This window comes from Eschscholzia californica, unplaced genomic scaffold (assembly GCF_041429995.1).
Source record: "Eschscholzia californica isolate CP2 unplaced genomic scaffold, dmEscCali1.0.p SCAF_3, whole genome shotgun sequence".
NCBI lineage: Eukaryota > Viridiplantae > Streptophyta > Magnoliopsida > Ranunculales > Papaveraceae > Eschscholzia > Eschscholzia californica.
Genome location: NW_028238420.1, coordinates 25,397,263 through 25,469,351, shown reverse-complemented (window position 1 = coordinate 25,469,351; position 72,089 = coordinate 25,397,263). Strand labels below are relative to the sequence as shown.

The following is a 72,089-nucleotide window of genomic DNA, read 5'->3' as shown; positions in this document are numbered from 1 at the left end:
TCAACTTGCTCCCTAACTCTAATACTAGGATCCAGTTTATGTATGATGTGCGTACTCCATTGTTGGCAACCCTCAACTCCATCTTCACGGATTATGGTAAGCCTATTAACTTCAGCTATACTAGATTTCCCAAAGCTATCTGCCACAAATGCAGAGTGGTTGAGCATCCTCCCACTCCATGTATTAGATCTCATGTTCATTTAGGCCCTGCTCCGATGGAGATAGTCAATCTTGATATAGTCTATCATGACAATTGGGCACTTTTAGTGATCAATCCCTCCCCAGTCCCTTCACCCCCGATACCCCCTCATGAACTCTTCAATCATAGGGGTAAAAGTGAGGACTTAGACCACCTCATAGAAGTCAAAGTCGAGGAGGCTTACGCAGAAAAACCTAGTCAGACAAGCTATAGCACATGAGGTGGGTAGTTATTCTTCTAGTGACAGTCCGATCATCATCAGCTCTGACAGCTCTTCAAGCTCTTCTCTACTGTCCTCAACCGTTCTGCCCAGTTGGTCCACATAAAATTGGAAGAACTTTACAGACAACAGGAAAGCCTCTGGAAAGAAAAGTCTCAAAACAACTTTGTTACAGTGGGAGACAAAAACACAAAATATTTTCACTCACAAGCAATACAACGAAACAGAACCAAGAACATCAGAGCGATTAAAGATAAAGACGAAGATTGGCAAGAGAACCATAATCAGATTCAAGCGGTGTTTACTTCCCACCTCCTCAACATTAGCACCACTTCCCACCCCATCACATATCCAAAAATTACTAACCTGTTTAACACTTCCATCACTCAAGACCAGAATAACAAATTAATTAAGATCCTTGATGAGGAAGAGATTAACAAAGCGATCAGAGAACTAAAGACTGAAGCGGCTCCCGGTCCGGATGGATACCCCCCTTTCTTCTACCAATCAAACTGGGACACGGTTAGCCCTGACGTTCATAACTTAGTAACAAATTTCTTCACAACTGCTCACTTACCAGAGGAAGTAAATCATACTCACATTTGTCTAATTCCCAAAACCTCATCTCCCCAAACTCTAGCAGATTTCAGACCGATTAGCCTTCTCAACACTACTTTTAAAATCATAACAAAAACTATGGCAGATAGACTCAAAAATACTCTCACTAACATTATCTCCCCTTTTCAAGCAACCTACATCCCGGGCAGACAAATCACGGATATAGGTCAAGAAATTATTCACTCCCTCAAAAACATGAAAGGAGCCACCGGTTACTTTGGACTTAAGCTGGATATGTCAAAAGCCTTTGACAGAATTGAATGGAAATACCTAACAAACATTATGACTAAGCTAGGATACACGGAACATTGGATTAAGATGATCTACAATTGTATTTCCACTTCTTTCATGGCGATGCTCATCAATGGACGTCCGGGTCAAACTTGCTACCCCACTAGAGGAATCAGACAAGGTGACCCTCTCTCTCCGTTCTTCTTCACAATAGCCATGGAGGGACTTAGTAGGCTTGTAATTGATAATCAAGATCAAGGTCATTACCAAGGTTTCCCTACCAACAACCCTGAACTCACCATCTCTCATCTTCTATTTGCGGATGACTGCATTATTTTGGGACGGAACTCACTAGACAACATCAACATGCTGAAAGACATTCTCAAGACTTTCTGCGAAGCGTCTGCTTGATTTAACACCAAAGACGACTACATAAGATCGAGACTATAAGTTCTTGTCACGGTTTTGGGGAAACTTGTAAAGAAATCTATTACGTTGTTTGGTTGGAGAACAAAAAAGATATTGCATAAGCAGAATTTTTTGCAACTGTTCTCTGAACCAAAACACGGGAAAATGTCTTTTTGAGATTGTAAATTGGAAGCAACTACTCTGCTTGATTTAACACCAACGAAGTAAATGAGAACGGAGTTGGCATGGCTGTAACAATGTAGTTAAACAGTATAGGAAGCTCCATAATAAAATATGGTTGAAGATTGGTGAGTCAATGCTAGAATCAAGCAACATGAGAATAAAAAAGTGCTCAAAATTTTTAACAAGGTGATATATTAATGGTTTATCTACGCAAGGAGAGGTTTGGTGTTGGGACGTGTTATAAACTAAGAAAGAAAAGAGTCAGACCATGTCTAATCATTAAGACTAGTGAAGAATATGCTTATGAAGTCGATCTACCACAGCGCATAGGCGCTGAAAAGAAACTCGAGGCCAAGTTTTCTTCACGCATGATGAATTGATGCGAAATAATTTTACGTCAGTATAACATAATATGTTTCTTTGAAGTGCCTAGAACAAATCATTTAATCAAATACTATTAAGTCCTAAATATCAATAAGCTATCTACAAAATGCAATGATATGAATGTAATAGAAGTATAGTACTAAGTACGAAGGTTAAGGGTTGCAAGTAATATCAACAAGAAAATTCCTGTTTTCTAACCTAATCCCACAATCAGGTGATGTCAAATTTGTCTTCCCCTACCACTGAAGATGCCAAGACTGCTACGTTGAATCCCATATATTTGATTTAGGCAAGTTCCCTTATTTAAGGACACTTGATAGACCGTGTTTCCGATCTTTGTAGATTCTATAGGAGAAGTTTTTCCTTTGCGAAACTCTTTTAGCCCAAGTTTAATAAATACTTAAGATCCTCCGGACTGAGATCTTAGATCTTAGATAGGATTCGGGATTAAGTCGGTAAAGCATCAAGCACGCTTAACCACCCCCCCCCCCATATTTTGTCATCGAGGTATCGACCCGACTTACGCGGACCCCCCTTGTCTTCTCTAAAATCCTATGGCCGACCTGGTTGTATTTGACCCTGAGGAGGCCTTAGGGGTCCAAGATAATTGTATTGACCCCCCTCCCAATTATGGACTTGAGTGGAAGACCTCTTTCGGATTCAACCTCCCTGGTGACTTGACATAGGTAGACCCGTTGGGCTTTTGGTCCTTTCTTGACTTATTAACTGTAGTCAAGAGATGACCATTTTTTTAATCATCACGAGGCCTGCCACTCCTTAGTCGATAGAAGATAAACTAAGGAGTAGAAGAATTTAATAGTCTTTCCTTTAATTTTTCACAGATAAGTGTATGCAAATATTAATATGATGAGAGATATACCTGGATCAGGGTTGTTTCGTGGATTCCGGTTATATTTGATGTAGCGAGACAATCGAATTGAGTTGTTTTCCATGGCTGGTTTCCAAGACTGGTTGTGTGTCATTGTGATTTAAAAGCTTAGATATCATAAGTTTTGACGGGCGAATTTTCATTTCTTGCCTTCTGATTTTCTTATGCCAAGGTTATCCTGATCTTCTGATCACGCGCTTGATGTGTTTCCCTTTAGGTAACTGATCGGGAAACCCCTTTTATCACGCGTGGTTCATGCGTTCCTTTCCCATAGGCGTAAAGCCTTAGACGTTTCTTATCAGTTTAATATCATGTCTGACTGGGTGAGAGATTCGTTGCGATTTTCTTATGCGTATTAATTGCTTCGTAAGTTTTCAAGGTGAGCTCCTTTATTCCTTAGTTCGTTTTTAAGACCTTTGCTCTTCCATAAATATCTTACTTGATCATTTGATTTTCTTCATGGAAATTTTTTCCTAAGTTGTTCTTCTGCCTTTATATTTCTCTCCAACTTTCAAGTTTCTTCAAGTTAACGATGATGCCCTTGTTGAAATTTGATTTTGAAGTTGCTTGTTCACTTTTCCCATTCATGGAAGTTGTGCTAATTGGGAGTTCCACTCAAGGAATCGGTGCTAACCTTGGAAGCCACTTTGGCGCTACGAATGAAATTCTGGAGGCGTCTCTAATCTCTATTCTTGTTTGGTTTTATAGTTGGATCTGGTTGGAGGTTGAGAAGGATTTCAAGCATCTCCCACTTTCCCTCTTCTCTTTCAGACCAGGAAGTTGGACGGTTCGAAGTGGATTTTAGGGACTTCTCGGTGTTCGCCTTCCTAAGTTGTTGTTGTCTTTCTTCAGACGACCTGATTCTGTCTCTTCTCTATACCTATGATGATGGGCAGCGGGGTTGATTTTGAAGATCGGGGGTTTGTTTCTCTTTCGTGATTTAATTTTGGCCTCTCATTTCGTGATCCTTCCAAGAGTTTGCAGTTTCTTCCGAAATAGATATGGATTGGGATGTCGAGTTTGCTATCTTGAGCTGCAATTTCTTCTGTAATAGTTGCTTGAGGTATGAATTATGCATAACTTTTGCGTTGTATTTTATTTTTTGGTTCGTAATTCTTCATTAATTATTTATTGTTGTGGGATTATCATTGGTGGCCCGTAGCTGAACTTTCTTTTAATTGCTTTAACTGTCGACACTTCTTTTGTATCGTTCGCGGAATTTCTCGTTGGACAATATGATCCTTAATGATCCTTTATGCCTTCGGAACATAGCGTCTGATCGATTCAGCTATTGTAGCGCCCCAAATCCCAAATCTCAAGCTAACCGCCTTGAAATCAGAGATTTGAGACCTTCAAACTGGATCCATGAACAACGCCTACCATGAGTGCATAATCAATACCTGAAAAAAATAAAATAGTTGGGTCAAAACCCAACTGCAGTAGATTTCCACAAACCTTAGTTTCTGATAGGCAAGCTCAATCTCAATCAAGGAAGCATTGCCTCATATTCATTATTGGCATTATCTTAAATTCAACAGTGAATACTAACATAATATTTCAAATTTACCCAATTCCTCCCGAAACTAATAATTTATGTCCTTTGATTAATTATTAGGTTTTCAGGTTCTCGTATTCTAATCCAATAATAACCCTGATAATACGACGAACTTTCCTCTCTTTTTTTAGCAGATATAAAATATCATGCCTTTAACTAAGGTAAACCTTTACAGCACCAAGCTTAACATGTACATCGATCCTCACGTGGCTTTTATCAACAATTACAAATAAATTCACCAAACAATTCAAGCCAGCAACACATGACAAGTCAGAAGGGATGATGCTCATAGTAGATCCTCACGTGGATCGCAACCTCAAACAAGCAAATAGCAATAATAGTTAACAAACATAGACTCACCACTAGAAGGTATCTATATACCTAAGAGATACATTGCTTAAAGAACAGAAACCATGTGAATTATCTCAATAAATTCGTCCGTTGGAAACTGTCTTGACACCTTACACAAATCTATCATAACTCCTCACTCGGAATTCAAATTAACACACCGTCTGAAGCGTCGGAAAGTAGATGAACATACCTTTCAAGAAATATAAGATCCAAATGGAAACTCATCACCTATCAACATCAGATTCAATTTTAAACTAGACCGAGATACAGTAGAGACTGTTCTCACACCTTGTACCAAAACAATCATAACTCCTCACTCGAAACTCGGATTGATGAACCGTTTGAACTAATAGTAAGCAGACGATAAGACCTTTCCAACCATATAAGAATCACACTGCGATTCATCATATATCAACACCAGATTCAATTTTAATATAGACCAAGTAGAGACTATTCTGACACCTTGTACAAAAACTATCTTAACTCTTCACTCGGAACTCGGATTAATGAAAATTTTAAACTCATAGAAAGTAGATGAACAAACCTTTCCAATCATGTAAGAATCACACCAAAGATTCGTCATCTATCAATACCTTATTCATGTTTAATCTGGACCGAAATACTGTCCTCTATCGATGTTTTATGGAATTCTAAATAAAACTAATGTCTAAACCATTTAGTCGTTCTTTAATGTGATTAAAAACACTAAATCAATCATGGAATAAATTGAAAGAGCCTACAAAAAAAATTAGGAGATAGGAAATCTACCTCTTTTTGCCTTAGATGACTTTAAGACCACAATCATTCCTTGTTCTTTCTTTTGAGAACTCTATCTCTACCTCTTTTCTTCTTTATTCATCTTCCATTCACTAAAGAGTGGATGCCTTATCTCTCTCTTCTATATGTTTTCTTCAAAAGTGAAGGAGATTAGGGATTTTAAACCCACTAGTAATTCATCTAAACAAAACTGACCTAGACTATTGTTATTTCCACCCAATTTGATATATAAAAAAAAATAGGGGTGTTACAGTTATCCACCAGATTCTTCGTGTAAATTCTCCGGAAGATCAGAGATCAATTATCATCCTGCCATGGCTTCTCTTGCAGTTCGTTTCGTTCTTCCCTACATCAATTCTAGCCGCATCTTCTATATGATTGTTGGCTCCGAGCTCTTTGTCTAAGACCACCAAATATAAATGGAAACTTTGGGAGATTCATTAGATCATTAGAACTTTTTATCTTGGCCATTTAATCCAATTATCAAATTTGGAAGTTATTCTTTATGCTCGCCAAATATGTCATTTCATTCAATGCGTCGGAGGGACCATTAGTAATTCAAGGCAAGTTACATTTAGAGTGGAACGGTACTTGCTATGGATAAGGAGTGGTCCTCGGAGGGGTGATTTTGAAGCGCGCATGATCACGGTTTCTGTTACTTTGGTGAACCCTTCCTTGACCCATTCTTCTTCTTCTTCTTCTGTTTCTTCTTCTGCTTCTAATATGTAAGTTCTTCTTTACTGCAAATGATATTTTCTTGTTTAATTTTACATTCCCTGTGTACCACTTGTACTTAAACAAACAATGTTAGTATGTAAGTATAATAATACACGCCCCAGGCTAACTAATAGAAAAGAGTCATTTGTCCCTGCAAAAGTGAAGAATATGTTAGTTTACATGTATGTTTTGATCCATGGACCTGTACTATTTGTTGATAACGCCTGTGAGAAAGGATTTTACTTGAACTGATTGTTGTTTCAGTGCCCGGTCATAGGTTGGGCTATCAGGTCTTTAACTTACGAGTATTTTACCTGAGGAGTAGGCTTGATTTGTATCACTTTGATCTGAACATTCCAAAGGTTTCTTTCTGGAGCAAACTTCCCCCTTTTTTGCTTGACAGGAGAAAAACTTGGGTCGACCCTGTAATTGGTGAACTATGATTTGAGGATCAATACCTGTCACGTCAGCATGTGACCATCCAAAGCATTCATGGTGGTCGGATAGGAATTCCACCAACTTTCCTCGAAGTGTGGGATTTAGCCTTGAGCCAACTTGTACTTTCTGATCTGGTAGTTTCGGGTGAATTTGAACTTCATCAAACTCCTCCATAGTCAGTTTGTCTAGATCACAGTGGAGTAGTCGTTCTGTCTGTAATTGCTACAAGGGAGCTTTAGGTGTCTTCAAGGTGTTCTTGTAGCGGTTCCGTCACGTGCTCTGTTCACCTCTGACTTCATGTACTCCCCATGGAGTAGGAAACCTTATGACCTGGTGAAAGGTTGATGGGACTTCTCTCATGTTGTGGATCCAAGGTCTCCCGAGAATAATGTTGTAGGCAGAAGGACTATCAAGTACCACAAAAGTTGTACTTAGGTTGATTCCTCCTGCAAAAATAGGTAAAGAGAGTTCGCCGAGCGTGGACTTTTGCCACTGAAGCCAACGAGAATGGTAGGTCGGCGACAGATACTCGTCTCCTCCAGTCCCATTCCTCGCAATGCATGTAAAAACAACACGTTAGTAGATGTCCATTATCAACAAGTATTCTTTTAACAAGAACATTAGAAGTAGTAAGTGAGATAACGAGAGCATCATGATGAGGGTTGACGAGCCTTGATGCTTCACTGTCGGGGAAGCTAAGAACTTGGTCGGTAAAGACAGGTGACGATGTTTTAGATGAGTGGGCGTCTGGATTGGCTGCTACATCTACGCTTCTTTTGGTGCTGAATGAGTGACTCCGCTTACTTCTGATCCTCTTGTGATAACCAAACATGTCTTCGTTGGAATCGGTTTCTCGGGGTTTTTTTTTATGAGCATCTCATTGGGTTATAGTATTCTTCCCTATATCTGTCAGTAGGTCAGTAAGGTGACCTCTCTTCAGCAGTTTCGCTACTTATAGCTGAAGAGCTATACAATCAGCGGTCGTGTGTCCATGATCAACGTGGAGTTCACACCACTTGGTACTGTCTCTCTTGTCACTAGGAATTTTTATCTTTGCGGGCCATCTGACTGTATTGCCCATCCCTTTCATTATAACAACTACTTCGACCAGTTCAATGTTGAGATTGTATTCTGGAATCTTTGAGCGAACAGGCGTCTGAGTTCTTTCACTTGGTCGTCCAGAAGAGCTTTTTTGGGGTCTCCCGTTATCCCGGGACAGAGGTCCTCTAGACGTTTGACACGGTTCTGCATGTCGACGGTCGTTTCTCCTATCAAAGTATCTGGAGCGCCTGTTTCTATTTCTATCTTCATATGAGTATGACCAGTTCCGGTGGGCTTCATCTTCTTTCCAATGAATCTCCACCCATGCTCTTGCTTACACGTCCTCCATAGTGGTGCAATTGAACTTTGTAAGTTCTTTGTTAAAGCTCTCCATATGGTAGGAGACCTTTCCTGAAAGCGTCTACAATAGTTTCCTGGTTACAGTAAGGAATGGATATCTTCTCTCTGTTAAATCTACCCACGTAGTCTCGTAGTGGTTCTCCTCTTCGTTGGTGAACCCGATACAAGTCACCAAAAAGTTTTTCTAACTTTTTGCTACTGGCGAACTGTTCGACGAAGGTGTCTGTCAATTGAGCAAATGATGCAATTGAATTATTTAGGAGGTTCGTGTACCACTATAAGGCAGGACCGGTTAGGCTGGACCAAAAACTTTTGCACATGCACGCTTCACGCAGATCCCTGGGAATAGCTGCTGCGAACATTCTTTGCTTGTAAGATTGCAATTTGATCGTCTGGGTCAGAAGTAGCATCATACATCTTCATGTTCGGGAAGGAGAATTTCTTTGGCATCTCCACTAGTGCAATAGCGTCTATGAAGGGGGAGTCAGCGTAGCTGTAGGGGAGGATCTTCTTGAAAGGAGTTGGCATTCCTGGAATTCGTGTAATCAACGCTTCCATTTCAGCCAACTTCTACGCCATTACCTGTTCTAGAGGGGTACCTATAAAAGTAAACGTAAGTGAATTAGAAGATAAGTTAACCTGAGTTGATCCATTTATCAAGGGGTACATAATAGGTATAGTAAATGGAATAAAAGAGAAAAGGGTGCAGTTTGATGTGTGTGCTGGAAGGCACGGTATGGCGTGACAAGAGTAGTATCAGGAATCGAAGTTGGTCCTCCAACTGTTACAGGAATTTCTTGACTGGAAGGTCGGAAACGTCAACGTCTTCTAGAATTCCAAACGTCGAGTTTTTGATTGATGGGCACCATCAACGTGTGGAAGAAATCCGCAAAAGAAGGTGAACAGACACGAACAAACCCGTAAAGACTTAGGGGACAGCGGGATGGTGCCTGCCAAGGGCCCTCTGACAGTCAAGTCAACATACTATAATAAAGGATAATAAATGGAATGTTGGGGATGTAATCGTTGACGTGTAATCGGAGAGTGGCTAGGCTCGTAGAATGGCCGGAGGTCGAGTCTACGGGAGTGAAATGACCAGAAGTGTGAGAGTAGATGTTACCAGTAGCGTCGAGAAAGAAAAAAGCTATGACCTCTTTGATGTATTCTGGAAGCGTCGAGAAGGCTTTGATCTCTTTGACGATCACTGAAAGCGTCGAGCAAGGAGAAGCTTTAATACCCTTGAGGCGTCTAGTAGTGTCAACGATAAGAACCAGGTGACCTCGTATGCAAACGTCTCAAGAACAATCGAAGAACAGTGAGCGAGTGGAGAAGAAGAAGTATGGGTAGCTTTGCTCTGCTTTCGATGCCCTGAGAAATGGGAGTGTTCCTATTTATATAGGTGTGTGGAGTGATCCGTTGGGAAGAGTAATGGTTGACCGTCACGGAGTAAATGCATGGCAAGATACCTGGGATGTGGTGACATGTACAGGAGCCGTACATGCACAATGGTTGTGCATGTTCTCTGGTAATTACTCTGAGTGTCCATGTACATGATCTCATATTTATGTGAGACGTTACCATGTTATGCATGTCATCAATGGGGGGATATTCGTCTCTGGAGTTACGTTCACGTGTGAAGATTCGGACGTGTAGAATGTTGTGCACGTGGGAACTCTTTGCATGTGATTGGGCTTTGACATGAGTTTGGAGGGCCTAGTCGACAAGGCCCCATTAAGAGACTTCTAGGTTGGACCCGAGAATGTTGTGTTGGGCTTGACGTTTAATGGGCACTCTAGCGTTGAGGGCCCGAGTGTGGATTTTGGTCAACACATTAGGCATCTTCACATGCAAATGTATGCTGGTAAGTGATTTATCATGTAAGGGAACCTTCTCAATAAGAAGTTTCAAAAGAAACACATGCTCAAAAAATTCAGCATCTCTAGATTCTATCACTGCATTATCGTCTAACAACATGTATTTATATGCAAAACTATTATGAGCATAACCAACAAAAACAAAATCAACAGTTCTTGGTCCATAGTGAGTTTCCTAAAGTCAAGTCTACCCACGTTTGCTACACACCCCCACACTCTTAAAATTTCAAGTTTGGTGCGAAACCGTTCCATAATTCAAAGGTGTTTTTCCCACCACCTTTATGAGGTACCATTTTCAACATATGGCAAGCGGATAATTTAACCTTCCTCCACAGATCCTCTGGTAGTCCTACCAAAAAGCATGGCATTTTGTATGTTTTTAAGACTGAAATGTCATCTTGTTACTTTCAGCTACACCGTTTTGTTGTGGTGTATAAGTGGCACGAAGTTTATGAATTATTCCATGTTTCTGACAGAAAATCTTAAGGGTGTTAGAGCTATACTCGCTACACCTATCTGATCTAGACCTTTTCTAACTTTCTGTCTAGTTGGTTTTCTACTTTAGCTTTATATTTAAAAAAACAACTCATTTGCTACATCTTAAGCCTAAGGAGGTAATCTCTCGTGTACCTATACTAATCATCTATGAAGTAGTTTTGCCTTCCTTATCAGTTAAGTTCTTTAAGTCGGCTAGGTCTGAATGCACTAGTTCTAATGACTATATTGTTCTAGTTGTGACACGTTTAAAAGGTGAAGTAACATGTTTAGGTTTTACAGAAACATGTCATCTAGTGTGATCATCAAGATCGCCAACACTAATATGTTCACTATGCTAGTTTTGAGATTCTCAATATAAACATAATTAACATTTTTTAGCTTTTATACATATAGGACATCTAGTGCGACCATCAACATCGTCTACACTTACGTGTCCATTCATCTTAAGAAGCAGAGTTAACATGTCCTGATCCAGCATGTCACGCATCAAAAGATATAACAAGACTAGTGATGTTATCATGCACAATGCCAAGAAATGCTAACACATATTAGAAAATACTCACAGTATTGTAACTAATATTAAATGAAACGAGGTACCTTAAGATAGCAACCTTGCTTCAGGAGGTTTCGCTAACACCCTCAGTTAAGATATCCAACTTTAATCCCTTCTCGGTTAGGGCTTCAATGTCCTTCGTTTGTAGCCCGACTTTCTTTTAGTCGTTCGACCACTATCTTGCCAAAGTATGCTATGTACATCTGGTCGCCCCCTTTTACGACGCGATGATGCTAGAACTGCTGATGTCAAAAAATGGCCTTCCGTTAGATCAGCATGAAAAAGGGAGTTGATGCATGACAGCCTCCGTTATGTATGATTCTTCCTTTAGATTGAGTATTGTTAAGTCTATGCTGCAGCTCTCACCTCCGCTTCCTGCTCTGTTTCTTGCTCTGTTTCTCCTTACTTTAGCTCCTCGCCCTTGCTCCCTACTCTTGCTCCTTGCTCCTGTTTCTGTTCGTCTGCTCCCGAGGGGGGAAAACCTACAAAGGATTGGAAAACCGCTCCGACGCTCAAGCCAGTCAGGGTGCTCTTTGCAGTAAAATAATGAATATTGATTAATCCTTTTTGGGGGCGAGTTGTGCGAACTCTGAGTTTCTAGTGATCTTTTTTGGGGTAAAAAGATCGTGCCCTCTAAAAGACGATGTGGGGGGCTTTTTATAGGCGATGTTAGGCCGACTGTGATTAGTGGCGGTGGAGAGGCGATTGCCGTCAAACTAAAGAGAAAGTTTCCTCCCTTGAGTATCTAGGATTTCTCTTAGAGTCTATCTCGGATCTTTGATAAGCGGAAGTTCCTAAGTTCAAGGATCCTTTGTAGATATCTTGCCGATGTGAAAGACTCTAGAGGAGAAATTTCCTCCTTTAGTTACGTGGTGTTCAAGCTAACTTACACACTTCGAGATATGTAGCCAACTGAGATCTTTCTGGAAGATTCAGGATTAAGTCGGTAGATCGCTTAGCGGTGCTCCCTCCCCAGTTCTGGGCGTAAGACATTGGTCGGATCTGCGTGGACCCCCTTTACTCCTCTAAAGACCTCAGGGCTGATCTGTCGGTGCCAAGGGCACTTTGCAGGGTTGGTTTCTTCTGGCCGACCTCCCAGTTAGGGGAATATTTGGTGGACCATTAGAGGCTCAGCCGTCCTACTGCCTTAAGCCGGGTTAACCCAGTAGACTTCAGGTCTGATCTTCACTCTTCAAACGTTAGTCAACGTCTGGACATTTTATGCATCATCATAAGTCCCGCCACTCCTTATTCGAAAGTAATGAGACTAAGGAGTAGAAGTAACTAGTGTGTTTTAAACATTAAAGACCCTGAAGTCGAGGATTTTACCTGTACCAGAGCTGTTTCGTGAAGCTTGGCTTTTTTCTGATTTCCCAGAGCTGAGTATTCCCAAGCTGATTCGTACTGAGCTGGTAGATACTGCTAGTAGTAAAGCTTCTCTTCTCTAAGGCTGTGTTTGCCAGAACTGATTCAAGTTGTGTTTTTCCTAGGACTGATGGACGCGTGGTTTATCCTCCTGAGACACGTTTCGACTTCTGCGTAAGCAATTAATTTCCTTTCCATGCGTGATTCTGTGACGTCACGTATTTGATATTCTGATCACGCGTTTTCGGCGCTGATCTTTTGGGCGGTTGTACACGGCAATTCTTTCGGCATGCGTGGACACGTGATGCCTTGTTAGTGACGAGGCTATCACGTCTCCTTGAAATCCGCTGGCATTCTATCAGACCTGATCGATCTTGAGTTGTGTGTATCCCTTGATCCTCATTCCTTTGCGTGTTCCCGAGATGTGTTTGGTCTTCGCCATTTTCGACCGTTCGTCCGTTTTCAAGAAGTCTTTTGGTTATCCTCCTAGCATAAATAGCCGACTCTTGTTCTTCAACTCCTCATCATCAAAAGTTAGAGAATAGAGGATCCTTCCTCTGCAAATACTTTTCAACTTTGCCTTTTACCTTCTATTTTTATTGGAGATCCAAGATGAGGCCTCTGTTTGATTTCATACTTGACGTTGTCTTTGGTGGTGTTTTTCCAATGATGGAGATAGTTAAGGGTGGATTCCTCCATAATGGTCATGGTAATCTCATAAGCTATTTTGGTGGATTTCATAAGGAAGCAGGGTTGCTAGTGTTGTCTTCAATTGGGGGGCTCAGGGAAAGGTGATGACAGCAAGGGGGTTATTTTTTTCCCTTGGTTGTCTTCTTGCTTTGGCAATTCTTTGGAAGGTGACTTTAGTAACTTCTCGGTTTCTTTTCCGACCGGATTGTGTGATTGCTCTCCTAGCCGTTCACGTTCTTTAGTTTTTCTTTGCCCTTGATTTCTTGTTCAAGGGTTTTGTACCTTTGCAATTTCTTCTGTAATAGACCTGAATGCTAGTTGTAGCTCCGTTGTCTTTTTCTGCAATTTCTTCTGTAATAGACTTAGCCGAGTGGTGAATAAAATTATCAGTTATGGCTCTCCCTTTAATGTTTGTTGTTTTCCGAATGTTAACCGCCTATTCGCGAAGAAGTGCCGGTTCATCTTTAACACTTATTGCTCCGTTAATACTGATCCGACCGAACCGTCTGTTCGTTCTGTCTTCCCATTGCCTAGGCCTATATATATGACTTGGACGAGCGAACAACTTCATCTGTTTTCTTCATGGCCAGCTTGTTTATCCAGAGGCTTCTTCCTCGTGGTAACCTTAGAATTAGTTTTTTTCTGACACTTTTTAATGATGAATTTTACGTCCGTCGTTATCAGATTGATGTCGAAGGCGAAGGTCCGATCAGGGTTTTCCTCTTTATCAGTTTGTCTGTTTTTGAGAATCTAGAGACGATTTTGTTTGGCGAACCCTTTTGTCCCGTGCAATTTTCCCAGAGAGGGGTCTTGAACGACGGCCGCGGGTGACCTTTGAATTGGTGGGATACATGGTTCGTTTGCTAGACAGCGACCTTGCAGCGGTTATTATACGGGCGTCTGTAACTAGTTCCTTCTGATGTAATGTCCTTGTCTTCTCCTTCTTCTGTCTCTTCTTCTTCGTCTAATATGTAGATAATTGATGATTTGTGTTCCTTGACATCCCTATTTTATTCTATTTTTATCTGCACATACTTAAATACGGGACAGTTAATTGTTAAAGCCCTAATCTTACTAATGCAATACTCCTACCTTACTACGCATGCTCCGTATGATAGCTTCTGTAAAACTAAAGAAATTTAAACTACTTATTCTATCATGCTCTAATCTTACTATTTCCCTCTGCAAAATAAAACCCAAATTAATGTAACTATGTATATCATAGTGATTTTCGAGTCCAGATTTTACCCCTGATCGTAGCTATTGCTCCCACGGCTGTCTTTTGTCAGTTTGACCTTACCCACTTTAGCTAAAACTTCTATTTATACCCCTGGTCGTTGCTTGGGCTACCAGGGCTGGTTTCGTGGGCTTGAGCTCAACTAGTTTAGCTAGGACTTCTCCTTGTACCCCTGGTTGTTGCTTTCGCTACCAGGGCTGGTTTCGTTGACTTGAGCGCAATTAGTTTAGCTAGGACTTCTCCTTGTACCCCTGGTCGTTACTTTCGCTACCAGGGCGTTGGCTTGAGCCCAACTAGTTTAGCTAGGACTTCTCCTTGTACCCCTAGTCGTTGCTTCCCCTACCAGGGCTGGTTTTGTTAGCTTGAGCGTAACTAGTTTGAGCCGGGAATCCTCCCATGTCCCTGGTCGCTGCTTTCTCTATCAGGGTTGTTTTGTCTGCCTAAGCATGACTAGTTTCGCAAGGACTTTTCCTTATACCCCTGGTCACCTTTGCCAGGGTTGTAGGATAACTAGGACTTCTCCTTACGATCCTCAGTGGGGACCGCGTTTCACTCGAGTAAAGTTAGTTTAGCTAGGACTTCTCCTTGTAAGGTCTTTGGTCGTTGCCTTAGCTACCAGAGCTTCCTAATTTGCCGCCTTGAGCACGACCAATTTAACTAGGACTCCTCCTTGTGACCTTGGTGAAGGGTCAGTTTTACTCGAGTGAAGTTTCAGTTTAACTAGGACTGCTCCTTGGGACCTCTGGTCGTCGCCTTAGCTAGCAGAAGTGCCTGTTTTGCCAAAACAAAGCGAGTTTGACTAGGACTCCTCCTGTTGTACTGTCGCATTTTTTCCTAAAATATTTTGTTTATTAATAAAATATGTAGCTTGTAGCGCTACTTCTCCTACCTAACGACTCTATTCGTAAAGTAAAAAAGAAAAAATTGATGGTAACTGCTGATGTTGAAAATTGGCCTCCCGTTAAATCAGCATGAAAAAGGGAGTTGATGCATGACAGCCTCCGTTATGATGGTATATTCTTTTGTGAGAGGAGAGGTTTCTCTGTTCAGCCCTGGTTCTCTGCTCTGCTTCTCTGGCCCAGCTTCTTGCTCCAGTTCCTCGGTCCTCGCTCCTTGCTTCCTTCTCGCCTGTCCCCGAGGGGGGAAACCTGCAGAGGGTTCGAAAACTGCTCCGATGCTCAAGACAGTCAGGGCCCTTTTTGTAGTAAAAGAATGAATATTGATCGATCCTTTTGGGGGGCGAGTTATGGGAACTCTGAGTATTGGGTGATCTTTTCGGGTTGAAGAGATCGTGTCGTGTGAAGGACGATGTGGGGGGCCTTTTATAGGCGAAGTTAGGCCGACTATAATTAGTGGCGGTGGTGAGGCGGTTGCCGTCAAATCGTAAGGGAAGTTTCCTCTTTAGTGTATCTAGGGTTTCTCTTTGAGTCTATCCCGGATCTTTGATAAGCGAAAGTTCTTTAGTTTGAGGATACTTCATATATATCTTGCCGGAGTGATAGACTCTAAAAGGAGAAGTTTCCTCCTTTAGATACATGGAGTTCCATCAGGCTTAAACACTTCAAGATATGTGGCCGACTGAGATCTTTCTAGAAAGTTCAGGATTAAGTCTTTAGGTCGCGCAGCGCTGATATCTCCCCAGTTCTGGGCGTAAGATATTGGCCGAACCTGTGGAGACTCCCTTTTTCCTTTTGAGACCCCAGGACTGATCTATCCATGTCTAGGGCGTTTTGTGCAGAGCTAGTTTCTTCTGGCCGACCTCCCAGTTAGGGGAAAATAAGGTGGTCCGTTAGGTATTTAGCTGTCCTGCTGCCTTAAGCCGAGTCGATCTAAGAGACTTCAGGTCTAATCTTGACTCTTCAGACGTTAGTCAACGTCTGGGCATTTTGTGCATCATGATGAGTCCCATCACTCCTTAGTTGAAAGTAAAGAGAATAAGGAGTAGAAGTAACTTGTGTGTTTTTAATTTATTTGAGGATCTGAAGTCGAGAGTGATACCTGTCCCGGAGCTGTTTCGTGAAGCTCTTTGGGTCTTACCTGGACCCCGGCTGTTTCGTAGTGCTCGTTCTCTTTGTTGATATTCCAGAGCGGATTGGTATTCCAGAGCCGTCCCAGCTATGTTTTGTCTTGACATGTTGTTTGTTCTCCCAAGACACGTCTCGTCTTCTGCAATTGAGTAATTAATCTTTTCCATGCGTGATTTTGTGACGTCATAGATTTGATCCTCTGCTCGTGCGCTTTCAGCGTTGATCTTTTGGGTTACTGCACACGACAGTTCGTTCCCTCACGCGAAGACGCGTGGAGTCTTGCTATTGGGGGATAGAATGCGTTACCTTGAAATCCGTTGTTATTCTATCAAACCTGATCGATCTCGAGCCGTGTGGATCCCTTGGTCATCATTCCTTCGTGTGTTCCCGAGATACGTTTGGTCTTTGTCTCTAATGATCCTTGTTTGTTTTTAAGAGGTCCCTTAGTTATCTACTTCTACTATAAATAATTTACTTTGGTTTTCTAATTCCTTATCACCGAAAGTTTGAGAGGGGACTTAAGAGAGCCCCTCTTCTGAGGTTGTCTTCAGATTTTTCCCGTTTCTGCCAAAGATCCGAGATGCGGCCTCTGTTTGAGTTTATACAAGATCGCCTGCTTGAGGAGTGTTTCTTCATAATGACCGTTGTAAAAGATGGGTTTTTTCATAATGGTCGTGGTAACCCCATGAGCTATTTTGGAGGATCCCTCAAGGTAGTTGAGATGCCAGTGTTGCCTCCGATTGGGATGCTAATGACATGGTGATGATGACAAAAGGGGTTATTTTTCCATTGGTTGTCTTCTTGTCTTGGCAACTTTTCTGGAAAAGGGTACCTGGTAATTTCTCAGTTGCCGTCTAACCAAATGGCGTGGCTGTTCTTCTAGTCTTTCACGTTCTTTGGTTTTTTCCTTGCACTGTTTCTTCTTTTTGTTAATTTTTCGTCCCATTTGCAATTTCTTCTGTAATAGGTCTGAATGGTCGTACTCTTCTTGATGTATTCGTGTTACAATTTCTTCTGTGATACGCTTAGTTAAGTAATTGAATAAAATCACCTGTTAGAGCTCTCCCATTACTATTTATTGTTTTCCTGATACCGACCGCCCTCTTACGAAAAAGCGACGATTTATCTTCAATACTGACTGTTCGGTTCATTTTTCCCTGACCGATCCGCCTGTTCGTTCCATCATCCCCTGACCTAGGTGTTTAAATATGACTCGAACGGGTGGATAATTCCATCCATTTCCATCATGGCTAGTTTGTCCATCGAGGGGCATCTTTCTCGAGATAACCTTGGGATTAGTTTTCGCCTGACGCTTCTTGTTGAAAGTTTTTACGTTCGCCGTTATCACATAAATGTTGAAGGTGAAGGTCCGATCAGGCTTTCGGTTTATCGGCTTGTCCGTTTTTGAGATCTTAGAAGCGATTCTTTTCGGAAAACCCTTCTGTCCCTTGCAACTCTCCCAGAGAGGGGTATTGGACGACGGCCGGCGAGTGACTTTTGAAATAACAGGATATTTGGTTCGTTTGTTAGACGGTAGTCTCGTGGAAGTGATTATACGAACTTCCATAGAACTAATTCCTCCTGATGTAATCTCTCTATCTGCCTCCTCTCCTATTTCTTCTTCTTCCACAGAACTAATTCCTCCTGACGTAATCTCTCTGATGTAATCTCTTCATTTTTACACTGTTTTGTATCTGCAAATAGTTATCTAAAGCCTTAATCTTACAAATGCATTCCAGAACTTACTACGCATGCTCCGGATGCTCGCTTCTGCAAAACTAAATAACGTTAGACTTAATCTATCATGCCCTAATCACGACGAGTTCTGAGCCTACTTTTGCCCCTGATCATGGCTATTGCTCCCAGGGCTGTCTTTTATAAATCTGATTTTGAACCGTTGAGCTAAAATTTCTCCTTGGACCCCTGGTTGTTGCTTTCGCTACCAGGGCTAGTTTCGTTAGCTTGAGCGCAATTAGTTTAGCTAGGACTTTTCCTTGGACCCATGGTTGGTGCTTTCGCTACCAGGGCTGGTTTCGTTGGCTTGAGCACAACTAGTTTAGCTAGGACTTCTCCTTAGACCCCTGGTCGTTGCTTTCGCTACCAGGGCTGGTTTCGTTGGCTTGATCACAACTAGTTTAGCTAGGAATTCTCCTTAGACACAGGTCGTTGCTTTCACTACAGGGCTGGTTTCGTTGGCTTGAGCACAACTAGTTTAACTAGGACTTCTCCTTAGACCCCTGGTCGTTGCTTTCGCTACCAGGGCTGGTTTCGTTGGCTTGAGCACAACTAGTTTTCGTCGGGACTCCTCCCGTACCTCTGGTCGTAGCTTGGGCTACCAGAGCTGTTTTGTCTGCTTTCGCCTGACAAGCTTCGCAAGGACTTCTCCTTATTCCCCCGGTCACCTTCGCCAAGGCTGTAGTTTAGCTAGGACTTCTCCTTGGGATCCTTGGTAGCCACCACATTTTACTCGAGCAAAGATTTTAAATTTGACTAGGACTTCTCCTTGCGAGGCCTCGGGTCGCAGCCGTGGCTACCTCATTTTCTGCCTTGAGCCGATCAGTTTGACTAGGACTTCTCCTTAGGACCTTGGTGAAGGGTCAGTTTTACTCGAGTAAAGTTTCAGTTTAACTAGGACTGCTCCTTAGGGCCCTCGGTCGTCGCCATAGCTACTGAGGTTGTCCTGCCCCTGGTCGTGTCTTTCGCTAGCAGGGTTGTTTTTAAATTATGGCCCTTGGTCCCTGATGATGCATAAAATGTCCAGACGTTGACTAACGTCTGAAGAGTCAAAGATCAGACCATAAGTCTCTTGGAACGACTCGGCTTAAGGAAGCAGGACAACTAAAACCCCTAACGGTCCACCACACATTCCCCTAACTGGAAGGTCGGCCAGAAGAAACAAGCGCTGCACAAAACGGCCTCGGCATGGATAGATCATCCCTGGGATTTCTAAAGGGATAAGGGGGGTCTCCACAGGTTTGGCCCATATCTTATGCCCAGAACTGGGAAGATATCAGCGCTGCGCGACCTAATGACTTAATCCCGGACTTTCCAGAAAGATCTTAGTCGGTTGCACATCTTGAAGTGCTTAAGCCCGATTGGACTCCACGTATCTAAAGGAGGAAACTTCTCCTTTAGAGTCTATCACTCCGACGAGATATCAACGAAGTATCCTTGAACTTAGGAACTTTCACTTATCAAAGATCCGGGATAGACTAGAAGAAAAACCCAATATACGTAGAAGAGGTAACTCTATTACGGTTTGACGGCCACCGCCTCACCACCGCCACTAATCACAGTCGGCCTACCTTCGCCTATAAAAGGACCCCCACATCGTTCTTCACAGGGCACGATCTCTGGAGGGAAACACACTCTTTCTCCCAAAAATACGATCCCTTCATACTAAGAAGGATCACCCCCTAAAACAGAGTTCTCATAATTCGCCCTCCAAAACTGTCTTGAGCGTTAGAGCGGTTTTCGAACCCTTTGTAGGTTTTCTCCCCTCGGGAACAGACGAACATGAGCAAGGAGCAAGAAGTCTGGAGCAAGGAGCGAGGATCGGAGAAACAGAGCCGGAGCAGAAAGAAGCAGAGAAGCAGAACTGAACAGAGGAATCTCTCCTTTCCTAACAGAATATACTATCATAACGGAGGCTGTCATGCATCAACTCCCTTTTTCATGCTGATTTAACCAGGAGTCAATTTTCGACATCAGCAGTCGCTACTTTCGCTACCAAGGCTACCTTTTGGGTTCCCTGGTTGTAGCTTTCGCTATCAGGGCTACCTGCTCAGTTAGAGCCAGTTTAACCGACTCCTTCTTGTACGGCGTCTTTTGCCAAAATATTTTATTTTATTAGATAAAATATGTAGCTAGTAGCGCTACTCCTTTTGCCTAATGGCTAAAATATTTATTATTCTATTAGGTAAAATATGTAGCTAGTAGCGTTACTTCTTCTGCCTAATGGCTAAAATATTTTATTTTATCAGGTAAAATATGTAACTAGTATCGCTACTTCTTCTGCCTAATGGCAAAAATATTTTTTATTCTATTAGGTAAAAAATGTAGCTAGTAGCGTACTTCTTCTGCCTAATGGCTAAAATATTTTTTATTTTATTAGGTAAAATATGTAGCTAGTAGAGCTACTTCTTCTGCCTAATGGCTAAAATATTTTTTATTTTATTAGGTAAAATATGTAGCTAGTAGTGCTACTTTTTCCGCCTAATGGCCCTTATTTGTAAGATATTTGAGGTGAGGTTGGGGGGTGAAACTGACCTTAGTGGCGCTACTCCTTCATGTCCACTGTATGGCTGGAGTCGGCGACTTCTCTGGTGTTCGCGAGGGTGGGAACCACTGGCCGACGTCGACAATGCCGAGCTGAAATCACATAACATTCTCTGGAGGCTGATGATGCATAAAATGTTCATCCGTTGACTAACGACTGAAGAGTCAAGATCAGACCTGAAGTCTCTTGGAACGACTCAGCTTAAGGCAGCAGGACAGCTAAACACCTATTGGTCCACCATACGTTCCCCTAACTAGGAGGTCGGCCAGAAGAAATCAGCTCTGAACTAAACGCCTTTGGCATAGATGGATCAGCCCTAGGATCTTAAAAGGAATAAGGGGTGTCTTCACGGGTTCGGCCCATATCTTACGCCCAAAACTGGGGAGATATCTGCGCTGCGCGACCTAATGACTTAATCCCGGACTTTCTAGAAAGATCTCGGTCGGCCTCATATCTTGAAGTGTTTAAGTCCGATTGGACTCCACGTATCTATAAGAGGAAACTTCTCCTTTAGAGTCTATCACTCCGGCAAGATATATAAAAAGTATCTATCTTTGAACTTAGGAACTTTCACTTATCAAAGATCCGGGATAGACTCGAAGAGAAACCCTAGATACGCAAAAGAGGTAACTTCCCTTACGGTTTGACGGCCACTGCTTCACCACCGCCACTAATCACAGTCGGTTTAACTTCGCCTATAAAAGGCCCCCCACTTCGTCCTTCACAGGACACGATCTCTTCACTCCAGAAAAGATCACCCCATACTCAGAGTTCTCACAACTCGTCCCCCAAAAGGATTGATCAATATTCATTCTTTTATTGCAAACAGCACCCTGACTGTCTTGAGCGTCGAAGTGGTTTTCGAATCCTTTGCAGGTTTTTCCCCCTCGGGAACAGACGAACAGGAATAAGGAGCAAAAGAGCCAATTTTCATGTTGATTTAACCGGGACCCAATTTCCGCCATCAGCATTTGGCGCTAGAAGGAGGGGATCTCTCCTGCAAATCATCAGATTCGGTAACCTGAACCTTATTCAACGTCTTTTTAAACTAATCATTAATGATGCATAAAATGTCCAGACGTTGACTAACGTCTGAAGAGTCAAAGACCAGACCAGAAGTCTCTTGGAACAGCTCGTCTTAAGGCAGCAGGACAGCTAAAATCCTTGATGGTCTACCACACATTCCCCTAACTGGGAGGTCGGCCGGAGAAACCAGCTCTGCACAAAACGCCCTCGGCATGGACAGTTCAGCCCTGGGATCTCTAAAGGAATAAGGGGGGTCTCCACAGGTTCGGCCCATATCTTATGCCAGAACTGGGGAGATATCTGCGCTGCGCGACCTAATGACTTAATCCCGGACTTTCTAGAAAGATCTCGGTCGGCCTCACATCTTGAAGTGTTTAAGCCCGATAGGACCCCACGTATCAATAATAGGAAACTTCTCCTTTAGAGTCTATCACTCCGGCAAGATATATGCAAAGTATCTATCCTTGAACTTAGGAACTTTCACTTATCAAAGATCCGGGATAGGCTCGATGAGAACCCCTAGATACGCAAAAGATGTAACTTCTATTACGGTTTGACAGCCACCGCCTCACCACCGCCACTAATCACAGTCGACCTAATTTCGCCTATAAAAGGCCCCCCACATCGTCCTTCACAAGACACGATCTGTTCAGAACAGACACACTTTCTCCCCCAAAAATACGATCTCTTCATAGCAGAAGGATTACCTCCAAAAACAGAGTTATCACAGCTCGCCCCCAAAAGGATCAATCAACATTCATTCTTTTACTATAAAGAGCACCCTGACTGTCTTGAGCGTCGGAGGGGTTTCCAAACCCTTTGCAGGTTTTCCCCCCTTGGGAACAGACGAACAAGAGCAAGGAGCAAGGAGCGAGGAGCTGGAAGAGGAGTAGAGCAGAGAAGCAGAGCTGAACAGGGGAATCTCTCCTCTCATTCTAGAATATACCATCATAACGGAGGCTGTCATGGATCAACTCCCTTGCGAGAATTGAAAAATGTTAGCCATAAGAGTCATATTACCAAATGAGAGTTTCACAGCACCACTCCTACAATCAATTAAAGCCCGTGATGTTGCAAGGAAAGGTCTACCTAAAATGACTGGAATTTGAGATTCACCATTCATCACTGGTTTTGTGTCCAAGATAAAGAAGTCTACTGGAAAATAGAACTTATCTACTTGGACCAAAACATCCTCAACCACCCCTCTCGGCATCTTAATTGAGCGATCGGCAAGTTGTAAAACTACTTCGGTGGGTTTTATTTCACCTAAGCCCAATTGCTCATAGACCGAATAAGGTAGAAGATTAACACTCGCACCTAAATCAAGGAGTGCTTGATTAATGTGAGTCGCCCCTATAGTGCATGAAATGGTGGGGGATCCAGGGTCCTTATATTTAGGTGGGAGGTTCTCCTTAATGATGGCACTCACATTCTTAGCCAAGAAAGCTCTAGACTTCACATGATGTTTCCTCTTTATAGTGCAAAGATTCTTCAAGAATTTTGCATAAGTAAGAATTTGCTTAATTGCATCTAAGAGAGGAATGTTGATCTTAACTTGCTTAAAGATCTCAAGGATATCACTATTATCTCTCATTGGTTGAGTAGAGACCAATCTCTCAAGGAAAGGCACACTAGGCTTAGGAATGTGGTTAGGCCTTGAGGTTTTGTCGGATGCCTTATTATGACCACTACTACCCTCAGATTGGTTAGGCTCCTCAGGTTCAATGACCCTCATAGGATCATCTTGTTCAATCGTTTTGCCATTTCTGAGAGTAGTAACTGCCTTAACATGTGCAACCCTAGGGTCAGATGTATTACCCTCACCGTTTCCCCTAGGGGTTTCTTGAGTTTGAGAAGGTAGTTTGCCTTTCTCATCCACACTTAACCTTGCCTCAATTCTAACCATACTCTCTCGAAGGCCTTGCAACATTTGCTCATGATTCTGAAGCATTACATGGATTGGATCCTCAAGGTTCCTCCATGGAGGTGGCACATAAGCATTGCTTGATGAGGGACCTTGATATCATGCACATCATTTGCAGTAGGACCATTCTTCCAACTCAAGCTGGGATGGTTCTTCCAACCCGGGTTATAAGTGTCAGAATAAGGTGAGCTAAATGGCCTTTTGTAGTTGTTCATGGCATTTGCGTGTTCATGAACCAATAAAGGACAATCTCTAGTGGAGTGGTCCATGCTATCACAGACATCACAAACAACTATACGAGCTTCCGGTGCTCTCACAACATTAACCTTTTGCACCTTTAAGGCCTCCACCTGTTTAGTCAAATTAGCTAACTTTGCATTTACATCATCACTATCATTTAAAAGGTACATCCCTCCCCTTGAGCTCATTTGAGCCTTGGATTTACTTCGATCATTTGTATCGGATATGTCCCAACTTTGGGCATTTTCCGCCAAGTGGTCGAAATAGTCCCAAGCATCCTCGGGATCTTTACTCATAAATCCTTCATTACACATCATTTCTACAAGTTGATAACCCTCCACACCTCATAACCGTGATGTGGGCAAGAATTTATATGCTCTTTGAATCTTTCCCAACACTCATAAAATGACTCAAATTCCTTTTGTGAAAAGTTCATGATGCTCCGTCTCAATGTGTTCATTTTATGAGTGGGAAAAAATCTCTTAAGAAAGTGTGTGGTCATCTCTTTCCAACTCCCTATTGATCTAGGGCATAGAGAATGAAGCCATTGCTTAGCTCTTTCCTTTAATGAAAAAGGAAATAGCTTAAGCTTAACGATGTCCTCGGGCACTCCATCGAGTCGGAGTGTCGAGCAGACCTCGTCATATTCCTTCAGATGAAGGTAAAGGCTTTCAGACTCTAAGCCATGGAACTTAGGGAGTAAGTTAATGACACCATGCTTAATCTCAAAGTTGCCAACATGCATAGGAAGAACAATGCAAGATGGTTGACTAGTTCGGTCGGGTTGCAAGTAATCTCTCAAGCTCCTCATAGGAGGGTTCATCTCATGACCCTCACTACCATGTGTGCTTTCTTGGTCCTCCATAGTGTCTGACCGATGATAGTTGTGGTCAGGCTCAGACGTGCTACCAAGCTTTATGTTCCTCTCTAAACGGTTGTGACTATTCCTAATCCAACAATTCATGCACAGAAAGAGAACACAAAATGCACACACAAACACCCATAAGAGTCAGATAATATAAAAGATAGAACTTCGTTACCCCCCTTTGTTGTTTGATTTTGAAGTCGGTTTCCACTTTTCTCCAAAATCTCCAAACTTCTTCCTTTCGATCTCTTTTTGTTATTTTTGTTTTTTTGAAAAACACAAGCAAAAAAAAACTAATTAGAATCTAGGATAAAAGAAAATAATACTTATATCAAAGCTACACGATGCTATCCCCGGCAGCGGCGCCAAAAACTTGATGCACCCGAAAAGGATGCACACCCAAGCAGAGGTATCAAGTAGTAATCTGGCAAAGCCAGGATCGATCCAAGGATAGGAAGGTGATTCGGATAACGAAGGAGTCTCGTTCGCCGGTCTAGGTATCACTAGCTACCTTAGACTAAAAAGGAAAGGAACAAAGATAAATGGGGGGTTTAAAGATTGATTTAAGAAACAAAAGAATAAAGCAAATAAACTAAATAATAATCAAAAGTAAACGGCTGAGAGAGATTCGAGAGAAGAGTCGGAGGAACAAGAATCGGGAGGCAAGTCGGGTAAGAGTCGATTCGGGCAAAAGTTGATTGAGACGGATACTTCGATCCACAAGATTGATAATGAAAAATACTAAGTATCTATTCGCATGAAAATGTAATTAACTTCACCCACATTGACAATCCTAAGCATCATGTGTCTAACTAAGCATAATCGATCAAACGTCACTAAGCATCGACTATCAAACTCACACACACTATCTAATGAATTGAAAATGAACAAGTATGACACTAATAAGTATAATACGTCAAACTAAGTATAATCGATCAAAGGTTAATAAGCCTCGGTTATCAAATTAAGTACACATTATCAAACTTCGTGTCAATAGACGATTAAGATCAAGGCTTCTAGTTTATAAAACAAGACGAAGTCAATTAAACTCACATGTAAACAAATAATAAGTCAATCATCACATTCAAATCATGCTTTAAGAGTGTCCGACTACAAGAGTTCATGTGTCGACATCTGGGTATCCATAATGATAAATCTAAAACTATGTATGGTCCGATCTAATGTGTCAAAATACAATCGATGTTCGACTCCTAAAGTAGATGTCTCTAAGTACTACGTATATCCGGAGATCATACTTAGTCAAACAAACGTCTAAATCGGTTAATCCCGAGTCAACAAAAGTGTCGTCTAGTCGCCTAACTATGTGAAGTGTTTGACAAGACACATGAAAATATGATCAAAACGATAATCGAATCAAATGAACATCAATTCATAATCAAAACATCGAATCATATTAAACATAATCACAAATTCATCACATTTGATCTCATATAATCGACACACTTGATTTAGCTAACATGGTGAACAAGTAATAAATGAAAAGAAGTGATGAGAGAAATCCCCTTTTTTCGATGTGGCTCGAGGCTAGGTTCGTCGAGAAAAGTGAGTCTCTAAGTGTAGTCGATCTCCCCATAGCGAAATTCTGGATTTCCCTTTAATAGTGCAATTTGGGTGTCCCCGACCAAAAATCAGATCTCCCCATAGCGACCACCATCATCTTCTCCATTTTTTACTCAACCTCCATTAAAGCTTCCATCAAGCTTTCTCTCTCTAAAGATTTTTCAACCAAAATCAAATCAAACCACATGGGAAGTTAGCCAATGATGCATAGAGTAAAAGCCCCGTGGTTTCGGACCAAGAAGATTGCCAGAAACCCTCGAAATTTCCGGTCAAAGTTGGTGAAGTTCCGGTCAAAACCAAGATTCCGGCCAACTTAGCTCAGATCCGAGTCGTCCCGTGCTGGAAACAAGTTGCGGCCGCGTCCCATGATCTCCTCGTGCTGATGAAGCTCCCGTGCGGCCATGAAGAGCAGTCCGAGCAAGAACAACAGCATAGACGCGTTCGTGAAGGCTTCAGCCCGTGCCGCAGCTGCTGCTGTGCGCGTCTGTCCCGTGCTCTGATGACGCGCGTCCATGGCAGCTCCCGTGCTAGGCTGCTGTTTGCTTCCAACCCGAGCAGCCCTCTTTCCCGTGCCGATCTGTGGTGCCGGCCAACTTGGCCGGCACCCCTCCTTCTCTCTTTCTACTCTCTCTCTCTCTACCTCAAACTCTCTTGGTGAAGAAGATCAAAAACTTCCACAAACCCTAGCCTCTTTTTCTCTCCCTTCTAACTCTCTTCCTTCTTGGTTCTTTTCCCAGGTTGAAGATGATGAATAGTGTCCCAACTTGTGTTTACACAACCCTAGACTTAGTCAAATTTGACTAAGTCTTAGGCCATTTTGACTTGGACCAAAAAGGTGCCCATAGAATCTCTATTATTCTCTTCCTCTTTGGGCTCTTGGGTTGGGCTTCTTTCTAAAGCAAGGGAGTGCCTTCATCTTGTCTCTACATTTAGAACCAAGGGGGGTGCCTTCATAGAATCCTTGTTTCAAGACCGAACCTCGGCTTCTTTCATTCACAACTTCTCCGTCCGAACTCCGAATCGACTTCCGTTTTCACCGTCGGACTCGTCATTGACTTCACTTGTTGTTTGACTTCTGATTTTGACCAAAATGACCAAAATACCCCTGGTGCTCTTTTCTTCCCTTTTGCCGCATAAGATAAAAATATGATAATTCGCTCTCTTTATTCCGAGTTATACACCAAACCCCAAATAAACTACCTAGCAATGAAAACACATAAATAATTAGAAATAAAACTCGAAAAGAACTAACTCATCAAAGTTAAGTGACCTAAATGTGGCATTTTCACGCCACATCACTTTCTATCTAATATAACTCTCGGTTCTGTCTCTCTCTTTCTATAATCTCTCTCTCTCTCTCTGTTCTCAACCTCTTTCTCACTAAGAAACAGAAAACAAAAAAGGAGGAGAAGAATCAAACATAAAACCGAGATGATGATCTCTCTCTTTCTCTCTCTCTAACCCGTGAGCTGTTTTCTTCTTCAAACCCGTCTCTCTCTCTACTGTTCTATCAAAACCCGTGATGATGATCACCCTTCTCTCTCTCTCTAATGTTCTAAAAAACCCATCTTCCCAATGACTCTCTCTTCTGTTACTTATATAGACCCGAAAGATTAAAATCTCACCTAAAACCCCATCGAATCCGAACCACCCTATTCCCTTTATAAGAGAAACCAATTTCTCTCTCTATCTCAAAAGATCTTCTTTTTTTTTCTTCTTTCCGTTAGGCAAATAAAGATCAAGGAGAATAGAAATCCCAAAATTTGGGAAAGATCAACGTGAGAAATGGCTGCCAAGAGCTGGGAAGATGTTGTGTATCGAAGAGTAGTTTAAGAAGCTGCGACTTGCTTCAGATGATGCCATTCTGTTCGGCTATTCTCTCTGTCGTTGGATCCTGATCCGCGTATATGGGAGTACCCTAGTACGATGCTTCTCGTCCCACTGAATCAGTTTTCCAATATGATCCCAAATATCACCCGCCTGTGACCGAAGATAGCCCACAAGCGACCTGCTTATACCACGTGTCCCAGGATGCTCTTAAGTCAACCAACTTGGACCAAAACTTTGACCATCTCTAGTTTTTGCATCCGGATTCCGATTTGACTTCCACTTTCGCCGTCAGATTCGTCTTCGATTCCATTTCATCCGAGTATCGACATTGGTGAGAATTACCAGAATCTTCAAATGACCAAAATGCCCTTAGTATGTCATTAACTCGATTTTATCCGGATTTTACGCGCAATTCCATAAAAGACACCTGGGCAAGAGAAACACATAATTTATCAGAGTAACTGCTCGAACTGGACTAACTAGTCCAAGTTAAGAGATCCAGATGGGACATTTTCATGGCTCATCAGAAAGCGATTAAGGTAATCAACTATCTAATTCTAGTTCACTATTAGTTCTTACATGTGATTCTGAAAACTAGTGTTAGACATATTAGACTTCTGAGATTCCGCTTAGAACACTAGGTGACACCAAAATCCAACAATAATTTGGAAATAAATTATTTTGAATTTACAATTAAGTCTCGGAGATGTGAAACATATATAGATATATTTAAAGAAATGGACAATGTAGAGAGAGAGATTGAGGGGAAAGAGAAAGAAAGAGGTTCGTTTTACAATTCTAGAATTTCTTTTATGTTGAAGTGGTTGACAATCTTATATAATAGAATAGGTCAGTCGTTTATCAGAAGGATAACTCTAACCCTCCATTTCTATTGAGAGTTTCATAAAGATCACATTTAACGACAAATGTGAAATCCTCTTCATGTAAATTGACTTGAAATAGAACGATATTAGTGTCAACACATTTTTTTTCCGAAAATATCAAAATCGGTTACAATCTCCCTAAAATATCTCACTCAAATTTGTTTAACACTATCAAAATACTACCCATGTATATTTTCTCTTTATGATCTCCCTAAGGGTCTGTCTGATACATGTGAATATCTAGTGCAAAAATTGATTTTCATAAGAAAATGGATTTTTTGCTGTTTGGTTCGCCGCTTTAGACGTGAAAATTGATTTCTAGTGGAAAATAAAGTGTGAGGTTGGTCTAAAATATTTATGGACCTTTTAGATGGGAAAACTAATTTCTCACATGTCATTCCATAACACGTTGTCTCTCCCCTCTTGTCCTGTAAACTTTCTCAGACTCTCTCAGACTCTCTACTAACATGATTTATCTCCGGTTCTGAATCCTCCCTCCCACTCTCTCCCTTTTCTTATCTCTTTTCCTTTTTCTCTCTTTCTCTCTCAAGTTCACCTAATTTACGAACAAACAATCATGATGAACCATGATCTGTGAGTTTACTTTCTCTTGAAAAACCTAAACCAAATTGATTGTATTGAACACGATGAACCATGACCAAATGGATTGTATTAAAAATCGAAATCTTGAAAAAATCTTAACCAAACTGAATTGATTGTATTGATCAATGATTAAATTAGGTGTATGGGATGATCAGAGAGGGTTCTTGATCAAATTAGTTGTAATGTTGAAGCTTGAACCAGAATTCTTTTTCCATGATCAAATCGGTAATTTTGTTAAAGCTTGAACCAGAAATCTTTGGAACCATTATCCCTACAAGTGCTAATTTTACTCTTGGGATGATCCGAGAGGATTCTTCTGCTTCTCAGACAAGATGAAGATTAAATGACTACAAGTGCTAGTCTGGATAAAGAGGGTAATCTCTACCAATCTGGATGAAGAGGGTAATCTCTCTAAATCGATTTCTCTCGGTCAATACAAGGGAGGGATGAACCTACCAGACTACAGGCACCCAAAGAGTCGAATTTGTATTACTTTTTAAAGGCACTCCTTGACTTTCCTTCAACTCAACCAAATGGTTAAAACTCAATTCACATATGAAAAACTTGGTTTTTATTCCCATCACAAAAAATGGTTTTCACATCAATTATTTTCACATGTACGAAAAGGACCCAAAAATAACTACTCCCCTTATTTGCACACAACCCACCTCCCCTTCAACTTTTCTGAAAAAAATAATCAACCATCGTCTTCTTCATTTTCTTTCTTTAGTGTAAATCAGAGTAAAATGTGATCCACCAGCGTTAGCCAATAGGATCTACCGCATCAGTAGGATGCGGCATAAATGTAGTTAAAATAATAACATGAATAGGATAAAGACATTGTGGGTTCTCTTAATTTAGACTAAGCAAATTCCAAAATTTATATATAGATTATGTCTTTTTCACCCAAATCAGGGGAAGCGTGTTTTCCCGAGATAAAATAAAATTTATGATTTCGGTCCGCAGAAGTCACACATCCCCAATTTTGACAAAGTGACTCTTCACAATTTCGTCCCATTTATAGTTCACATGTATAACACTTTTCTAAGACATTCTTTTGAGAACAATATACTTACATTCTATGCTAGTTTAGAAAGAAAACTCAATTTAGTTTGTGAAATAAGCTTTGACAGTGAATCTGAGATTACATTGGTCTAATATAAACTCTTAAAGAAGACATAGTTGTAATTTGTTCGGAAGTTTCCTTCCATTGTCGTTGTTGAGATATAAATGAAGTTATAGCATAGGATGCGCTACATGCTTTATTCCAACCTCTTGTGTTCGTAACATCAGATAACTTGATGTCTTATAGAAAAATATTTTTCTTTTAGAGAAAGTAATAAAAAATTCGCAATAAGCTGACTAGCGTGTATATAACTGTGATTTCTATGTTAACTAAAACATGTAATAGCGCATTAAAAAAACCGGATAATTTCATGAGTAAAGATGATCAGTGCTGGCCCAAGTGTTGAGAGGCGTAAAAGGAACAAAATTTTTAGGCCCTTTTCACACTAATTACAAAAAAAATAATTTATTTTGTTTTAGCAGATAACTTAGTATAAAAATCATAAACCTGAACTATATAATATAAAAGAATATCCAATTTACATTTAGTTATATAGAGATTAGCTAAACATGTTTGTACACATTCTCTTTCTTTTTGAGATGCAAGATTACTATTATAATAAAATTTTCCCTCACATGTGTTCATAATCCAATTATTATGTGTTCATAGTCCAATTTTTTCGTCATACCTTGTTTTTTTTTGTTTTTTTTCTGTTGAAAGTCGGAATATCTTTCACTTGATAACATCTAATATAATAAATTAAATTAACATTATTCTTCAACAATAAAATAGAAATTAATTCTTTTTAAAACGAGGATATCTAACATTATAAATTTAAAAAAGTAGATTAGAATAAAATAAAATATATATAACCATAAAAATTTGGGTCCACGTTTTTTAGGCCCCGAAATAAAATTCCAAAAGGGATTAAGGTCCAATTTTCCCAGAAAAAGAGATTTTAGTTATTTTCCCTTTTGAATGAAACATTGTTGATACATAATGTGTTATGTATGACACACATAAAAAAAAATGAAATAAAGTATGAAACTTTAACAATAAATAACAAGTTATTTATGAAACAAAACAAAAATTAATAAACAGAAAAACACTGTAACTTTGACATCTAGACATACTTTAACTATACTAAATGTGTTTTGTTGTAGAAATATACGTAATTGATACTAAAAAAATGTGTATATTGCAAAACTGATAGTAAGTTTGAAATCAATCGAAAAAATTTGAGAAAAAAAAGAAAGAGAATTTTAGGGATTGTGTTTCAAAAGTGGATTTTTTTCTTATATAAAAGGTTATAATGGGTATTATGATTAAATAGAAATGATAGAGATCTATTTTTTCTATAGAGATGAGTCAATTTGGACTAAATATCCATTATAATTATTATTTTGACCTAATATTCTATATTAATATTAGGTGTAGATTTTTGGACTAGGAGCCTAAAATGATAAGAATTTGTAGAGATAGGAAAGCAAAAGGAACAATAAAGTTTCGAAAGTTATCTGACCAATTAGAAAAGTTAGGTTAGACAGGACTTTTTAGGTTTTTAATTTATATGGTAGTCCCACACTTTAAATGTTGACCCTTTCAAGAAGGTAAGATGGTACGATAGTTCTAGCCCATATGGTTCAAAATGTTTTTATGAGTTTGGTTTTTTTTTTTTTTTTTTTTTTTTTTTTTTTTAATGTTAGATACACCATTAATTTACTTGAATTTTGGAGCCCTTTTAAAAGTGAGGCCCAAAGCAGCCGTTTTGGCTACTTTGGGTCTGGGTTGCCCCTGAAGATGATTATCAATCAATAGATATTGTGATTTAGCTGAGCTACCTAATATTTTGGATTTCATTTCCATTAAACATGAGAGCAAGGATGAAAATCCTAAACACAAATATTATTACAAATACATAGGACACAGTAGTGATGATGTACATCATTTATTACAAATTTAGCAAGAAAACTCAAATTAAAGACACAACATAAGCACCACCAAGTTCATCTTTATTTATTTACCAACACATGCATAACGGACCGAGAGGATTACGATCAGGCAAACGTTATAAAAATGTCTTGATCAGCAACCACGTCAAGACCGTTCTTCACCAATCGGAACATCTGAGAAGAATGAAAAACTAGAAGTAAGAATGATATATTTTAAAGACGAGCATGTTTAAGATGAAAGTATATATATACACACACACGTGAATTTAATAAAAAAAATTGTTAAAAATTTTATTTAGCAAGTATGTAGAGGAACAACTTCATGTCTTCAACAGAATGAAAAAAATACGACGTAGATACTTTTTATGTCCTCTTTAAATATTTATGAAACGTCGACATTATTTACATTTGACGTCATATTTTGAATTTTCCGTTAAATCGGACAAGGGTATTATTGCATTAGGCAAAATCTTTCTATAAACATAATGTGACCATCAGATGAAAGGTTAAATTAATAATTATAGTAATAAACTTGTACGAATCAATACGAAAAAATAAATTAGCAAAGTAGACAACGAATGAACCTGAGTGAAATTTATGAAGTTAGGGTTAGTGCTTGGTATCCTAACTTTCCCTCGTACCAGCACATGTGCCCCGCCTGCCATTCCTCTACGACTATCTAGCGGGAGATAATCAAATGTAAAGTTATCCAAATGTTGACATGGGCTGAAAGGGGCAGCAGCTAATGTTGCGACAATGTCCACTTTGCCAGAAACCTTGGCATTTAAGTGGGTGAATATGGCATTATCATGATAGAAGGTGCCAAGGCCTGTTATGCTTAAATCAATCGTTTTGTAGTAGTCGACCAAAAACTTCTTAATCTCAGTATCCATCTTAGTAGTTTTCTTGGATTCTTCTATTTATGTGAACCTTCCAAACTCTGTGAATGTTTTTGTAAATAATGAGATTGCACTCTATTTATATTAATACATTTCATGTTTTCTAGCAAGTTTTTTAGAATATATAATTGAATCATTGAAAGTGATTGGTTAGCTACTTGTTTTAAATAAAATAAATGTATAAATGTTTGTCACGAAGACTTTGATTAAGAGTCAAAAATTGGAAGATGTGTGGAGATGAGAGAGTGTGTTTGCGTCTGACTAATTGGAAGATGACCAAGAAGCACTTCACGTTGTTTGTGTCCGACTCATTGGTAAATGACCAAAAGGCACTTTAAGCTGACAATCAACTTTTAGATACGAATATTATATGACTAGACCAGAGAGAAACGATGAGGAAAATAGTTTGGAAAAAATGTAAATAGTTTGGGGCAAATTTAATTGGAAACATAAACATGAGGGCCAAATTTTATAGTTGGTCACAATTAAGGTCAAATTCTTAAGATTGGATACAACTCTAGGGGCCACATTTAAATCAAACATTTCAATCAGTTAAAGTGGCATGCACGTGAGGAACAAATGACATGGTGTGCGGGCCTATAAGAACAGTTTGGAATCTTTGGATTTAAAGTGGCTTGCACGTTGTTCTCTTCTTCTTTTTGTAACCTGGGTTACTTCATTCTTCTTATAAGCACCTCAATGATACTGCCCAGGTAAAAAAAAAAACAAAGTGTGGCCCCCAAAATTGGGTGGCCCAAAGCGAGGCTTTGCTCGCTTTGGGCCAAGGCCGGCCCTGGTTTATACTATTCCTAAGGGTCACAAAACTTAATTTGTAATTTACACCAAATGTTATGTGAAACCTCTACAAAATATTAATTATGAAATAGTGTCAACGACGCTTTCGCTTCCTTTACGAAACCAAAAGTAACTTACTTTTTCTAACATCCTTAGTTAGTATTGTCTCGTCATAAAATAAAATCCATCATTTTAGCTTATAATACAATTTTATGCTTCGCCCATCGGTGGACATGACAATCAAATTCAATGTTCATATGTGATCCAAATCCAACAAACATGGGACAATGTAATCTGAGACATATGCCAATACAACTTGGAGAAGTTGGCATATGTATCATCTATCATTTTAGACAAAGACTTCTATTTTCAAAATAATTGATTAATTAAGAGTTAATTCCTATATGGCCCCCTACTTTGTGACCAGCTTCCTTTATGACCCCCTTTTTTTCGTAAATTCAAATATGGCCTCCTATTTTCAGGTAAATGTCATCATTACCCTTCTTAATTCTAAATTTAAAACATTAAAAAAAAAATTATTTCCACCTCACCCCTCTCTCTTCCACCTCATCTCTCCCTACACCTCACCCTCTCTCTCTCTTCCACCTCATCTCTCCCTACACCTCACCCTCTCTCTCTCTCTCGCCAACTCACCCCTTTCTTCTCCGGCAAGGTGGCCGGCCGGAAAATTTTCCGGCCAGCCACCTTCAAAGTCAAAAAAAAAATTCTCTCTCCTCTCTCTCTCTAAACTTTTTAAAAAAAAAAAAAAAACTCTCCACTCTCTCTCTCTAAAACTCCGGCTAAGGGGGTTTCCCTTCGCCGGAGGATCTATTCACGAACAACATAATGATCTTTCACAATCTTCTCCAACAACAGTGGTGAAGTTGAAGCTACATAAGCAAAATCCAACGGTGCGAAGATCGTCACAGAGTCCATAACCATCGGGTCCATAAAAATGTTATTAAGAACAGAATTTAATCCAATTGCAAATGAAACAACCCACTTGAACTCAACAATCTGATGATTCTTGTCCATGGAACCATTTTTTTTGGTGATGTAAAATTTGAAATCATGGTCGAATTCGAATCACATATATTCGTTGTTCCAAGTAAATCAAAACCCGGGTGGAATTCGTGACGATTGAGCAAAGAGAAAGGCTTAAGAACTCCATGAATTGAGTAAGGACCTTGAATAAAGATATTAGGATGAGAAATCAAGACTCCATTGATTTCAACAGAGTTCTCTGTTCTATTAACATTTGTGACAGTGAGATTCTTTCCATGGAGAAGTGTGGGGATACAACTATTCTGGGTTTGATTCAAGAGATCATCCATTGTGATTCTTGAAGGTGAAGTATGATATTTGAGTAGATCTTTTAATACCCATGGTGGAAGAGAGATGTTAGAAATGGTATGATCTTGAATAGCGAAAATGGTTGATTGGGAAGAAGAGAGGAATAATTCAGGAGAGATTTGAAGAAGGGTAGCCATGAAATTGAATCCTGATTTTCTTAAAGCAAGTGAAGCGTTGGAAGAGAGTTCATGTTGAATTGGGTAGTCTGGTTTTAAAGAAGAGAGAGGGATTGGGGTTTTGGAATTTGAAGCTTGAAATGGAGCAGAGATTGCTACAATGGCAAGAACTACTGAGATGGTTATGTAGATTGGAGCGTGCCACCAGTGAGAGCAAGAAGATGACATTTTCTAGAGAGAGAAAGTGAGAAGGAGGTGGGGAAGATGAAGAATCAAGAAGGCGTTTCAGGGGAAATGGTTTCTAGAGAGAATCACTAGATCATTATGTTGTGCTCTCTGTTCACGAACTGCTCTGTTCGTGAACAGCAGATCTGTTCACGAACAGATCTGTTCGTGAACAGATCCTCCGGCGAAGGGAAACCCCCTTCGCCGGAGTTTTAGAGAGAGAGAGAGAGTGGAGAGATTTTTTTTTTTTTTTTTTTAAAAAAATTTAGAGAGAGAGAGAGAGTGGAGAGATTTTTTTTTTTTAAAAAAAAAATTTAGAGAGAGAGAGGAGAGAGAAATTTTTTTTTTTTATACTTTGAAGGTGGCCGGCCGGAAAATTTTCCGGCCGGCCACCTTGCCGGAGAAGAAAGGGGTGAGTTGGCGAGAGAGAGAGAGAGAGGGTGAGGTGTAGGGAGAGATGAGGTGGAAGAGAGAGGGGTGAGGTGGAAATAATTTTTTTTAATGTTTTAAATTTAGAATTAAGAAGGGTAATAATGACATTTACCTGAAAATAGGGGGCCATATTTGAATTTACGAAAAAAAGGGGGCCATAAAGGAAGCTGGTCACAAAGTAGGGGGGCATATAGGAATTAACTCATTAATTAACAATATTCTAAAGCATTGTATTTACAAACTAGATTATAATTAAAAGCTCATTAACATGGTTACGTTAAAAATAATTAAATAATGCATAACTTTGACAATGTTTTTGACTAAAAGCTTGGCAAAAAAATGATTACCAATCAAAAGATAATGTGATTTGATTGTCGCAAGGAGATGGTGCAGTTAGGACAGTTTAGATTAATGATGAAGGTGAAGACCAAAGGAAATTGACCCTCATCGAATCGGGCAATTTCACAGTTAAATCTATGTATCAACACTTATGCATTGGTATGAATACCCCTCTACCCCATTCCCCCAACTGGAATTTTATCTGGTCTATACCAACTGTGCCCAGAATACAAATTTTCATTTGGAAAATATGTTCCAAAGCTCTACCAGTGAGAGAAAGAATTGGTAAATATATTGATAATAATCTAAACTGTCCTAACTGCAATGAAATTGAATCAATAGAACATGCGCTACTCCACTGCCCCATTGCGAGAAATGTGTGGTTCTACTTTAATATCATATCGGAAAATATCACTTCGGTGGCTGATTGGATCTTCTCTTGGGAGAATTCATCTCATAATTGTAACACTGCTAACAATATACACTATGCAACTATTTTATGGATCATATGGAAAACTAGGTGTGATCACTGCTTTATGCATGAAATTAACTCACTTTATACGATCATAAACATGATACAAATTTTCCCGAAGAACCAATCCCCTCAGACTAAAATAAATCAAATTCAACAAGAAAAATGGCAACCCCCAGAACCCTCATTCTTGAAAATAAATGTAGATGCATCGTTTACAAATGTCGAATCTATTACAGGAATCAGCTTAATAGTACATGATTCTACTTCTAAATTCATAGAAGCACATACATCTACAACGAGGAGCAAAAACAGCGAAGAAAGCAAAGCCATAGCAATCCTCAATGGCCTGCTGTGGGCTGAAGCGAATAAATATAACAACATCATCATAGAAAGAGACAACATCAACATCATCAATAATATAAAGAATAGCAGACACAGAGTAAAATGACAATCCAGAATTCACATACAAAGAATTCACGAAGTCAAAAATAGGCTGGAAAATGTGCAATTCAAATACACGAATAGGAAATTCAACTCACCAGCAGATAAGCTATCGAAATGCGCGAGGAAAAAGAACAGAACGAAGACTTGGTATAATATACTTTACTTTTTAGTTAACCTGTATTGTAATAACGTTTTAATTACTTAATAAGCTATATACAGTTCAAAAAAAAAAAAAAAAGATAATGTGATTTTCGTTGGGCTATGTAATATTTTGGATTTAATTTCATTTAAGCATGAGCAGAGAATGAATATCGAAAACATAAATATTATTACAAATACATTAAAGTAGTAATGATGTACATCATTTATTACAAATTTAGTAAGAAAATTCTAATTAAAGACACAACATAAGCACCACCAAGTTCATTTTTATTTATTTACGGACCCACACATGACGAACCGAAAGGATTTGGGATTAATACGATCGCACAAACGTTATAAAAATGTCTTGATTAGCAACCATGTTAATACCGTCCTTCACCAACTGAAACATCTGAGAGGCGGAATGACAAATGTAGAAGTAAGATTGACATATTTTAAAGATGCACTTGTTTAAGATAAAACTATCTAGACACGTGAATTTATTAAAAAGAAATTGTAATTTTTTTATCTAACATGTATCGTAAAACTGAGGAACAACCTGATATCTTAAACAGAATGAAAAAAATACAAAGTAGATATTTCTTATGTCATATTTTAAATTTTGATGAAATGACACAGTTTTATCGCGACGTTGTTTTACTTTTTTATATCATATTTTAAATTTTTCATGAAATTGAACGTGTATTGTGGCATTATTCAAAATTTTTCTATGCGCCCATTTGGTGAAATGAATAATTACCAATAAACTTGTACGAATAAATACGAAAAAATAAAGTGTTGTTTAACTTTTATATTATACTAGGGTATGGCCCGTGCCTCCGGCACGGTAAACATAAGTAAATCTGAACTTATTAATAGAAATTTGAATTGGTTCAAAAGAATAGAATAAAATTATACTACCAACCTGATTGAACAAATCAACAATACTACTTCAAACTGATCCTAGTCACCATAACCAGACCGAACCCGAACCCAAACGATGAGACTGTTGAAACAAATATAGTTCTCAAAATTTGCTATCTAACATATACCCAAATGTTAAAAGTATGTTCACATATAATTATGAATCAAACCAGAATTCTAATCCTAAATCAGAACTTATCTTATTTGGTCCTTTCCACTTGAACAAACACTTCTTGCCGTTGATGTTTATCTCCTGTGCATGTACTACTTATCGCAACACAAGCATGATCAAGGTATTCTGATGAAGTTTTCATTATTTGTTCCCACTTTAATGTGGCGACATAACAATGTAATTCTGTAATTGAAGTAGCATTTTATGGAAAATTTTCAGTGTTTAATACCACAAGATAGGTAATTTAAAGATAATGCATAAAGATTTTCATAGCTTAATCAAATCAATAGAAACATGGATTGTATAAACAAAAGTAATGGACGAAGAATATCGAATATAACTTGCAAGGTAGTAAAATATAAGCTCTGGCAAATGAAAACCTCCAGATTGACAAGCAAACACCACAAACCACATACATTGTTTAGCTTCAGAAAGTTAAGTTGTTCTCATGTTACCTTCCCAAAAAATAGATGCTTTACGCATTTTATTTCATTATCAAGTTTCCCAACTTTCCATAAGATCCATATAAAAAAATAATATGCAAGTAAATTAGTAGAATGAAAAGCGTTATTTCTTCCATAAGCAACAATGACCTTCTCAAGTTCACTTGTACGTGTATAAACTCATATTGAGACTTTCATAAAATTAACTCACACTACCACTAAACCGAAATAGGTAGCAACCTAAAGTTTATATTTTGTACTTGGAAGTACATAATTGAAGGTCTGCAAATAATTTTTCTGTATTTCCTTGTATAAATAGATAGGAATTTGTTGTAGATTAAACTACACGTGTCCTACAAACCCCTTACTAATTTAGATTTAAGGAAACTTTCAAAGGTAAGGAAAAGTTTCCACAAGTAACAATGATCATAATCAAAAGATACAAACATTTTGAAACATATCGAACAACAATGACATAAGAAAGTTTGGAGAAAGGCGTGATTAGAGGACAAACCTAAAAACATAGATCTTCGACCTGAGTTGGCTTCGTTTGATCTCCAGTGAAGAATAGTTCTCTGCATTTGTCCCAATTTGTGAAAATAAAATTAAAAATGAAACATATATTAGCCATACGTGTGTATATATATATATATATATATATATATATATATATATATATATATATATATATTAGAGCTGTATAGGATCAAGAACATTGACCAGTAATTTGAGTTCGAAACACCAAACTATCAGAACAAATTGGTTTTCGTAAATTAGATAGATTAAAACCTCATTTATTATTAGAGCTGTATAGGATCAAGAACATTGACCAGTAATTGGGAGATTAGATAATTGAATGTGTATAAATCTAAAATATATACGTACGCTGATTTTAATCTTCTGACATCCATGGCTCGCGATAACGCAAATCCTGCAAAAATATGCCTAGCCAAATACCACCTGAGATAATCTCACAACCTTAATCAAATAGTCAATCTTAAAGGGAAGAGATTATCAAACATCTAAGTTAGATATAAACAAACGACACCACTGAAGTTTAATTTAATTTATCTGAAAGAATAACTTCAAAGAAAACTATAGGAGCTTACAGAAGTTTCAAGTATTGCAAATCGAAACATAGCAAGATAAAGGTTATATTGTAGTCCAAAAGCTAAAATCGACTTCAATGAAACACCACATACATTTTGATGAAGCCATTCCTGCCATCACCTGATTCCATAAAAACCTAAACTCAAAACCACAAAGAAAGAGTTCTAATGGCTTTCAACAAAAGATTAGGATTTTTTACTTGAAAATTAACTAAAGAGAACTTAGGTTTTTAGGGCTAACCTCTTAATGAAAGAAGTGCTAATCATCGAAGCTGAAGAGATGTGATTGTTTTCCTCACTGGAGAATTTTCCCACCATATTTTTAGTATTCTCTATACCATTTATGGTTCAACGTGTCGATCTAACATTGAATGATAGAAAAGAAATGGTGGCCTACGATGTCAATTCCATCATTTTGAATCATTTTGAAGCTCTTAAAAATAACGGTTTAAGAGCTCATCTACAATAAAAAAATTCTCTCATCATTCATCATTTTGACAATTCTAAAAAATGCCTAACGAAAACTAAGAATCTTAAATGTAAAACTCATGACAACTAAATCCTTTAGTAGGTGCTCCAAAACCATGTATATACGTAGCCTTGAAAATGAAATCTTTATTCCTAAGCAAGGAATGATAGAAAAGAAAAAGAAGCCCAAATCTTTTTACGAAATCGATATTAGAAAAAATCGCGATAACGCAAATTGAGAAAACAAAGGTAGGAGGTTATCCTATTTTACGTTCTAATTCAAAATTTCTTTAGACATTTACTCAAACACATATGGCAGCATCAAACACATGCTATATTAATTTCTATTTGACACTTCATCAAACACATGATAAAGAGTTAAGCACATATATGACAACATCAAACACATACACAAAGTAGATAAGAATAGCCCTCCAAATTAGATTAACCTAAAAATTATATGTTTATTGTAACGAAGATAGAGCATCACCTCCAAATCCTAGTTCACCCATTAGGGAGCTTCAGTTTTATTACAGTTTTCTGACTATCTCCTGAATATAAAATGAGAAGAAACCTTAGTTTGAAATAACCAAACAAACTCTAGTTTCTGATAAAAAAAACTACTTGTAAATCAATGTGTGAAGAAATCTCACTCTATTTCCTGGGTTACCCTAGTTTCTGATTTAAATAAATATTATTTCATCACCCAAATAAGAAATCGACAACAGATAAACATTCACAAAGATGAAGCAAAAGAATACTAACCTTTCTTGAGAAGATAAAAAATGAAGCAACTGAGAGGCCACAAAATGAAGCAACAGAACTGAGAAGATGACTATCTCAGGAAACCCTAGTTTCTGATTCAGGAAACCTACTTCGTAAACCAATTTGAGAAACCCTAATTCCGGTTTATTTGAATTTCATTATCCCAATAAGCAATCAACAACATATAAACATTCACAAAAATCCTAACATTCCTTGAGAAGGCACAAAATGAATGAACAGAACTGAGAAGCAACAAAATGAAGAACAAAACTGAGAAGATATGTCTGTCTTGAAAAGATATGTCTGTTGAGAAGGAAGAGGAGGAAGTCACGGTGAAGTGAGAATGAAATTGAATGAATGGAATTGAAATCTGCCCATGATTTAAGTGTGGGTTTTAGTGAGAGAGAGGAGATGTGTCTGGTGAAGTGAGAAGATACATCCCGCCAACTAAGAAGAAGCGTCCACACGGTCATTTTAGAGATTTTGTTGAATCCGATGGTGGATGATAGTGCTGATGTGGGACGGACGGCTGGATTTATCCTGGGGTTTGTCCCAGTCAGCACCCATCCACCTGTTTTATTATATAGATTATCGTCTTATTTCTTTCAACAATGATAATATCCTTCTGAAACTTTTTCAGAGATAAACAAATAGTATTTTAAATAAAATTACATTAACGAAAAAACAGAAGGTTAGTACTCTGTTTTTTAAATTTCAGATACAAATTGTATCTTTAACTAATAAAATAATAAATCGGATAAAGAATAGAAATTATTTTAGTGAGAACCGAGGCAAGTGATCTCTTTCCTTAAGACAATAATTCGCCTTGTTTATTGTACCAACAGTATAGGCGATTTGTCTTACAGGATACAACGGATTACCTTTTCGGATCGGAGGTACTTGGATCCACGGGTTTAATCTGGTCCTCTAAAGCGCCCTAAACGCCCACCCGCGGTTTGCGTGGTGCAAACCACGCAAAGCGTTGGACCTTTATTTCATTCATACTATAGTATGGGAGAGCATCTTATTATAAACCCTACATCTTCCTTTAACATACCCGATATGTGACTTTCCTTAAATATTCCACATTTAACCCAAACTTCAAAAATTAATATCTTACTCATACGGAATCGGTTTTGAGCAAAACAAAGCTTGAAACTCAAGCCTTCGACGAGACGAACGCAAAGGTACGTTATATGAGTTGTTTCGACAAAGGGAACCTTGTCAAAAGGGCAAAAAACACTCCTGCTGGAGAGTCGATTCCAACATGAAGTACGAAAGTAGACAACGAATTAAGCTGAGTGAAATTTATGTAATTAGGATTAGAGCCTGGTGTCCTAACTTTCCCTCAGGCCACCACATGTGCCCGACCTGCCATTCCTGTGCGGCTGTCTAGCGGGAGATAATCAAATGTAAAGTTATCTAAATGATGACATGGGCTGAAAGGGGCAGCAGCTAATGTTGCGACAATGTCCACTTTGTCCCGAAACCTTGGCATTTAAGTGGGTGAATATGGCATTATCATGATAGAAGGTGCCAAGGGAAGTTGTGCTTAAATCAATTGTTCGGTATTAGTCGACCAGAAACTTTTTAATTTCAGTATCCATCTTAGTTGTTTTCTATACTTAAACTTGTTGGATTCTTCTATTTATGTGAACCTTTCAAAGAATGTTTGAGTGAATGAATAAGAGATTGTACTGTACTTATAAGAAGGATTAAGGATATACAAAAATGTATCCTTAGACAATTTAATGTCCTATTTTAAATTAATACATTAAATGGTTTCCAACAAGTATTATTTGAGAATATGTGACTGAATCAATGATAGTGATTGGTTAGCCCGTTGTCTTAAATAATATATATATATATATATATATATATATATATATATAAATGTTCGTTGCTAAGACTTTGATTAAGAGTAAAATATAATCTACATGTATAATGCTCCAATCCATAATACCTAATTCAATAAACTAATACGAAATTCTCGTGGAGACTTTTTCGTCCACAACATGGATAATTGTTTTTTTCTTTTTAATTTATTTCTACGTTAAATGTGAACTGTAGATTAATATTACTAATGTATATATCTTTAGAACTAAAGTATCTCCCGTTTATTACTGATGATGCATAAATTGTTCAGTCGTTGACTAACGTCAATAAGTCAAGAATAGACAAGAAGTCCAACGGGTCAACCCGGCTTAAGGTAACAGGACTGCTGGACCCGCGACGCTCCGCTGCCTACTCCCAGAACTGGGAGGTCGGCCGGGATTAGCTAAGGAGCTCCAGCCCTACTTCGCCTAAAGCACACTTAGGTCAGTCCTGAGATTCTCTAAAGGAGTAAGGGGGTCCACGTAAGAAAGGTCGATGCCTTACGCCATAAACTGGGAAGGCAGAAGCTCCGCACGCTTACCGTCTTAATCTCGATATCTTCCGAAAGATCTCATTCGGTTAAAGATCTTAAGTGTTTAAGCAAGTTGGACTTCAAGGGTTTCAAAGGAGGAAACATCTCCTAAAAGATTTATCATATAGACAGGATATCTACGAAGTATCCTTGACATAGGAACTTCTTTTTATCCTAGATGTGAGATAAACCAAAAGAGAAACCCTAACTACGAACAGTAGAAAACTTTCCTAAATGGTGGATTAGAACCGCCTCATCCACACCATTTGATCTTAAGTCAGTTTACTACGTCCTATAAAAGGGCAAAACATCACCTTCTTCAAGGCTACTAACTTAACCTATGTGAGTAAAATCAATACATTCCCATAAGTTTCGATCAATATTCAATCTTTTACTGCAAAGAGCAATCTGATTGTCTTGAGCGTCGGAGCGGTTTTCTCCCCAGGTCTTGAGCAATCTTTTACTACAAAGAGCAATCTTTTACTGAAGGTTTTCTCCCCGAGTTTTTAAGAAGCTAGGAGGAAGGAGCAGGAGCTAAAAGGAGGATAATCAATCAACCTGACGGAATATCCATTCATCACAGACGCTGTCATGCATCTGATAGAATTAGAGAGAAGAGATAATTCTTATTCCATCACAATTGTTGATTACAACCAAAATATATATAGAGTCTCACTATCGCCCTATTAGGTAAGAAGACTAATTAAGATATCCTCTCAATATTACAATATATCTTTTATAAATACAATATAAAACAATATATTTGAAAGATATATAACTAATATCATGTTAAGTCTTCATCATCTAACGGTACATGTTGTTGATGTCTTCACGATCCGATGGTAGATATTAGTCTCATTTACATTCCCCCTCAAGCTAAGCTGGTCGTTAGACCTGTTTAGCTTGCCGTATAAATTATACTTCTTGCAATTTGTCAAGTCCTCTTCAAACTTTGTCTCTGGCCTTTAAACCCCTTGCAGTTTTTTTTTCGAAATAGTGGATGCGGAGTTTTTATATACCCATGACAGAAGAAGTGGGAAACCAGAGTCAGATCAACTTCTTTTTTTTTAACACAATTTTTCTCTTTGTTGTTAGAAAGAAAATCAAATTAGAAGAAAAAAATAGAAAATATAAGGTAGTCCTTGAGTTCGGAAAATCTTAGTCAAACTCTTTTTTTTCCTGAGAAAATGAGAGAGAAACAGGATTTCAACGAGAAAGCAATGAGGTCTGTGAAAACCCCACAAGAGAATAGAGTTATATGGATTAGTCAAACTCTACTTTTTTTTTGAGAAAATGAAAAAGAAAGAGGATTTCAGCAAGAAAGCGGTGAGGTTTTTGAAAACCCCACGAAAGAGATAGAGTTATATGGATTAATAAAAGAGAGAATATTAAGATCCATGATAATTGTAACTGTAGAATAGAAGCCAGTTACTGTAATGAGATTGAATAGAAAGAAAATTTTGGAAGAATTTGATTTAATTTACCCCGATTAAGATATAATCATTGAAAATTGAATTCACACATCCTCTAGAGAGCAGGAAGGTAAAGTAAAAAGTGAGAGATTTGAGAAATGAAAGATAAGCTAGGAGTAATCAAGGTTTTGACGTTTATAAATCTTGATGAACTTAGTTGACAAATGAGATCAAATTGTTGACACTTGCAAGGAAGGAGTAACTTTGTAATGTAAGACATTCAGAACTCGTTCTCTCTTCATCTCCTTTAGATCTTAAACATTCTTCTACTATGGAAAGTAGGAATTCTAGATCAAGAAGTTTATTATTCTTTTTCTAAACTAAATGATTGAAAGGAAACACAAATTTAGAATCAGTAAAAAAAAAAAAAAAAAAAATTAATAGACAATACTCCGGCGGACGATAGTCATTGATATTGGCTACCGCCGCCGGTTTTGCGGAAGCTCACTAGGATCTAATTCAATACTCGTTAGAGTTTTTAGGCTCTAGATACCATGATAGAATTAGAGAGAAGAGATAATTCTTATTCCATCACAATTGTTGATTACAACCAAAATATATATAGAGTCTCACTATCGCTCTATTAGGTAAGAAGACTAATTAAGATATCCTCTCAATATTACAATATATCTTTTATAAATACAATATAAAACAATATATTTGAAAGATATATAACTAATATCATGTTAAGTCTTCATCATCTAACGGTACATGTTGTTGATGTCTTCACGATCCGATGGTAGATATTAGTCTCATTTACAGCATCAAGTCTCGATTTCTTGTTGATTAACTGAGAGCAATTTTTTTACATCAGCAATTGTCGCTCGAAGGAGATCTGAACTCCAACAATATCATCAAATCGGTAACCCGAATCTTCACTTTATCTGAAACTAACCAATTTCACTCTTTTGAGCAACCATGTCCTCAGAAGACCAGACTCCTCAAGAGTCTCAAGCCAGAAGTCCCTCTTCAAAGGAACTCATGGTCGAAATCGAGCAACTCAAGGCTGACGTGCTGAAAAGAGAGAGGAAGAGGTGCAACAACTCAAAGAAAGCTGAGAAAGAAGCAAAATCAACCCAAAAGGAATCAACGGTGAAGGAAAAGTTGGAGAAAATTAAAAGCCTCTCCCGTAAGCTTTTTTTCCACACCAGCCAGTGCCTTCTCGACCGACTGGAAGCAAACCGTGCAAACGCTTTCAACCAGTTACATTTAGAAAGGGAACTAGATGAAGTGGGCCCGGAGCTATGAACGACCCCCCTCATTAGCGACGTGCTCGTACACCAAGTAGCGGAGCTAACCAGAATTTGCGGAAGGAAAGATACTTCAACAAGAGTAGTGATAAACCTCCCGCCTTTAAGCACAGAAATATTAGAGACTTCGAAACCCAAACACTTCAAGTACCCCACTCTTGAACACTACAATGGAATGGAGGACCCAGGGTTGTTCATAAACAATTGTGTCTCACTAATGAGTCTGAGCACGCTCGACCGAAATGTTTGGTGCGTAGTCTTTGCTACGGTCTTAAAAGGGCCAGCCCAGGCATGGTACTAGGCCCTGGAAGCTGGCTCAATAAAATCTTTCGACGAGCTGTCATGGGCCTTTTGCACTGCTTTCAGAGGAAGTTGCTTTATAAAAATGAAAATCGAAGATCTATTCAACATCCCCCAAGGAAAGAACGAGACCCTGGTCGACTATTGCCAGAGGTTCCGAAACCTTATGGTAGAAGTTCCCAACCTTGATCAAAAGCTCACCCTTGTCACCTTGAAGAGATGCCTCAGGCAAGACGACATTGTTCGAGAGATCTCTGACAATGAACCCAACACTCTCGGAGAACTTATAGAGAAAATTCAACACTTCATAAGGAAAGAAGACACCTACAATAAGATGAAAGAGGTCGTTGGGATTCCGTATGAAACTGAACCACCCTAAAGGAAAGGACAGGAGGAAGTCAGGCCTGATAGAGAACGAGACTGGAATACGCGAGGAAGGCCCGACTTCAATAATTTCACCTCTAGCCCGGAGGAGAGAAGAAATCTTACGAATCCTCGTCAAGAAGGAGAAAGTACAGTTACCTAAGACCAATGACGATAGAGAAGAGTCCAGGCCCAGGGATATGACAGCTTGGTGCGACTTCCACAGAGGATACGATCAAAAAACTGACAACTGTCGACACCTCAAAAATCTGATAGCAGAGCTGGTAAGAAAGGGGGAGCTCGACAATTACATCAAGCAGGAGCACCAATCTTACGAATACAAAAGTAAGAGGCCTTCTAGCAAAGGAGAAATCTAGTTCGGGCTCGACACCAACACCCATTTTACTTTAGTCAAGAAGAAACGGTCAAAAGAAAGAGAACCCGAGGAAAACACGGGGGAAATAGGCAATATCAGCACCATAGCTGGAGGTCCATCCCTTAGTGGGGATACGAAAGGCGCGCAACGGATGTATGCTAATGAAGAAAAAGCACCTCCGACCTTGTTTGCAAAACCCACCGTGGAGGCACCACCCATAGTATTCACAGATGACAGTTGGGTTTTAGCGTCTGCTAATGTTTATAGCGGAATCTCAGGCATCTCATGTCTAACATTAGCCTCCCAGGATCACATGCATAAACTAATAATTAACTAAGTTAAACTAGAAGATTACCTTAATCGCTAGTTTCCCCTCAAACCTTTCCAATCGCGTTAAGAAGACCAAGAGCTCCAATTGTTGCTCCTCTACTTGGGACACCGAATGGACTCCTTAATCTTCCACCTTGAAGGTCAGCTAGAACCCCAATGGTAGTTTGATACGAAGAACACTTCTTATTGACTAGTTGATAGCTTTTGGGAATTAGCTCACTTTCTCTTTTCTACTTGATGTGGTAGAGTAAAAAACCTATATGAGAAATTCCACACCTTATTCTCTACACTAAGAGTCTTTATATAGAACACTAATACGAGTCCACCTCTAATTTGGTTTCTTAAAAGACCCTTTAGAATAAGATTAAGGAAATTACCGAAAATATCAACTAGTTGATAGTTTCTCAATTCCTTGATGAGGTGACGTCCAAAACCAGCCAAAATTGGCAGATTTTATTTTCCTTATTACAAAAATCGACCCTTCAAAAATCATCCCAATACGAGCCCCAAAAGTCGCTTTTTCGCTCTAGGTCCAAAGCCCCTTTTCGGGCCTTTTACTATCTTTGCCTAAACTTGTTTTAGGCCTATGAGATATATTTATGGGAAATCCCATTATTATATATCTCACTCCCACTAGTCATATCATCCGATTAAATAGCCATTCTTATGTGTAACCTGTTGTAGTATCCGATCGAAGTTAGCCGCGAATTACTTCGTAATTCGACGATCGTAGTTGGTTTCTAGCTAAACACTATGATCCCTAAATTAGTAGCACTTGATGATCTTATTCATTAATTGTCCTATGTGACAAATTGCTCGCATTGCATTCTTGCTCGAAGGACATCTCCTTCAGACTCCTACTTGTACTTAGAGCAAGTGCAATGCTCGATTCCCGTGTCAATTTGTATCCCATCTGATACGTCACGTCATTCAGACTTTCTTGATATCTGAGCACAACTATCAAAGACAAACAATTAACTTTTAATCCGTTTGAGCGTGGCCCGTCATTTTTCAGTTGTTAACTCATCAAGTGGCCTTGAGACACTTTGTACCTAATGTGGTTAGGATAACACAATCCATTCTTGTACTCCCACTTAACTTCATGTCTATCATGTCCTTCCCAGTATCTGCCTAATAATCTCCTTTTACATGCGGCGTTTAACGGAATCAAAGTCGCACATTCCTTACATAAGATGAGTGGAGCACTCATGTTTTGAGGAATCTCTCCTTTTTTGTCTTAATGAGAAGCGTTTGACGTTCATCATGAGTGATGTACTTCTCATTTGAGGGTTATCCAGTGTATAATCCCTATTACACACCGACGTGGTTGAATAGAATACACTATTCCTATAGCCCATGAAACTGCACTGTCCCATCAACCTTACGTGCTAGTCTTCCTTAGTCGTTGTTCATGCAACAGCCTGGACCAGGGAGATGATAATAAATATTCCAAGTTCACTTAATAGGGTTTCATTCGTCAGATCGCGTATCTGACAAACCTATTCGGAATGTTTTATTATCCGTGAGCTGTCGTTTAAATACTAAACCAAATTTAGACGACGGTGAAATAACTAACTTATTTCTAATAACGAGAGTTTGTAAATTTGAGCTTCTTCCTTAAAACTCCTTTTACCCGCTTAATTTACTTGTCAAGGTTTATTCAAAATATACCTTATGCCTTACACTTGTGTATGACTCTCATACTTTGTCTTAGGTGACAGTTTAGTTTGACTACGGATGTAGTCCGTTTTAAACTTTGCTAATTATCAATTAATTTGAAGATTGCTTTCTTCAACCTTGGTAATTGCTAGTAACCCTTTACTAGTATTAAGGCTTAATTCTTTTGTAGAATTTGCAACAGTTCCCAGCTTAAAACTCTTTCAGCCTACTTTCCTTTCATGTCTGGAAGTTTGCAATGATCACATGATCAACTTTTGTACAATTTCATCCTACAGCCTTCTAGGATGTCTAAGTAGTGATTCGAATTCTCCAGTCCGAGTTTGGATGTCTAAATGCTAATCATGTTCTACATGACCGACTTTATGTTTTGTACATAACTGTCTCCCTTATGCGTGCTTGCTCATCGGTGTCTTTTAGACTCTGAGTCTTGCAACGCTCTCTGTCATTAGTTTTTGGGTTGAAATTCTGATAGACTTTTCCGAGTATCAGATTTTCGAATTTTGGATTTCAAGAATTTTAGCGTACTAAGTTCTTTTAATCCTATCATCTTTTCGATCTATGCTTGTAGATCTTCGATGCCCAAAAAGCATTTTATCCTTTTGTGTGTGGTCCTTTATTGTGTCAGTTCGTAACTGTTTTACAACATCTTTATGTCGTACTCAATCTCTTGTACATACTCTGTATACGAACCTGGAAAATCTGTTACTACAACTTACCTTCTTGAAATTTCGTGATTCAAGAATTTCTTCATTCCTCAGGAACCAAACTACTTTGATTACCTCTATGAATCGAAGATTCCAACTCTTGCGTGCTTCAATCCATTGATGGATTCCTGAAGCATGCTTCTGGCCACAACTGGACTAGAAGAATCTCATTCGTCTTGTCTAGTTTCGGGGAACACGAATGTTTCCATCCTTCTCAATTTTCTATTATGGAAAACTAATTTAGGTCTTTCGTTGACTTAAATTATCAAGCTACATGTCTTGATGAGATATGGATTCCATATTGTTTTGGCTTGATGGAAAAAACTAGAGTCAGTTTCCTTCTCTGCGCAGATCTTCTATCTCTTCAGAAAGAATTTAATCTTCTGAGTCTTTGAGATTACTTTTGACCTTAAGGGCTTTTGAACAACAATTTGGAATATTCTCAACTACTTGAGATTTTCCTTTTGAGGCAATTTCAACTACTTGAGAGTTCTCCTGCGAATCACATTCGCTTTTGTGCGGTAGGTTTTAAGATCCCATCTTTACCTCTTCCTTTTCTGAGGAACCGCGGTTAATCGTTTTGAACAGTTTTGTTGTTTTTGGTCGAACTCATGTCTCCTCATGATTTTTCTCATGGTCGAATAAATTCGACTTGTACTTTTCTCCCACTTATTCTTGTAATAATTAATACCTTGTTACGGTAATTATAAGAAGAATACTATCATGAGCAACAAACACTTTGTTTCTATTGATTGTTCGTGGAAAAAGCCCAAATTTCTCTTAAAGAAATTGCGTCAGACTTTCAGCTAAATTTTTGTATCCTTGTAAAACACTTTTACACAGACTTAGCTTTTAGACGGATTAGGTAATATGTGGGAAGCTGTGTCTAGACATAGTGGATTTTGGAGGATAGAGTTCGATTCGTATTCTTCATTTTTATCCTTTTGGACACTCCAAATATGGATAGGTTAAAAGTACGTCGTCGATCGACCTCTTGTTTCTGAGAAGACTTTCTTTCATGTCAGTTGATTCGTTGCTTCTTTAAGCATTCTTGGTTATTTTAGACATACTGCTATCCTCATCCCTTGTTGATTGGGATGAACCTGTTATGAGAGTGACATGTCTCTTTGCAGGTTCTAACCAAGTTTAGAATCTTTTGGTATAATTTGTTAACTTAGCACTTTTATAACATCTCAATATAGAAATAAAGCTTCTTTATTGATTCTCCATAATCCTTAATACAGAGATGATGTTAAACCAGAAAAACACTTAATCTAGATTAGTGCCTAAAGAAGACTCCGATCCCTTTGAGCATCCTTAGCAGTCTAGGCTTTTGCTCCCTCTTGGATCTTTTCTCCTTTAGCCAAATACTCAGTTCCCAACTGCTCTTGTACATTCATAATGATAGGGCATTTTAGGTATCTCATACCAAATTGGGAATTTTACAATATTTGATAAATTAACTCTTAATACCTTAACCGGAAACCACTATTCTGTTCTTCTTGTCCTCCAAGAACTTAGGACGATTTCTCTTCCAGTGGCCCTTGCCATCACAGTATAAACATTTAGTGTCAGAAGGAGGACTTTTGTCTTTAGGTTTGGCACCCCGTTTGCCTTTTCCTTTTGACGCAAGTTTCTTCTACTGCTTTCCACCTTTCTTGAACCCCTTGTCCTTTTGTACCATAAGAACATCCTTCTTATGTTCCACTATTGCTAAATCTTGTTCGGCTGTCTGAAGCATGGCATGAAGTTCCTCAAATGTCTTATCCCATCCATTCATGTTGTAGTTCATCTTAAATTGATTGAAACCATTTCCGCTCAAATAAGACATCATTCAATATTCCGTCTAGATGATCGATATTCCTTCAATTTCCGCTCCTTCCATAAGAGACCTGGGGGGAAAACCTGCAAAAAGAAAGAAAACCGCTCCTACGCTCAAGCTAGTCAGATTGCTCTTTACAGTTAAAAAATGAGTATTGAATGATCCTTTTAGGGTGTGAAGTCTATCCGACTTGTTCAACTTACCTTGAAGAAGATAATATGAGGCCCTTTTATAGGCCGAATTAGGGTTTTCCTTCATAGTTATCCTGTATCTAGGATAAATAGTAATATCCTAAGTTCAAGAATATTTCGTAGATATCCTTCCGAGGTGATAGAGATCTTCAAGGAGATATTTCCTCCCTTAAGACTCTTGAAGTCCAAGCTTGCTTAAACACTTCCAGATCTATAACTAACTAGGATCTTTGAAGTTATATCGGGATTGAGTCGGTAGGTCGCTTGGTTGCTGCCTCCCTAGTTCTGGGCGTAAGACACTGGTCGAACCTGTGCGGACCCCCCTTATTCTTTTAGAGACCCCAGGGCTGATCCGGTCATGCCGAGGGCATTACATGGCTGGTTTTCTCTAGCCGACCTCCTAGTTAGGGGAGTGTAACGGATCGTCAAGGATTCAGCGGTCCTGCTGCCTTAAGCCGGGTTGACCCGTTGGACTTCAGGTCTGGTCTTGACTCTTTAGACGTTAGTCAACGTTTGGACATTTTTATGCATCATCAGGGGCAAGTTGTAAGAATTCAGAGTTTCTTGTGATCTTCTAGGGTTTAGAGATCGTATCCTTTGAAGGACGATTTGGGGGCCTTTTATAGGCTTAAGAGGCGGCAATGATTGTCGTTGAGGGAAGTTTTCTCGTTGTGTTTATCTCGCAACCAGGATAGATGAAAGTTCCTAAGTTTAAGGATCTTTTGTAGATATCCTGCCGATGTGACAGATCTTTTGGGAGAAGTTTCCTCCCTTGGACGCGTGAAGTCCAAACTTGCTTAAACACTAAGAGATTTGTGACCGACTGAGATCTCTGGGGAGATTTTTGAAATTAAGTCGGTAGGTTGCTGGTGCGCTTTGCCTTCCCAGTTCTTGGTGTAAGGCATCGATCGAACCTACGTGGACCCCCCTCATTCCTTTAAAAACCCAGGGCTGATCCGTTCATGCCAAGGGCGGTACAGGGCTGGTTTCCTCTAGCCGACCTCCTAGTTGGGGAAGTACGTGATGGGTCGCAAGGGTTCAGCTGACTTGCTACCATAAGCCGGGTTGACCCGATGGACTTCAGGTCCGATCTTGACTCTTCAGACGTTAGTCAATGTCTGGACATTTTTTGCATCATAAGCTGCAACCAGTTTTTTTTTTTAGTTCCAACTATTGTTTTGAAATACTTTCCAAACACAAATTGAATTTTCAAAAACTTATAAAATTCATGAAATTCAATAAATCTTTTGAAACTATTTTAAAAACGAACCTTTTTGAAACCTTTTCCAAACAACAATTTTGAATTCAATTTGAATAGCTTTTAAATCTAACTCAAAACTAAATAAATGATGTCTGAAACCTATTTCATACTTACCTATCTATCTACACAAGTCTGATTAATCCGAAACTTAGCCAAAATTAGCTAGGTGCAAGAGGCTTAGACGCCACTGTTAGTTTATTGTGTCTCCTAGTGTTCTAAGCGGAATCTCAGACATCTAATGTCTAACACTAGTATCCCACGGATCTCATGCATTAGCTAAAGATGAATTAAGGGGTTTAGAGATGTACCTGAATCGCTAATTCCCACGGATTGTATTGATTGCTTTCTCGATGACCAAGAACTTCAATTGTAGTTCCTCTGCTTGAGACACCGAGCAATCGACTTGATCTCCCGCCTTACAAGTTACCTAAAACTTCCCGACAGTTAGACGAAGCACTCCTTCTTCTTTAGAATAGATAGATAGTTGCAACATTTTCTCTCTTTACTTTATGTTGTAAAGATAGAAATCTCTCTGATAATTATTAACACTTGTTTGTGTTCTAAAGAGACCCTTAACTATTAGGAGTCAGAATCCCTTAATGGCCACATAAACAGGTACCTAAATCCTATTCAGGTTCGAATTCCCAGATGAGTGAATCATCTGGGAAACCCTCGTTAAGGTGGCGGCCAGATCTGCCCTTTATTGGGCTGGGCGTGGCCGGCCCGTATAGCATGGTCGACCATGCCTTGGTCGGGCCTTTTGCTTGGCCCATTACCCTTTTGTTTTGGGTTTTTGTTATCTTTTGCCTACGGCCTTTTAGACATATTTATGGATCCAATCCATTCTTATACGTCTCATATCTCTAGTCATATATTGCGATCAAATCGACACTCTTTGGTGTAAGCCGATGTAGGATCCGGACGAAATTATCGTGAATCACCCAGTAATTCAACGTTGTTGGTTTCTAGCTAAACATTATGATCCCTAAATCGTCTGGATTTTGATGATTTTCTTAATCAATTGTGCTGTCCGACAAATTGCTCGCATTGCCACTTTTGGTCGAGGAGATCTCCTTCAATTAGACCAGTAGAGTGGTTGAGAGGTTATTTGAGTCTTCAAGTTGTAGTTGACATTCGATGTCCTTTTGAGTTTGAGCCCCCTTTTTACTTATAGGTGATTGACAGACTCCTTGAGTCTATCAGGTCATAATTAGGTCGAGGGTGACAACGAACCCTACGGGAGACTCATTCAGGTCGTCGATATATCGCCTAAAGTACCCTAACTGTGCGATTGGGCCGCCTCGACATTAGACTCTTCGTAATATGAAATGACTTTTTGAGGTATTTGAGTCGACGTGTGGTATTCGGATGACCTAGTCAAGTGATACGTGGAGGATGTATATTCATAGTAAAGCAATCAACAACATAACAATCAGATATCGATTTCCTTTGCCTTAGATTGTATGTTCGATATGTTTCATGGGGGGAAGGTATGTCCTAAGATAACCTAAAGTTGTTATCATCAAATTAGAATTCGAGAAGTTAATAAGTGGAAGACAACATTTAAAATGAAATAAGGCCTACATGAATTAATGGAGATGTTGTTTTGTTTATCAAATGCACCAAGCGCATTCATGTCTGTGCTAAATCAAGCTCTTACGTCATTTTTTCTAAAGTTTTATGTTATATATTTTGATGATAACCTGTATAGTCAAGCCACAAAATCACATCTACTTCATCTTCGTGAAGTTCTTGATATCTTACATCAAGAAAAACTTTATGTTAACTTAAAGAAGTGTGAGTTTCTCACTAACTTTTTACCTTTTTGGGTTATATAACATGTTCAAGTTGGATATGATGGGTGAGAGTAAAGTTAAATCAATCGAGAATTGGCGAATCTCAATTAAGTAGGAGTAGTATGCAGCTTCCATGGATTTGCAACATTTTAGTGGTGCTTCATCAAGAATTTCAACACCACAGTTGCTTCATTAACTGATTGTATGAAGAAAAGGAAGTTTGAATGCACTGAAAATGGTGTAAAAACTTTGAAGATATAAAGGACAATGATGGGCTTTGAAAGTTTCCTTAAAAGGTCTACACCAGCAAGTGCACAGGTGTCAAGTAGTAATTTCCCGGTAAGACCGTGGTCGATCCGCAGAGACTTAGTCAAACTCGATTTCTAACCTTAAAACTATCAAGATTTCTAAAGTGGATTGATGGTAAGACGATTTGAAAAGAGATGAATAAACTTAAATAACAAATAACTTAGTACTCAGAAAAAGGGAGAACCTAGAGTTTTTACATCCATCCATGTAAATAATTCTAGGGTTAATTTCGTTTTGGCCCCCAATTGTTGACCAACTCACCGTTTTGGCCCCCAATTGTGTCCGGCAGTTCGTTTTGGCCCCAAGATTCACTTTTCGGGTAGCGCTGACATCATCAAGTTCTGACCAGATATTTTGTATACCCAATTTACCCTTCTCACCAAATTAAAATCAAATCTCAGTCAAATCAACTAACCTTAGTTATTATTACTCCTATTTCATTCCCAAGGCTTTTTTTCTCTCTCTCTCCCATTAATTTCTAGTTCTTTCTATCTCTTCCATTAATTTCTTTCTTTCTCTCTCTACATTTCTCTCTATCTCATCCACCACAAATCCTTAAATAGGATCTTCAACTACAAAAAATATTTCAGATTTAGAACTCAAACAACGCTGGTCCTTAAAATACAATCGTCAACTACAAACAATCCAGCAATATGTGCAAAAAAAGTTTGATGTGATTCAAGAAAATGAGTAATAAAAGATGTAGGAGTTTACTAGGGAATCTCAAACATCTCTATGTTTAACACTAGTTTCCAGGATCTATACATGAACATACAATTGAACTAGATTGGAAAGATGATTACCTCTTAATCGCTTTCCCACGAACTAAATCCCAACCAGTATTCGGAAGATAAGAGCTCCAAGTGTAGCTCCTCTACTTGAGACACCGAGTAATTACTTGAACTCCCTCCTTTCAGTTAGCTAGGACCTTCTTGAAGGTTGAGATGAAGATTTCCTTCTTCTTGACTAGATACTTGAGAAAACTCCTTTTCCCTCTCTCTCTCTGAGATGTATATTCTGAAACTCTTTCAGGTTCTCAGAAAAGCTCTCAAGCTTGCTCTCTTTTCTTTAGGTTGTACAATTAGGTATATATAGAAATCCCTATAAGAGGTATTAGACTCAAACTAGGATTCCTAAAACCCAATTATAAGGCAACACCCAAAATACCCTCTTTAGGGTTACTTGAAGTGGTCGGCCAACATAGCCCTTTATGGGCTTCCTTGGCCGGCCCACTTAGGGCCTAACCGGCCATCACATGGCCGGCCCTATTGCCTAGGTCGGCCATCACATGGACGGCCCTATTGCCTAGGTCGGCCATCACATGGCCGGCCTACCTAAAGCCTTTCCGGGCCTCCCTTTTTGGGCCCGGACTTGTTTGTATCTCTTCGGACTTCTCCGAATCAATCTGGACTTACCAATAATGGATCCAATCCATTTATTTTCCATTCTCATTCTAGTCAATTCTCTCCGTTCAAATCATTACTCTGATGTGTAACCCTTGTAGGATCCGGTCTCTGTTAGCCGCGAATCAACTCCTTGATCCGACGATCGTAGTTGGCTTCTAGCTAAGCATTACGACCCCTAATTGGACCGGACTAATGATCTTTCGAGTAAGGTCATTTAGATCCTATTTGCCAAGTTGTACGCATTGCATTCTTGGTCGAAGGACACTCCTTCGGAAGGATACCATTCCTTCAGACCGAGGCAATATATCCTTCAGTCTCCCACTTGTACTTAGAACAAGTGCAATGCTCTATTCCCATGTTTTTTCATATCTCATCTGATATGTCATATTCATCAGACTCTCTTGATCCCGAGAACAACTTCCAATCCAAATGATTAACTCTTAATCCGTTTGAGCACGGCCATGCATTTTTCAGTTATTTCTCATCAAGTGGCCCGGAGATACTTTATCCTGATTTTACTCAGGAAAACATATTCCATTCTTGTACTCCCACTCAATTTCATGTCTATCCTGTCTCCCCCAGTATTCCGCTTTTATAACCACTTTTTACGGATGGCGTTTAACGGTACCAAAGTTTGACATTCCTTCCATAAACTGAGTGAGTACTCATGTTTTGAGGAATTTCTCCAGTTTGCTTAAATGAGAGTTATGACAACTTACAACTTCAACTCTTGAAGTGCTCTCATTCGGCAGCTTTCCAGTGTATCAACAATACACCCATGAAGTTGACCTTTGAATACTCCTATTCCCATAGCCCAAGAAACAGCGCTATCTTGTCAATCACTCATGCTAGTCTCCTTAAGTCATTATTGTCCAATTAATGACCTGGACCAGGGATAGTAAATGGTGTGCTTCCATGTTCACTTAGTAGGGTTTCATTCATTAGATCACGTATCTAACAAACCTACTTGGAACACTCCATCCTTTTGGACTGTCGTCTAAATTCTAAACCACAATTTAGATGACGAAATAAACCCAGTTTATTTCGGATAACAAGAGTCTGTAAAATTTGAGCACCCGCGTGAACTCCTTCACATTCTCAATTTTACAAGTCTTCTTAGGATACTCCTCCCTTGATCCTAATTCCTTAGATTTGAGCATCTCCATGATCGTTCTAAGGTGACAGTTTAGTTTCCTTTTCACTTCGCCTTGTTATTATCTTGCTTTCGAACCCTTCGTAAGCTTTTATGATAATATCAGTTTCTCCCACTGAAATTAGTACTTCCCAAGTTCTAATTTTACTTTCTTATCTAGTAGAGTTAGTAACGACTCCTAGCATGAAAAACTCTTTTCCACCTGTTTGCCCTTCCTAAAAGATTCCTATCTTTATTTTCGGAAGATTACTTTTATGACTTTCTTCAGTCTTCTGACTTGTATGGGTGACGACATCTTTTGTACTCCAAGTACTTCTCAGATGTTCGGGTAAACAACAATCATCTCATGATCGTTCTTATGTTTTCAAACATAAGTGTCTCTCCCATGTTCATCACGGGAGCTGGGTAGAATTTCTCTCCAAGAGATATTCTTATTCAGACCTCTTCAAAACTCCTTTTGAACGAGTCTTTATCATCCTTTGGTCTATCTCCATAGACTTTGATGCCCATAGTTAATCTACCCTCGTCTTCTCTCTTCTCGAGTATGTCTCCTACATACACTCCCACTTACCTTCTTGTCGCACAAGACTTAACCATTCTTACTCTTATCTCTTTGGATTTCCGGTCCAATTTCAGAGTGGTTTCTGCTATAGTTCGTTTGAATCTTCTCAAGACCCATTGGGGTTTTTGAGCAACCTTCTTAACTCCTTAAGAAGTTTCTAGGCGATTGTCCCTTATTTTCAAGGCGACATCCCTCATCTCGTAAGGCGAGTAACTCCTTACTCCCTTTCGTTTTAAGGCAAGTAACTCCTTACTTCCTTTTGTTGCTCTTTATCGAATTCTATTCGAGTTTTCCTCCCACTTGTCTTCTTTGAAGGACCCTCCTTTTAATGAAGACACCATCGAGAGCAACAATCTCATTGTGTTTCGATGATTTGTGAGATATCCTCGTTCTTTTTTTCGAAGAACTCATGTCTAACACGCTTTAGACTTTAGAATAATTAACTAGTTTTTAGAACTCCTTCTAAAAAGAATATCCATATTCATATGGACTCAATTATTCACTATAGCTTTTCTAGGTTTTTAGTGGGTTGGCAGATTCGTATTAGACTTTTGTATTTTCGGAAGATCGATGACTATTGAACTTATGATCTCATCATATCCTTTAGTCACCTAGACCCACTTCTCGATTTAGTATTTGTTTCCAAAACGTTCCAAAATCTAGTCTTAAGTCCATTCTAATCACATTAATCGTAGACTTTTATGTCTAACATGAGTTTCTACGATTAACTGAACTCTGTTCTCTCACGAGAATTCTTGTCAAATTTCTTCGTCCAAACCATGATTGACTATTGTTGAGAGATACGTGACCAAACAACTTTAGTTTCATGTTCTTTCAAGCTTATTTGACAAGATTGGAATGACTAAGTCGGATCATTCAGTATAATTCCTTAAAAGTTTAAATAGGCTCTTTTAAGAACATCATAAAATATCTAATATTTTATTCACTCCCATAATGTCATTACAGAGTCAATGTTCTGAAAAGAAAAAGAATACTAAAACTGCCTTAAAGTATTGCCTATCGAGTCTATGATCCTTCTTGAGCTTTTCCAACAACTCTTGCCTTCTTAGCTTTTGACAGGTTCATCTCCTCTTCAATAAATACTCAGCTCCCCCTTGCTCCTGTCATTCATAATGATAAAAGTCTTTTAGGTATCACATACCTTGAGGAATTAGTATTTAATTGAATAACTTTTAATAATTTTTACCTTGACCGGAACTCCCAGTTCCGTTCTTTCTGTCTTCCAGGAATTTTGGACAGTTTCTTTTCCAATGGCCCGTGCCATCGCAATAGAAACACTTGAAATCAGAATGGTACTTTTGTTCATGGCAACTTCTATGCCTTTCCCTTTACCCGTTTTCTTCCTTTTGAATTTCTGCTTCCCGTCCTTCTTAAATCCCTTTTCTTTTTGAACCATTAGAACTTCTTTCTTGGGTTCAACTATTGCGATGTTCTCTTCGGCTGTTTGGAGCATAGCGTGTAGTTCTTCCAGAGATTTGTCCCATCCATTCATATTATAGTGCATTCTAAATTGGTTAAATCCATTATGAAGCGAATGCAAAATAATATCAGTGGCGAAATCTCGGCCATTGTCGACTCCCAGTCGATTTAGTTTTTCAAAAAAACAAATCATTTTGAAAACATGTGGCCCTACAGGCTTTCCCTTTTCAAGACGCATATCCAATATCGTTCTTGAAGTCTCATACCTCTCCATTCTTGACTTCTTTTGGAACAAATTCTTAAGTTGTCGAATCGTGGTGTAGGCATCCATTTCCATGAACTTATCCTGAAGATTAGGTTCCATGGTTGCCAACATGAGGCATTTTATGGGTTCGGACCTTTTCCGAATATTTCTTTCTTGCTCCCTCTCTTGTTCAGTCGAATCTTCATTGAGAACAGGAATAGGTGTGTCTAACACGTTTGCCTTATGTTCGGATCTTAGGACAAGTCCTAGATTCCGTTCCCATACCATAAAGTTGTCACCATTCAACTTTTCCTTTTCCAGAAGCCAGCGTATGCTGCTGGAGTCTTTCGTTGTCATAATTAAACTACATGTAAGAAATGCGAAAGTGATTAAACTTGTTATCCTGGCAATTTTTCTCAATTTGCATATATTATTCTATTTTTGTTGTCCCCTGAGAATAATATAATTCCAAGATCCCATTCCTTCGAAATTAAGCGTACTTTGGCACTGCCCTTAATTCGTCGTCCTGGGTGAGTAACTCCCTACTGATCATACTCCTATGACCCTTGGTTAACGATTTAAACATTAAATCGTCCTTTAGCCCCGAAATCCAAAACCCTTTTGCTGACTCGTTGAGAATAACCATTTAGACATGTAGACCTCTTCATAGATCTACCCGTATTGTCCCGAGGTAAAAGATGGCACCCTGCTTTGGCATGACCCACCATCGATGAACAAGGGCTCAACAGGTGTCTTAATCTGGGTAGGCTTTAGTCAAAATTCTTTTTGGGACTTATTACGTAATTTATCAAGTTGCGTTACTGTGAACTCTTGCATAACCATTCATGATTTATTACGTAAAAGTTTATGTGGGTTTGCGTAATGATTTGTTAAATCTTAGTATTACCCCTTAAAAGATCTCATCTCTTAAGTTTATTTCTTGTTCGCCTATGGTTCGTTTGGATTCATATCGTTTAGATTCTAAGACCCTATACTCTAAGTATTATTCAGGCACAACTTCTTGTGCTTAGAACAAAAAACGATGATCTTATCTAAAGGTATACTACTCTACGCAATCACATACATCCATACATATAATAATATGACAATCATAATAAACAAACTATGCATCCTAGATTCGTTTCTAGGTTTTGCTATGTCTCGTACAGCTATTTGTGGGAATATGTGACATCTCTATGTTTCATGGGCTCTAAAGTTTCGTATTCACAATACTTAAACTAGAAGCACATTATGTTTCTTAATTGTTTCCTAAATTAATATAAGGAAAAACTCCGTTCGGGCTCTTCTCTAACCCGGGTCATTGTCGAAAAAAATAAAACTATGCTCGGAACCGGGAGTAAAAGTCTGAAAAAACTCCATTTCAGGTCAAGGCTTAGAAGCCCTTGAGTCACACTCAAGAAGACCTAAGTCAACCCTGGTCAAAGTCCTTTGACTGGTCTCAGGTCAACCCTTGACATGACCTGGTCAAGGTCCGGACCATGAGATAGCACCTTCCAGTCGTGCTCAGTCTCTCGGGCAGACGCGTCCTAGCCTAGCTAGACGCTTCTGTCCTAGGACAGACCATAGACATCTCGGGTGAGATGTCTAGAATGCGTCCTGGTCGCGTCCTAGACGCGTCCAGACCATCGGGTCGCCTTTCATTCCTGTTGGATGCTCAGTCCGAGAGGTGTTGGAACATCCAGACGCGTCCCGTACGTGTCTAGGGCTGGCACAGCACTTATGCCATTTCGGATGTTCGGTTCGAGATGCACTCGTGCTCCACAGTCGCGTCCCAGACGCTTCTGTGCACAGACGGCAGGGCCATCCTACTTGGGATGCCTTCTGGACGCGTCCAGACGCGTCCTAGACGCTTCTGGATGCTCCGGTCGCATCCTAGTCGCGTCTGGAAGCTTCCAGTCGCATCCTAGATGCGTTCTGGTCGCTCCAGACGCATTCTGAATGCGTCTGGACCACTGTCCAGTGTCTCGGTCCTAGACTGAGATTAAATAGGTTCCCTCGAGCGTGTCCAAGCCGCGTCAGGGATGTCCGAGACGCTCCTGTCTCGAACTCCTATTCCGTCTCGGACTGGGATATCCCAGACACATCTTCCACGCGCTGGGACGTCCGAGACCCGAGAGTCTCGGACTCCTAGTCCGTGTTGGACTGGGATATCCCAGACGCGTCCAAGACGCTCTGGGATGTCCGAGACCCGAGAGTCTCGGACTCCTAGTCCAACTCGGACTAGGATTCCCGGTCCTTCACGGACTGGGATTTCCAGTCCGCGTCCCACTCTGTCTCGGACTAGCTGTCCGAGACGTGCTGGTCTGGCCCGGACGCGTCCTGTCCGGTCCGGCCAGCTATGTTTCCAAACTTTTTGGAAACTCTATCGTTCTAACTCAATTCTTTTCTGTTTTTCTTTGTTCCAGCTGCTGTTAGGTACTGTTTTTGACAAATTCATCAACCAATCTTCATGGTTTTGATGATTTTTTATCAAAATTCTTAAACCCTAAAGCTTGTTTATGAAAACTCTTTTCATAAAACTATATTTTTAGTGTTTCTAGGTCAAGAATCTCATTCAAAACCCTAATTTGATCTCATCAAACTTCTTCAATCTCCATTCAAACATCATAAGCACTAGTATCTAGTTGTTCAAGTTTGAATCTAATTCGTCTAGTCAAAGATAGTTCATGCAAACGGCTCGTGATGCCACTGTAGGGGTTTACGAGGGTATCTCATACACCTAACTGTCTAGTGTTGGTAGCGGAATCTCAAACATCTGTATTTTTAACACTAGTTTCCAGGATCTATACATGAACATACCAATGAACTAGATTGGAAAGATGATTACCTCTTAATCGCTTTCCCACGAACTAAATCCCGACCAGGATTCGGAAGATAAGAGCTCCAAGTGTAGCTCCTCTACTTGAGACACCGAGTAATGACTTGAACTCCCTCCTTTCAGTCAGCTAGGACCTTCTTGAAGAACATCTTCTTCTTGAGACACCGAGATGAAGAACTCCTTCTTCTTGACTAGATACTTAAGAAAACTCCTTTTCTCTCTCTCTCTCTGAGATATATATTCTGAAACTCTTTCAGGTTCTCAGAAAAGCTCTCAAGCTTGCTCTCTTTTCTTTAGGTTATATAGTTAGGTATATATAGAAATCCCTAGAAGAGGTATTAGACTCAAACTAGGATTCCTAAAACCCAATTATAAGGCAACACCCAAAATACCCTCTTTAGGGTTACTTGAAGTGGCCGGCCAACATAGCCCTATTGCCTAGGTCGGCCATCACATGGCCGGCCTATCTAAAGCCTTTCCGGGCCTCCCTTTTTGGGCCCGTACTTGTTTGTATCTCTTCGGACTTCTCCGAATCAATCTGGACATACCAATAATGGATCCAATCCATTTATTTGCCATTCTCCTTCTAGTCAATTCTCTTCGTTCAAATCATTACTCTGATGTGTAACCCTTGTAGGATCCGGTCTATGTTAGCCGCGAATCAACTCCTTGATCCGACGATCGTAGTTGGCTTTCTAGCTAAGCATTACGACACCTAATTGGACCGGACTAACTTGCGAGTAAGGTCATTAAGATCCTATTCGCTAAATTGTACGCATTGCATCCTTGGTCGAAGGACACTCTTTCGGAAGGATACCATTCCTTCAGACGGAGGCAATATATCCTTCAGAAGATACCTGAAAATCAGCAGTCAATTAAAGCTTCTTATTCTCATGGTGGCAGTGGCTTAAACGGATTTTAAAGCCCTAATTTTGGTAGACATGATAAGCCCTATAAAGTGCAGTCAAATCAAGCCCTAATAAGCCACTGGCACCATTTTTAAACATTTCCTTACCTTCATATCCAACTTCATTACTAGCTTCATCTTCATCTTCTTCAATTAAAGCATAAATTAGGCTTTTAAGCTCAATCTACTTTGCCCCTCCACTTGCCTTTGCTTGATCTTCAATTTTAGATTCTTTTGATTTAGTAAATTGACAAGGTATTGTAATAGAGTTTTTGCTTTACCAGAAGCAAAAGCTTTTCGTACAATAGGACAGAGATTTTCACCATCTGAAATCATTGATGAGAAGACGTGCTCGTCAAGATTGTCGATAGAATCGCCATTTTTACCTACCGGAGCAACTTTCCCTCTCGTTATAGATCTTCATTACTTGAAAAATCTGGAAATGGGGGAAAATATGGAAATGGAGGAAAGTATCTTGGGGGAAGGGAATAGGCTTAATTATTAGAGTTAATTGATTCGAAAGTTTGGAGTTTGGTTTTGGTTTTGTTCAACATGTTCTTACCCTTAATCAGTCGGTGCCACCTAAACCACCCCACCACCACCAGCGCCACCACCACTAGCGCCACCACCATAATCTTTATCAGCAACACCAAACCCAACACCAAACCCACCACCACCCACAACAACAACAACAAAACCAGCAACAAATCCCTCCACCACAGCCAAAACAACAACACCAAAACTCCCCACCATCATCATCACCACCACCACCACCACCACCACCACCATAATTCTGAACATCTGTAACTTGAGTTGCCTTATTGAAACTCCTAATTACACAACTATGATTCACCTCAATGCAAACCTATGATTCGGACTGTAGAGAAAGAGAAATGTAAAGAGAAAAAAGTTTCTTCAATGGTGGATGAGATAGAGAGAAATGTAGAGAGAGAAAGAACAAGAAATTAATGGAAGAGAGAGAGAAAGAATTAAAAATTAATGGGAGAGAGAGAGAAAGAATTAAAAATTAATGGGAGAGAGAGAAAGAACCTCGGGAATGAAATAGGGGTAATAATAAGTAAGGTTAGTTTATTTGATTGGGATTTGACTTTAATTTGGTGAGAGGGGTAAATTGGGAATACAAAATATATGGTCAGAACTTGACGATGTCAGCGCTGTCCGAAAAGTGGATCTTGGGGTCAAAACGAACTGCCGGACACAATTGGGGGCCAAAACGGTGAGTTGGTCAACAATTACGGGCCAAAACGGAATTAACCCATAATTCAAAAGATGATGTATTTGCACTAGTCAACTAAATTCTTTATTTTACTCGGATTCTATAACATGAATGGTCTAAAATCTGAAGGATATTATCATTAAAACCAATAAGAACTTAAAATATATGAGTATACGATCTAGGAATTGGTTGATTCACATATAAAACATATCTATAACATGATTATCATGGACTTCATCTAAACCCTAGATAGGATGGTTAGTTACTCATGGCAAACAAGATAACATTAGCAAGTATGAAAAATAAGAGATAAATAGAGAGAAAAACAAAACTTTTCTCACTGAAAATTGCTTTCCTTCGAAAGCCAAACGCACCCTAGAAGAAAATGATTTTCCAGCACAACTCCAAGAGAAAATAATTTTCCTTTGATGTTGGAAAATTATTTCCCGAAAACAATATACGTCCAAACGGGGCCTTCTTCTTCCTTAGAACATTCCTCTTTCTCTCTCTACTGTATTTTAGCTTCTTCAAATCTTTTTCTTACTAAAATTATTAGACAAAGAAGAAAATACAAGAAGATTATGAATGATTAACAAATTGAACTTCTGATTTCTCCCTCTATCTCTCTCTCTCTCTCTCTCTATAGTAAAAGATGAAGAAATTATTAAATCTCTCTTCTCACTCTCTCTGTTTCCTATCTTTCTCTCAATACAAATCTTTCTTCTCGCTCTCTTTGTTTCTTTTTCTCACTAAATGAAACTTAACAAAGCAAGAATAAGAAAACAAAATTGATAATCAGAGATGATGATAAAACCAACTGAAATGATCAATGAATATAGCTCTCTAGTTTTTCTCATGGCCGTAAGATCTCTGTTTTATTTTGTAACTGTCTGGCCCCTCCTCTGTGTTTCCTTCTTCCTATTATAAAGAGATTAAACTCAAATCTAAAATCCTCCTCAAATCATCCCTTTCATCAATCGAATATCTCTCAAAGATAATCTCTCCTTCTCGGTTCTTTGTTTCTGTTTTTGCTGCTCATGAAATCTCCAGCTATTTCCTTTTGATCTTCTTACCTTCCCGATTAATACATCGAAGAGTATTCTCTCTCTAGATAAGTATCTCCAAAAACCAGCCGATAACTTCTTTCCTTACAGCTATTCAAAATTTCCAATCCTTCTTTCACTGTTAAGCCCCCCAATCGAATCTCTTTTTCTGTTTTGTTTCTTTAAAAAAAGGGTCCGCGGGTATATAGACCAAAATAATATTCAAAAAAGGTTTATGATCTAATCTTCCCAAAACATGGATATTTAGTCATTTTACATTATGGACATAATAACCCATTCTTTATGAGAGAACTACCGTCCATGTCCCTCCTACAAAAATCACGGGATTTTTAATTTTTCAGGGTGAATTTGGAATGTTTCTAATGTGGGCGTGATTTAGGGGATTTAAAGCAACTAACGTATAAATCCGAAATTGATTTTTCTCTATCTTCTAACTGCTTTGGAAAGCAAATCTATTTCCAAATCAATTCAAAACAAAAATCGTAACCAAATCAATTTTCTCTTTATTTACAGATTTGGAAACCAAATCAATTTTCTCTCTTACTATGTAAATTTTTTTCGATTAAAATCAATTTTCTCTCACTTAACTTTCAGATTTGGAATATATTTTCTAAGATCAATTTAGCGTGATTTGGGGGTTAATATACAAAACATATATATCACTTTCTCTCACTTAACTTTCAGTTTTAGAAATAGTATATTTTTCTGGGAACATTAAAGCAACATATGTTTTCGTTTTTACTCATACATAAATACACATAGAATACAAATTATGAAACAAATACGTAAATTATGTATTATTTATGACGAGGAAACCATCATTTGTCAAGTATACAACATAATTTATCAAATGTATGTGGGTCTTGTTCAATAAATTACACATAATTTCTTTTACATTACATATAATTTCTTTTACATTATACATCCTTTACATTTTGTTACAAAAAAAAAGTACAAAATCTTCTTTGGTTCAAAAATGGTGCCCATCCATGTACTCTCCATTAGTTTCGTTGACTCACTTTGATTTGATGATTCTCTTTGAAATTTCATCTGGTATATCAAATCTAGACACATAAATACACATACATTAAAGAAAAAAAAATCATATATTGTATTATAAACTACATGTACAGTTTCGTAAATTATATATAATGTTTGTCAAATTTTGACAATATTTGAAGGTTTTGAGTAGTTTGGTAAACTTATCAAGGCTACTGTTTTGGGTGAAAAGTACACGTAATGGTAAATATATAATACATAATTTATGTGCACTTATACGTAAATTATATACATAATGGTAATAACATGAAGATATACGTAAATCATATATACTTTATTGCAAAGTACACGAGATTTGATAGTAAAGCGAAGTATTTCTACTAATGAAATGAGTACTGTTTTGGTGTTAAAGTACGGGTAATGTTTCATAAATTACCCATAATTTACTATAAATTGTGGTAATTTACGATACAGTACTTGTACTGTAAATTCTCTTATGAGTAACCGTACGAAAGAACAAATGTTTCATAAATCCGTATGGATTGAAAACCAGATCTGAACAAAAAAAAATGAGAATATCATTAAGCTTAAATTACAAATCTAAAGATATCTGCTATGATGATTGATTGCAATAATGTCAAACTCGAGTTGAAGGATTAAACATCTAGATCAAAAACATAAATGAAATTTTAAGAGAGAGAAAGAAAATAAACATCAAACATTCGATTGATGATTGATAATCTGATCTCACGAAATATCAGAAACAACAGAAGATTAAACATAGATCTAAAGAAATATGATATTATCACTGGATGCAAACATAACATACTAACTTTGAAGGAATCATTGAATAAGGAATAAACATAAAGATCTTAAACAGTTATGAAAATTTTAGAGAGAGAAAATAAACATCATATATTCAAAGTTAATGAAGTAGTAAACAGATCTTATAGATATGTATCATATATCTGATACATTTTATAATAGAGCGAAATATTTAGGGTTTTAGTTATAAGAAGAAATATTAGATATTAACAATGGTGTTTATAAAGATCTCGAAAGTATTAAACCTGATAAATGATGAATTTGGACAACAATATAATGTAGAAGAAGAAGATTTTCTGAGTTTAATGGAGGTTTGTCAACTAAATCGGTTTTAGAGAGATCAAATAAAGAGTTTCCGTTACTGAAAATAATGAAGATATCGTTACTTTGAATAGAAACATGATTGGAGAGAAATATGGGAGATAATAATGAAGATATCCTTACTTTGAATAGAAACATGATTGGAGAGAAATATGGGAGATAAATATGGAAAAAGATATGCATAGATTTCGAAGATAAATCAGTTATAAAATATGGAAAGGTTAGATTAGGGATTATGAAATAATATTTATTCTAGAGATTTGTGTTTTCTCTCTAGATGAGACCAAATGGACTAGATATCCATTTATATTTTTTTTTTTGGTTTTAAAACCCTTTATAGGATTAGAGAGGATTATATCTAATATTAGGACCCGTTTTTTGGACTATAAGCCCAATAAAACTTAAAAAAATCTATCCCTAATATAGAAAACCCTTAATAGCACTTTCTCTCTCTATCTCTACTGTTCTGTTATAGGAATTCTTAGGTTAAAGGATAAAGACGAGAGAGAGAGAGAGAATAAGAGGGATACCCAATTAGAAGCCGAGGGAATGGGCGTAAGGTCCGAAATTGGGCCAAAAAAGAGGGCCCAATCCATTAAGACCCGAAAATGAGATCCCGGTCCAACGCGTCAGAGTGCAAATGAAAATTACGGAAACATCGTTGTTCTTTTAAGGTATTTACGATGAATGCCACTGAAATCTTACCCGGGAAACCGTGAAATTTTCAGATTCGTTTTGAATTTTGACAGACATGATGGAATCGAAGTGACTGCTGCAGATAGTTTTCCAATCAACCATAACTCTTACTGTCGCACACCTATTCCATTCCATTCAGTTTCTCTTTTGATCCTCATCTTCTTAAAAAGCGTTCCAGTTTTCCAAACCAAAGAAAGAAACTAAAAACCAACCACCACCATTAAAGCTTGAAGCCGAAAATTCTTTGTTATTAAACCTAAAAGCTGTTACAAATCAACAGTACTATTCGAATTTTTTTGAAGAAAATAGTTAGACGAAGAAACCCTAAGGCTGAAGATCAATCAAAGGTAATTTTTCTCGGTTTCTCTCTCTACCTTCTGTTCTTTAAATAAACCCTAATGTTCATAACTTAGAGAGGAAGCTAAGTGAATTCGTTATTGTGTGATATTTATTTGTTTTAGGAAGATGGTGAAACCTAATACGCCCAAACAATCAACAAAGAAAATAAGCCTTGAAGAGCCAAGATCTACCAGATCAAAAGCAGTTACGGACGGACAAGCTACAAGAAGAATGAGCCCTAGGAAAAGGGTAAGTAACTGAAAACTTTTATTTTTTTTTGTTTCACAAATAATAATGATTACTACATAATAAAAATTCTTGTAGATTGATCTATTTCATAAAGTTGTTATCTACAAACAGAAAAATTTCTAGGAAATTTTTCAGTGTATTGGTAGGACTAAAATGATTTCCTAGGGTTTGTATCGGTTGTTTGATAATGAAAGTTCTTGTACATTGATCTCTTTCTTATGTGAGTGGTTTGTAATCTGTTTTTTGATAAGGTTGTATATTATAAACTGTATAATTCCTAGGAAATTTTTCAGTGTACAGGTAGGACAAAGGAAGATAATGGTTTTTGTTAAGCATTGAAGTTAATGATTTTGGATTAGATAATTAACTTCATCTAATGTATAAATAAGGTGGAAAATGAATTGTTTCAAACTTATGGGCGGTATACGAAATTTTTGTTTCAAATTTCGCCAAAAATTTGAAATTTGGAAAAAAATGGAGAGGGATGAAGCTGTTTTGAGAAGGATTTTATAGAGAGAAAGAAGAAAAAACACATGTTTTGTCGAGATTTAAAGAGATGGAGGGTGACATTATGGTCAAATCATGGCTGGGAATTAAATGTTCCCTTACAAATCAACTTGACAAAGGCCATTCCCTCATTAACTAATCCCAGATTCCCATCGGAGGGGTAAAAGGGGGGGGGGGGGGGGGGGGAATAAAAGGAAAACTGCCATGATTTCTGACACTGGACTGGAAATGAATATAGAGCCATTTTTTGACGACTACCTTATTTCCCCCCCCCCCCCCCCCCCCCCCACCCCCATATTTTGGACCAAACGCACATTTTCTTATTAGAAGCCTTAGAATCTTGCCAGTATCGAGTTGTCACATAGCAGGCAAAGGCACTGATGTAGTGCTCCGCGAAGTACTTTAAACAACCGAGCCGTCAAATCTGCTTCCCTCTTTCGCCACGTGTCACTGAAAGATTTGTGTTGACCTTTGGCCGAATGCTTTTGACTCCAACTTTGACTTTGCCTAATTTGCTCGTCTGGGCTACAATTTGACTACCGTTTCCACCTACGGGTCCGTCTTTGACTCTGCTTTCATCGAGTATCAAATAGACCAAAATAACATAACACAATTATCACCAAATGACCAAAATGTCCCTAATGTGTCAATCTCCCGATTTTAACCGTTTTGTCACGCTCAATTCGGTAGAAGGCATCTCGACAAGAGAAACAAGCAATTCATGAGAGTAACTGCTCGAAATGGACTAATTAGCCCAAGTTAAGAGATCCATATGGGACATTTTCATCTCTCATCAGACAAGTTGTGCTCAGCATGTACTGTAGCATTGCCCGAGTTTGACAAAGTTTTTTAAGTCTAATAATATGCATCCAGAGTTGAAATTGGTGCAGCCCTAAGCCAATAACGGAAGCCTATACAATTTTACCGCGAGAAGTTAAATGACACTAGGCCAAGATATAACGCTTATGATCAAGAATTTTATGCTATTGCCAAACACTATGGCATTGGAAGAACTATTTGATATAAGAGGAGTTTGTTATATTCTTAGACCACAAGGCACTTAAGAATGTTAATA

General features: G+C 38.7%; 3 long non-coding RNA genes and 2 pseudogenes across 3 annotated transcripts; all 5 read right to left on the bottom strand.

Moving 5' to 3' along the window:
• Positions 1-22,890: 22,890 nt before the first annotated feature.
• Positions 22,891-24,949, bottom strand: LOC147549190 (uncharacterized; annotated as a pseudogene).
• A 7,848-nt stretch (positions 24,950-32,797) lies between these two features.
• Positions 32,798-33,862, bottom strand: LOC147549189 (uncharacterized). The gene is made up of 2 exons (XR_015238588.1): positions 33,450-33,862; positions 32,798-33,039 (listed from the first exon to the last, which is right to left on the bottom strand). It is a non-coding gene; the product is annotated as an uncharacterized LOC147549189 (long non-coding RNA).
• A 1,525-nt stretch (positions 33,863-35,387) lies between these two features.
• LOC147549188 (fasciclin-like arabinogalactan protein 21 pseudogene) lies at positions 35,388-36,313 on the bottom strand (annotated as a pseudogene).
• Positions 36,314-38,942: 2,629 nt separating this feature from the next.
• LOC147549187 (uncharacterized) lies at positions 38,943-40,198 on the bottom strand. The gene is made up of 2 exons (XR_015238330.1): positions 40,138-40,198; positions 38,943-39,363 (listed from the first exon to the last, which is right to left on the bottom strand). It is a non-coding gene; the product is annotated as an uncharacterized LOC147549187 (long non-coding RNA).
• Positions 40,199-40,602: 404 nt separating this feature from the next.
• On the bottom strand, positions 40,603-41,270 carry LOC147549186 (uncharacterized). The gene is made up of 2 exons (XR_015238329.1): positions 40,974-41,270; positions 40,603-40,869 (listed from the first exon to the last, which is right to left on the bottom strand). It is a non-coding gene; the product is annotated as an uncharacterized LOC147549186 (long non-coding RNA).
• Positions 41,271-72,089: the final 30,819 nt, after the last annotated feature.